Source organism: Periplaneta americana, chromosome 14, assembly GCF_040183065.1.
Source record: "Periplaneta americana isolate PAMFEO1 chromosome 14, P.americana_PAMFEO1_priV1, whole genome shotgun sequence".
NCBI classification, from domain to species: Eukaryota; Metazoa; Arthropoda; class Insecta; order Blattodea; family Blattidae; genus Periplaneta; species Periplaneta americana.
Window position 1 is genome coordinate 86,537,615 of NC_091130.1, and position 72,089 is coordinate 86,609,703.

Sequence of the window (72,089 nt, forward strand, 5' to 3'; positions counted from 1 at the left end):
TGTAACCAAGTAATGGCTATTATTAAACTACAGTATTAAAAAAATTGTTAATAGCGACTTCCTATTACGTTGTTAGTCCCACAACACCAATAAATAGTTTCTATTGGAGAATATTATGTACCGTAACATAAGAATAGAAAAACTTCTGTTAACTTTGTACTTTACTGCACAATAACATAAATGCATAAATAAACTCTATCCTTTCGTACTATACTCTGAAAATAACATATACAAAATTAATTAATGATTTCATTATATAAGTTAAATTAAAGACATATCAATATTTGAACTATGTTTACCTTTGTTTATACAACTTTATGACATTAAATAAAATGTTCTGTGTTTTTAAACCTGAAATTTAATGTACAAAACAAACATGGTTTCATTCATCTTCATCGTTGACTTCAGATCCATCATTGCTCGTTTGAATCTGAGTAGGCCTATATCTGTCCAGAATTCCCTGTAGCCTCGTAGCATTATCTTTTGTCATGAATTTCAGCAAGGACATGGCATCTGCAATCTTTTCATTCTTTAGTCTAGGTGCAGTGGCCTTCGCAAGATTTAAGTTACATTTGTCTGAAACTAAATGAAGTTTTTTCTGGAAGTGGTTGTAGGATTGAAACACACCAGTGATGACTCAGAGCCTGCAAAACAGCTTGGAGTCTACTTCAGAATCACACATTTCTGAATTCCAAACACTTTTCCTCTTGCAGTAGGTTTCTTGAGAAACAACGACCTTAGTCCTGACCAGTCTTCAATGATATCTGATGACATCACTGCCGAAAATAGACTTGGCTTTGTGCGGCACTCAGTCATGATGTTTAGATACTGGCTGTTCAATGGTTTGAACCCTTTTGAGTACCTGTCCATACATTCCGAAATTCCTGTCGTTTTGACTGTAGGAATGTCCACGAACAGGGAAAATATGACTAATGTTTAGGTTTAAAGACTTCGACAACCAAGCACAAAAATTGACAACTGTAATTTTTTTGTTTTGGCCACCACACGAATCTGAAAATAGTATAACACTTTCCACATTCTACAACACTTGCAGTTTTTGTGTAAGAAAGTCATATAGGGAAGAACATACGGAATTGGGATTCTATTTTTGCCTCGCACTCCAAGAAACAATAAAATTTACTAGAGGCATCATTATGACAAGGGATGTTAAAAACATACATCCATATGAGTCGCTTATAGATCTGCGTTGTTACATTAAGCCTCGAAATAGCCAAATTTTGAATAAAATCAAATTCTAGTACAAGAGTATCAGTATCTTCATTCGCACAATTATTCATTTTTTCAAGATAATCCTGTTTAAGACTGTTTTACTTCTGAACGTTTCTAAGATGAATCCCATAGTCGATCATTGGAACTTAAGTTCAGTTTCCCTACAGTAGTCACAAACATCGGATCTTGGTTTTCTGAAACTGTAACAGCTGTTTTCTCTGAAGAATTGATGATAAGTTTGATATTTCATTAACAAAGGTTTTCCTTCTTGTTCAAAGTAATATTGCTGGAAGGACTTAAACAAAGTGACAACATTTAAAGTGGGATCATCACAGTACCGTCTAGCAGAACTGCGTCTTGCTTAGAAGGGAATAAACTCCAGTGTACGTTTACCATATCCCATATTTCTTGATTAATCTTCCTTGATCAATTTGTGTGTTTTCCATGATTTTCAGTTGTAGCAACAGCCCCCAATTTCAAAGCGTGCTGACATGTTTTCATGCGGGCTTCTGTAACTTGCAACACTTTTAGTAAAAATCCATTACATATGTACAGTGACATTAATGTCTTCAAATTTTACGTTGCATACAAATGAATACTCACGATTTCTTCCAGACGTAGGTTTCTTTGTGTTACGGAAAGGTTTTTTTTTTCAATGTAACCTAACAACATTGTATCCTGCAGTTGTTTTTCTCAAATACTCCAAAACCCACTGAAAAATCTCTGGTTATCAAGATGACTGAATTTACCTGCATAATTCAATTTATAACATGTTTTCACAATAGCAATTCGTTTAGCGGATATTGTTTTACCGCTTGTTGAAAAGTAACTTTTACCGGATTACGTTTCTTCTTTCCACTTTCCCAGGGGCGGCTCGTCCACAAGAGCTGCGGAGCTGCAGCACTCCCTACTTTGATAGGAAAATAAAAATAATATTTATTTTAATTTGTAGAAGAATTGTTACAGTTTTTATTGGTAAATTGCTTTATATTTCATCTGGCCGGGAATATGTACTATTATCTTACGCATAGGGGAGAGTCGGGTAGTATCGGACGTCGGGTAATATCGGACAGTGAGTTTCTTTCATCTACCATACGATGATAGTACCTGACTGACATGGTTACATTTCTGTGATGTCGCATAGAGAAACGTAACCATGTCATTCAGGTACTACCATATGGTGGTACATGAAAGAAACGCACTGTCCGATACTACCAGATGTCCGATACTACCCGACTCTCCCCTAATCTTTTTGCGCGTCGACTGTACTGGAATTGAGACTGCATTCAAAGTCATCCTGGGATCTGCAGGGTGGGACAGATCATAGAGAGTGTGTCTTGCTCGGTCAGGGGGTAGAGAGGTGAAGGGAAGCAGAGCTGTTTAAAACCCATATTTCGCTGCAGTGGCTTGCAGAGCCAGGCGACAAGCGAAGATCTTTCCTCCCTTCCCACACCGCTATTGTAATGCTACGTCAAATGGATTCTTTATTCCCTTGAAACGTAATGACAAAATTTTTATTTTCTCTTCACATACTTATTGTTGTATAATCTTATCGAGTTAATATAACGAAATTAATATTCTCTTTTGCCTTATTATTACGTAGGCCTATATATCCAGCCTCCAGCAGAACCTAATATTTGCTTTAACTCAAAATGATTGCACGGGTATAATCCTTTTAATATAGCATGAGTGTGTGTGAATTACAGAATATTAATTTTATTTTTCTCAACTTTCCCTTGCGGAGAAAATTGACGTAATGAAGTGAAATTAAAGGGTTGTTCGTTACCCGACTTAAATCTTACTCAAGCTTCATCCAGCCGAAATAGTGTACAGTATATATGTAAGGAAGTATAACAATGAAATTTACGCCAAGCATTTGTGGTTGCCTCCTCTTCGGTGGTGATACTGCATAGATTAGGAGTGGTGTGACAGATTTAGGACATTTGCCCCTAAAAATTAAAAAGCAGGAATCTTCGCAATCTCACCAAAAAAAATGTTGTTTCATTGGCTATGTTAGGCAAAACTAATATTGCTGCGCAATTAAGTGAAACGAACAGAACAAACATTCTCAAACATAATCAAGAAGTGAGAAAAAATCGTGAAATTATTTTAAAAAATATTAGTTGTATCAAATTTTGTGGCCAATATGAACTTCTCCTCAGGGGACGTGATGAAAAAATGATTTGAAGAACACTGGTGTATTTCGTGGGTTGCTACAGTCCGTGATTAATCTAAACGAGCCTCTCAAAAATCATTTGGAACATGCCAATGTTTAAAGGCAATTCTAAGACAATTCAGAATGAACTGGTAGCTTGCAAGTTGAGTGTCTGTCGATCAGAAATTCAGACTGAAATCGATGGTATTAGTTTTTTTTTTTTTTTTAGCGGTTAGCAAATGATGCCACAGACGCCTCCCAACTAAGAAAGTTTTGGTTTTTCGATATGTAGTGCATTTATTTTTGTCCTATACTTATTATTAATGGTGTCAAGAAGTGAAATTTGTATGTACCGAAATCTACTGCAGCTCTCCCAATCCACAAGTTCACGAGCCGCCACTGACTTTCCTTTTTCCAACTACTTTTCCTTACTTTTCTTTTCACACCTCTCGTGAATGTAGTACTTTCACACGCACCACCACTTTCATTGTCAGAATCAGTCTTCATTTGTGTTCACACTGAACAGACACAACGCACGTTGCCAGTCGGGCAGCTAGACACTCAGTAAGACGGATCCCTCGCATACTCGTACAACCCTGCTTCTGCTGCCCTCTAGGAATAAGGTAGAGAAACAATATGTTGTTACAATATAAAGCACACATGAGGGTTTCTGAAAATGTGATCTGTGGAATAACGACTTAAAGTCACTTAGGTTGTTAGTCCACATAACCCCTCAAATGTTATGAACGAGTGCGTTTCAGAAGAAAGATTGCAAACGAATTTAATAATTATTTTTCAGAGATAGGACACCAAGTTACTTCTAACATTAATAAGTCAACATTTTAACTCCTCTATATAATGATACACAAAATGAACATTTAGCTTCCTCCATGTTTCTTTTCCCTGTAACTGAAGATGAAATTATTATTTTGGTTAAGACCTTAAAAAAATGTTGCTCCTGGTATAGATGGAATTAAGAATAATACTTTCAAAATTATTATCAAATATATATATATATATCAAAACCCATGGTTCATATTTTTAACCTATGTTTTGTGCAAGGTATTGTATATTCCCAGAGGTTTAGAAATGTGTCATCTTAATTCCAATATACAAATCTGGAGATATACATAGTTAAATAACTATAGACCTATATCTTTACTTCCAACATTTTCCAAATTGCTTAAAAAATGTTTAAAGAATAGGTTAATAGGGGAGAGTAGCCATCGATGGACAGTTGCTTTCAATGGACCGTTGTCATATTCTTGGTCATATTGTCTGCATGTGCGTGAAACGTCACGCCAAGGCTTCCTCCTCGCATATGTCACTCCTGAGTTGACTTTGGTGGCAGAAGCAAACACGTAGGCCGAACAAGAAGCTCAGATACGTTTTTGTTAATTGTACCATAATTTCAAAGTAACCTTAAGTACAGAGTAGATTGGCTAAATGACATTAAATTATGAAATGACATATATAGCTGGAAGCAGTGTTCTGTCTGCTTCCTTTTTAGTTGTATATTCAGAAATTTTGTATAACCACTTCAGCGCTCTTGAAGTGTGATTAGAAAATGGCGAAGTCGCTATAGATGGACCAGCTGACGTTCCCATGAATGGACTGCATTTTAAAATGGATCATTCATGGAAATCAATTCCAGTAGAAATGAACTTGTCAGTTTCATCCCATCTTAGCCTCTCGATTCCGCTTTCGTCCAGCCTCTCCCAGCAAGATGATTGAAGAAACCGAGAAATGTTTACGAGAATATCCTAGAAACATAGGACTGAAAGTAAACAAAAAAATCAGTATGGTTTTAGGCAAGGCATATGCTAAAGCAGCTTCATTATTCACACCAATGAGTTCATTTCGTGCATTCGTATAGCAAGAGTTTGGCCTGTGAATAGAGATATTTTTCAAGATAATCACTTTGCTCCTTCAGTGGATTTCACAATGAAGACGACGCATTTCTGATGCCAGTTTCATTTCTAATACGACCATCATTATTCACTTGAATTGTCATGATACCACATCTAGCAGAGAGAACACAGAGTCTAGTCTCGCTCCTTACTTTATCCCGGGCAGCAGTCCATGTGTTGAGAAGCCAGAGACCACAGCAGAGAGCTATTAAGTTAACGGCCTCACCTTACAAGAGAGCTCTTGAAGAAGCTGAACTTGGATCTAAGACTAAGCTAATGTCAACCTCAAAAAGGGACTGTTATTCACCACTGGAGAAGAAAATTAAATAAGCGAGCCGAAAAAGAAGACAATGAAGAACCCATCAGGAAGCAATAAAAATCAACTCCTGCTTCTGTTTAATGTGTGAAGAAACCATTGAGGGAAAAAATTTGATTCTGTGTATGTCTTGCAGGAAATGAGTACGGTTAATGAAACTTGTGCAAATGTTAGACGGAGTCAAAAGAAATGCTTTGCGTGCCATGTGTGTCTTGAAAAGGAAATACTGTTTGATCTACAGTAAAAGAATAATCTCAGACTCGAGAAAATAATGTTATATGTATCATTATGTTGCTGTCTCGTAATTTAAAGATGTCTACTAAAATTTCTTAGCTACAATATTAGCTCATTTGAAACAGACTAAAACTTTAAAGTGAACTGACAAGTGGTCCATTCATGGTTTCAGTTTCAAAATACGATTACAATTGGTTTAAGTAAGTTCAACATCAATTAATCGAATCCATGTTTCTTCATTGTTAATTTTTGTCATTTGTAAACATTATTTTGAGATTTTTTTTTAATTTTTCTTATGGTTCATTCATGGGAACATGGTGGTCCATTCATAGAAACCTGTCGCCTTCAATGGACCAATAGCTGAATTTTTAATGAGGTAATTTTTAAACAGATATAAATAAGATGTAGCTCTAAAACTTTATTTTATCATTCCTTATTAGTAAAGGAATTATTCAAGCTAAAAACGGAATTTGAAGCATTAATTTTGTCAGATATAATAAGAAATCGTTAGGTGGTCCATTGATGGCAACCTCCCCCTAAATTGTTTAGAAAACCATAAATTCCTCCGTAAAAAATAAGTTTGATTTCCGCAATTATATTTCTACTGATGATGTTCTTATTAATGTTACTGGAAAAATTATCAATGAACTAGATATCGGAAATAAATGTTTTGGTATTTTCTTGGATCTGCGGAAAGCTTTTGACACTATCAATCATAATTTACTTTTGGACAAACTACATACTGTTGGAGTTAGAGGTAGAGTTTTAAAATTATTCAAATCATATTTTAGTAACAGAAGAGAAATGACCAAAATTGAAGATCAAGTTAGTGAATTTAAAAATATTGATATAGGTGTACCGCAAGGAACATTTTTGGGACCTATTTCATCTCTAATATATGCTAATGATTTGCTAAATATAAATTTAGAAAAATGTTACGGTAGTTATTTTCAGTGGGTTTTCTTGGCAAGAAGCATACAGAAATGCTAATATAGGTGCTAATATTGTTAAAAAATGGCTTGATTCCAACTTTCTTTCTTTAAATAAAGTGGATCGAGGGAAGTTGCCTCACTTTTTCTTTCATTGAAAATTTAAGATACTGTTCATTTAGTTTTGAATTTCATATGAAAATATCAAAGTCTGGAAGGTATTTTGAAACTATATTTTTGGTACAAAACAGAACACATTAATTACCTTGTCTATAGATACAGATTTTCTTCTTACCTGCACTGTAGGCATCTTTCCCCGATAGTCGGGTAAGATGGTAAATGCAATTAACACATTTACTGATATATGAAGTTTACCTGAACTTGGTTTGATATATGTATATAACAAAAGTGACTTAATCTGTAGCTCATGGACACTTTCTCACTCGTTTATTACTACTTAGCAACACAGTCATTGTACATATTTTATTGCCGTATGCAAGACACGTGAAATCACTTCTTGCACACAATGAATTCATTCCAGTACATTTCTTTTGTCATCATTTTTACTGTAGGCGGCGTTTAAGGGCATGGTAAAGAATCTCGTATGCTTGTGATGCTCTAAAACAGTTCATATGCCCTGTTATAACATGTTCTATCGCAAGTTGAAGACTGTCCTGAATCCACTGACTTCTATCAGGGGACCTTACGTAATGTTTACGCATTCCCTGCAAGAAAACAAAAAATAAAACTCTTGCAGCAATTTGCCATCTTACCCCGAAAAAAAATTAGCATCTTCCCCAAGTATCGGGGTCAGATGTGTAGTGCTGTGACGCAACCTAAGATGGCGGAACAAAGTCGTTGGTTGTTAACAATACAAACTTAAGAATCTTTACTACAATATCCATTACAAATGTTTCACAGTTATTACGAATTCAAGGATGTATTAAAATTTTAACATAACTTTGCAATTATTTTATAGCAGAAAAATGAACTTTTTCTTGCTTTTCTTCTTTTCACAACAAGAACACGTGGCAAAATGAGTTAGCTTCTACTCTAAAGACAGTGATCATGACGATATGAGCGTGGCGTTCTATGTGAAACTACAAAGAAATAAGAATCTTACCCCGGTAGACATCTCCCCCCGATTCACTCTATATCTAAATCAACCTTAGTTCCTTTTTCGTTAACAACTGACATTGTTCAAAATTTAGAAATTTGCGATGAATATAGACTAATAATACACAGTGAAAATTGTTTAAATCCCACAAGTTGTAAATGTCCACCATTAAAAATAGCCACATATGTGAAATATCTGGGTATCATTATTGATCAAAATTTAAAAAGGCCTCATCACATTATTTATCTTTGTAAGAGGCTCCGTAAAACAATTTATAAATTCGTTAATCTCCGATGCTACTTACCCATTAGATTTCTACGAAATGTTTATTTGGCCATTTTTCAGTCCATTATTCAATATGGCGTTATTGCTTGGGGTGGAAATACAAAAAATAATCTTAGTCCGTTAAATTTACTACAAAAACGAATAATTTAAATTTGTTTGAAGAAACGTTTTGATTATCCAACTAAGTTAATTTATTCTGAATTTAATATATTAAATATTCAACAAATTTATAAAAATACTCTGATAAAATTGTGTCATAAAAATCGTAATAAGTTTATATTACAGGCACATAATCATGACACAAGACGAAACAATAATTCAACATTAGTAGAACCTAAATATTTCACATCTACTGGTCTAAAGCATAACATTAATTTTGGCCCTCGTTTGTAGGCTATAATTCAACTAAATTACATTCACAACTTCTAACATGTAACCCACTAACATATAACAAGAAAATTAGAAATGTCTTCAATTTGATTAAATAAATTTATAGCCTATGTGTATGAATTAATCAGCCTATATTATATTTGTATTCTATAATTTCGGACTAAATATTTTTCATAAATTTACTTTATTCACGTACGATATTATTTTTCTCTATGTTAATATTATATTATATAATTTCATTGTAGCTATAATCTTAATTTTAGTTTCTCTTTTATTTTATTTCCTATATTCCTCTTATATTAATATTATATTATATAATCTTATTGCAGCTGTAATTTAAATTTTAGTTCCTATTTTACTTTATTTCTATATTCCTCTTATATTTAATAATATATGTGAACTGCGGCCGAACACAAGCGCTGCTTATTCGGTCCTCAAATTTTGTTAATATTTTTGTATCCTCTTTTCATATTGATTGTATTATTTTATTTCTATTTGTATTGTTGTAATTATATTTTGTAGTCGGATGTATGATTATGCCATTAGGAAAGTTCAGGATAAAAGAGAGGATTTGGAGTTGAATGGGATACATCAGCTTCTTGTCTATGCGGATGACGTGACTATGCTAGGGGAAAATCCACAAACGATTAGGGAAAACGCGGAAATTCTACTTGAAGCAAGTTAAGCGATAGGGTTGGAATTAAATCCCGAAAAGACTAAGTATATGATTATGTCTCGTGACCAGAATATTGTACGAAATGGAACTATAAAAATTGGAGATTCATCTTTCGAAGAGGTGGAAAAATTAAAATATCTTGGAGCAACAGTAACAAATATAAATGACACTCGGGAGGAAATTAAACGCAGAATAAATATGGGAAATGCGTGTTATTATTCGGTTCAGAAGCTTTTATTATCTAGTCTTCTGTCAAAAAATCTGAAAGAATTTATAAAACAGTTATATTACCGGTTCTTCTGTATGGTTGTGAAACTTGGACTCTCACTTTGAGAGAGGAACAGAGATTAAGGGTGTTTGAGAATAAGGTTCTTAGGAAAATATTTGGGGCGAAGAGGAATGAAGTTACAGGAGAATGGAGAAAGTTACACAACGCAGAGCTGCACGCATTGTATTCTTCACCTGACATAATTAGGAACATAAAATCCAGACGTTTGAGATAGGCAGGGCATGTAGCACTTATGGGCGAATCTAGAAATGCATATAGAGTGTTAGTTGGGAGGCCGGAGGGAAAAAGACCTTTAGGAAGGCCGAGACGTAGGTGGGAAGATAATATTAAAATGGATTTGAGGGAGGTAGTATATGATGGTAGAGACTGGATTAATCTTGTTCAGGATAGGGACCAATGGCGGGCTCATGTGAGAGCGGCAATGAACCTCCGGGTTCCTTAAAAGCCAGCAAGTAAGTAAGTAAGTAAGTAAGTCGGATGTGTGATTCTATTTTATAATATGTTGTTATGAATGAATCAATGTACCAAGAGGTCTTTATTTGAATTCTTTTTTCTACTACACCATATCTTGTAATAGTAAAGAAAAATTTCATTATTGAATTTATTAAGAAAATCTTCAACATCGAATCTATGAATCTATGACGTCTGTACCGTCTTGATCATAAGACGTATATTAAATTTATATCTTAGTGACATCTGTCTTCTTTCACAAACTTTCGCAGTATCAGCATCATAAATAACAAAATTACCATATGACCATTACCATCGCCAAAACTACCTCCATCATCACCTTTCATAAATACCATCGTCATCACCGCCAGTACAACCATCACCATCATCTTCGCCACCATCATCTTTTTTCTTTTCTTAATTTTTTTTTTCACTCTCATCATTATGACATACCTCTCCTTCCTTCGTATTCTTGGGGACTAACAATATAGGCTACTGGTAGATCAATCTGGATATGACATTTATCTAGGGAGATTAGGCAGTCTAAGAGCTCGTAGAACCGAATGAGCTCCAAGAGATGTCCTTTCCATCTATTACCAGCAGCAAATTATAGCGATCATTGTATTTTCTAGAACGCGGCACTGCGGAACAAAAACAAAACGAGAGGCGCAGTTGAAAGCTTCCCTTCTTGAAGCATGGTTGTTCCTGAACATATGGACCGCATTCTTTTTATTTGTACCACAAAAGTACATAATAAAACTGATCACCACGACTTACACTTTTATAGCATCAGTTTCAATTCAGACGTAACAAAATACCTAATAGATTTACGGCACATAAAAGCTGACGTCGCTGAACTATTGATAATTATCAATATTATAATCTCCGTATTTCATACACAAAGGAGTTTGGATATTCGTACATTCGATTCTTTAAGACGATCGTTTAGAAGGCGGTGATTTAAAGATTGGCGTCACTGGTTGTGATGTAGAAATTAGATTGGCACTTGTTGCTATATATAGTAGGCCTAAGAGAACTATGGCTCATAAATGTGCATATAAAGTAATAAGCATAACATTATTAATGTATTTGCTATAATGATAGTTCTACTTGTGCACCATTAAAAGTGAAATTATCTGCAAACATTTATTGTTGGGGTAGTGAAAGTTTTCCGCGAGCAGACATTGTAGTAAGACTATATAGCTACTGCGCGTCTGATCGTGACATGCCTGAGTGCGAAATATGTTCCCGTCCAATCTTGATTCAAAATGCGTCCGTTGCAAAGAAATCCTGAGGGATGTGTGCCGCTTTATGTTTCTTATTACGTACTGCTAACTTCCAATAAAAGGAGTTTATAGCTGAGATCTTCCAGGTAAAACATTTGCCTTACCGTAGCGAATGATAGTCTTGGTGTAACTGTTCTAGACAGACATTTTCTTTGGGTATATGGCCTTTACATTTTCGTTGGTCTGAATGCTTTGCTCTGTTGGATATTCTCATACCTCTGATTGAGGTTGTAGATGATATGTACAGGTACGAAATAAAAATTTGAAGCGAGTCTTGGTAGAAATCCTCCTATATATATATATATATATATATATATATACATACAGGGACTCTTGTTTACTGCACATGATAATAATAATGACAATAATGATTAATTGACTACTAGTGGACTTACTCGTATGTAAGATTTGTCCGGCTTACAGCTGTTTCAGTACTTCACGCACCATCCTCAGAGCCTACTAGATCACGGCGTCATCTCGAACTTCTCTGCCTGTTAAGTGGGTGTGTTTTATTGTTTAAATGTGTTGAAGAGCGGAGTCGAATAGTGTGTGTGTACTGAAGTCGATCTGTGTGTTGAGAATTTGATCGGGGTGTGTTTTAGTGTGTTTGTATATTTCGTATTGTTCTAGTGTGTTGAGTTTTTGGTTCTTGGGTTGTATGTGTAGGATTTCCATGTCCGTATTTATGTTATTGTATGTATGGTTAGTATTGGTTATGTGATCGGCGTATGTGGATGTATTGTGTCCTCTGGTTATTGCTTTAATGTGTTCTTTGTAGCGTGTTTGGAATGCTCTGTCTGTCTGTCTGTCCTATGTACAACTTATCGCAACTATTACATGTGAGTTTGTATACACCTGTGTGGTCGTATTTATTTGTTTGTGTTTTTTGTGTGTTGAGATGTCTTTGTAGTGTGTTTTCTGTTCTGTATGTTATGTTGTATTTCTGTTTTCTGGATGAAGATGCGATCTTATGTGTGCTTTCGTTTTCATATGTTAGTATGATGTATTTTTTGTGTTCTTGTGTTTGTGTTGTGTTTTGCGTGTTTTTGTGTTTGTTAAGTTTTTGTTTTGTCTTCCTTATGATGTTGTCTATTATGTTTGGATTGTATCCGTTTTCTTGTGCTATGCATTTGATTGTGTTCACTTCTTCATTGTAGTGTTGTTGGCTCATGGGTATGTTGAGTAATAATAATAATAATGATTTATTTAACCTGGCAGAGTTAAGGCCATACGGCCTTCTCTAACACTCAACCAGGAGTAAAGACTGCGTTACAAAAACACTACAAATTTACAAATTACACTACAATTTTACACACAAAATTTCCATTGTCCTGAGTGCAGCATGCTTGTGTTGTATGGGGTGGTTAGATGTGTTGCGTATGTGCGTGGTGGTGGTGGTTGGTTTTCTGTATATTTTGTAGGTGTATTTGTTGTCGATTTTTGTTATGGTGATGTCTAGGAAATTTAAGGAGTTGTTGTTTTCAAGTTCTAGTGTGTATTGAAGTTTTGGGTGTAATTTGTTTATGTATTGTAGAGATGGGTAAAAAATAACACAACAATTATTTTGGAACTGTTCCGGTCTCGGAACTGTTACAAAAATGAACAGTAGGTCGGAACCTCTTGTTCCGAAATAACAGTGTTCCGACTCAGAGCTGCTCACTTGCCCAGCTGTTGCGGGCTCGCAGTACCGCGTTGCACAAGGTATGTTCCGACTCCGAGATAACAGTCGGAACGTCGGAGCTCGTTCCGATGAACCAATGACAGCTGCGGTTACACTGTTCTCGTTGTTCTGTATGTTGTACCCTAGATCATATGATCTAGGGTTGTACTTGGAACTTCGTTGGATGAAGTTGGTACTTGAAACTCTCACGTGGTTGGAGGGGGGCGCATGGAAATTGAAATCCTTGCGGTGGCGCGAACTTTAATATCAACATTTGTAAGACTGGCCAATCATCTGTAATGTTATAGTAAGTATTTAATAATCTGTAATATTCATTCCCGCTTTATAGTTTATTTCACCATTAGTTGACTAATTCTGTTTTATAAACATTCTACAAAGTCATAAAGTACGCATACTATTATTAATTCATTGATCAGATGATTCTATAAAAAGGTTAAAGTCGTAAATGGTAATGAGTGGTTTAGTTATAATGTCCGTATGTCGTTTGTTGAGGTTAAGTCTGACAAGCACAAGTTTTTGTGATATCTTCTCTGTTATCAAAGAACGACAAAAATGTTGTAGCATTATTTGTTGGAAACTACCCATATAAGTACTGATTTGGAGAGGGAGGTTTAATGCGAAGTTTAAATTACACTTTGGTAAAGATGCGATTCCAACATTTTACTAACCCACTGCGGGGTTTCCAGGTTTCAGTACTGCCAATATATATCTTTTTTATTATTTATGAAATTGTAATATTTATTATTATTATTATTATTATTATTATTATTATTATTATTATTATTATTATAACTGTGCATTAAGAAAAGTAAAAATAAAAATTAATGATTTGTTTTTTTTTTATTATGTAATAGAGAGAACAGAAATTACATACCATATGTTTTAAATGTCATGTTAATTTCTTTTAGTTGGCTACCATGTCTTTATAACTTTATGTACGAAAACAAAGTGTTGTATTCTGTCCTTGTAGTCAACAGCTGTTTAATTACTAACATTAAGCTTTTGAGTTCTGTTCGCATGCACAGCAATTTTCCAAAATCGATTCGAATGTGCATTACAGTGCCATCTATAGATAAGAATGTGTACTATGTCATGCCTATGAGTGCTCCAGTGTGAGCTGCATGCTGAAGAGGGAGGGTACTGTACCGTTCGTTTGAACGACTCAACGACTCCGACTCATCACCACTGGTGACTGTTATTTCGGAACCGTCGGAACTGTTCCGGGAAAAGAACAACTTCGCCCATCACTAATGTATTGGTGTAGTTTGTGTATTTGTCTTTTGTTTCCTAGACATCACCATAACAAAAATCGACAACAAATACACCTACAAAATATACAGAAAACCAACCACCACCACCACGCACATACGCAACACATCTAACCACCCCATACAACACAAACATGCTGCACTCAGGACAATGGTACACAGATTACTCAACATACCCATGAGCCAACAACACTACAATGAAGAAGTGAACACAATCAAATGCATAGCACAAGAAAACGGATACAATCCAAACATAATAGACAACATCATAAGGAAGACAAAACAAAAACTTAACAAACACAAAAACACGCAAAACACAACACAAACACAAGAACACAAAAAATACATCACACTAACATATGAAAACAAAAGCACACATAAGATCGCATCTTCATCCAGAAAACAGAAATACAACATAACATACAGAACAGAAAACACACTACAAAGACATCTCAACACACAAAAAACACAAACAAATAAATACGACCACACAGGTGTATACAAACTCACATGTAATAGTTGCGATAAGTTGTACATAGGACAGACAGACAGACAGAGCATTCCAAACACGCTACAAAGAACACATTAAAGCAATAACCAGAGGACACAATACATCCACATACGCCGATCACATAACCAATACCAACCATACATACAATAACATAAATACGGACATGGAAATCCTACACATACAACCCAAGAACCAAAAACTCAACACACTAGAACAATACGAAATATACAAACACACTAAAACACACCCCGATCAAATTCTCAACACACAGATTGACTTCAGTACACACACAATATTCGACTCCGCTCTTCAACACATTTAAACAATAAAACACACCCACTTAACAGGCAGAGAAGTTCGAGATGACGCCGTGATCTAGTAGGCTCTGAGGATAGTGCGTGAAGCACTGAAACAGCTGTAAGCCGGATAAATCTAACATAATTAACACGAGTAAGTCCACTAGTAATCAATTAATTATATTCAAGTGTTTAAAGTAGTGTACGCAAGATTCAAAATGTGTAATAATGATTTATTTTAGCTGGCAGAGTTAATGCCGTAAGGCCTTCTGTTCCATTCAACAAGCAAAAAGTATACATACATATGTATGAACTTACAAAGAATTCATTAATTTGATTTACATAAGAGTTACATGTATACAAGAGTTATTTACGAATTAAACAACAAAATTCTATGAAGTATTAATTAAACACTGAAATACAAACTGTGTAGCAGAATTAAGCTAAAATACATAGAATGTTAATATATTTCAAATAATGTTATATAATAGAAACAGATTATTATGAGACCATTATGGAAATACAGCACTATCAGGATGCATGTCTAAAGGAAGAAGTAACAATGTAGTCAGTGATAGTTTAAGTCAGTATGATTGGAGGGAAATGCTAAGAAGGTTATCTTTTAAGCTGTTTTTAAAAGTGTTTATTGTCTTGCAGCCCCTAATACTTTGTGACAGGGAATCCCATTGTCGCGAGGTGGATACTGTAAAAGATGATAAATAACGGGATGTTCTATGAAGAGGTATACTTAACGCGCCACAGATAAGTGATCTGGTATTTATGTCGTGGTTAGAGTATAGATAAGAGAAACGATACGAAAGGAAATTTGGTGTTGAAGTGTGCAGAATTCGAAAGAGTAAAGACAAAGAGTGTAAAGTTCTACGTTCTTTAAGTCGGAGCCACGAAAGTCTTGCGAAGGATGGTGATATGTGATCATATCGTCGGATGTTGCATTCGTATCTGTCGCACATATTCTGAACTCGCTGTAACTTGACTGACAGTTCAGAACTTAGGTCACTTAACAAAACGTCACAATAATCGAAGTGCGGCATTACTAGGGTTTGTACTAGGCTAAGTTTTAGTTGCTGGGGCAAGAAGTTTCTTAAGCGATTCAAACAGTGAATGGAGGAACAGATTTTTTTTATCGTTTCTTTAACTTGAAAATTCCAATTTAGATTATTATCGAAAAAGAAGCCAAGATATTTTATGACAGATGAATAAGGGATTAGCAGTTGAATAAGGGCACATGCGCAATATTGTAAGCGAAACTTATACAATAAGGGAGCTCCAAATTTTATTTCCATATCTGTACATCTACAGAATGAATCAAAAGTCTGGAACCATATAAATATTCCTTTAGTTGTGAGATTATAGGGTAAACATTGGTAATTTCGTGGTAGTGGTTATTTCGTGATACTTTTTCTTTGCTCTTTCGTGAACTAACCAATGGCGTTACGAGATTCAAATTTCTGCCAAGAGATTGCATATTTTGTCCGGTTTCCAGAAACATACAACTACGCTTTGTGTGACTATTGTAGCTGCTTCAGTGAGCTTTTATTTTTGGAGAGAGCAAGTTTGCGTCGACTTCTCAGGCGTACAAATTTTGTGGATGTTTGTAATCACATTACAGGCTTATTACTAAAGTTAAACATATGATATTTGGTACAAAGATTTATTGTATCTTCATGAAATTTTAGGAAATATTTTTGGAATTTTAGATACAGCTGTAGTCGCCATATAGGCTTAGCTTTACTGATAGAAATCTTAGCTGTTTGATGCGAAATTTTGTTGAGCATCAAGCGTTACATTTTATACTTTTTAAAAATGATATTACAATATGAATTTTAGATATCTGAAGATAATAAAAAAGAAAAGGGAGACGCAATGGGATCAGTGTAGCTTCTGTTTGAATTGTTATCATGCTAAGTGCCAATGATAAGTGCTATATGACTTACTTCAAGAATTGTGACAGAAGATGAAACATGGCTCCACCATTTTGGACCGGAGACAGAGGCAGACAATGGAGTGGCATCATGCAAATTCACCAAAGAAATAGAAATTCAAGGAAAAATTATGGCTACTGTGTTTTTCGATTCAGAGGGACTCTTGCTTGTGGACATCTTGCCACTCGGAACCGCCATTAATTCTGACGCGTATGTTGCAACTCTCAAGAAACTTCAAGCTCGACTGAGTCGTGTTCGACGACATCGGGAGAAGCAGGATGTTCTGCTATTGCACGAAAATGCACAGCCATATGTAAGTCACAAGACCACAGACCAGATCAGAAAATGCGAATAGACAACACTGAAACAACCGCCTTACAGTCCTGAACTGGCACCGTGCGATTACCATTTCCTTGGTAAACTGAAGGGTCCCTTCGCGGAACGAGGTTAGAAGATGACTCCCTTGTGCACGCTGCTAAAGAGTGGCTCAGACGTGTTAGTCCAGACTTTTTCCGTGCTGGTATACAAACTCTCGTTCCTAGGTTACGTAAGGCAGTTGAAAGGGACGGGCATTATGTGGAAAAGTGACATTTTGTTCCTAAAGGATGCATTTACATTCTGTGAAAATAGCAAAGCTGTAGGATAAAAATATAATTTTTAAACTAATGTTATGCACTACTTTTGGAATTATCCTAGTAATATAGGCTATAGTAAAGTCCGTAATAAAAGTGTTCACCTATCAAGACAAAGAAGATCCCTTTTGAATTTCAATTTTTACTTTGATTTCATTCTTATTACGAGTTGATATGTACTGTATTTCCATGTTTTCTTGCTATGAATATTAGACGGAATTACTGTGTTTGAAGTCTTGTAACAATAAATGAGAATTTCATTTCACTTAAATGAATTTTTCCACAATTCTTCTACCTCTCACGAAATTATCAATGTAATATCACGAAATTACCAAGGTTATCACGAAATAACCAACCTTTTAGCTTAAGTTGTAAAAGTGGTTTTTGGCACTTGTTCAAGAACGTGTCCAATCTTTTATGTCTCCAGATTTGTACAGCAAATAATCGTCTTTTAGATGAAAAAATCGGAATAAGGCTATATTTACACATTTGCATTATAAATTCATTTTCATGATTTTATCACGAAATTACCAATGATTATCCTATTCATATGTATTAATTCTACTATAATGTATTTTCCTGTTTGTGATTATGTATTCAGTCTCTTTTTTATTATATATTTTTTATTATTGTTATTTTAAAGTTAATACTGATTGTGTATATGTATTCAATCTCCCTTTTTACTTAATTATGTTTATTATTATTTTTAAGTTAATATTTGTATACTGGTATGTATTTTTCTGTATGTGATTTGATCCCGGTTGAGTGGAAGAGAAGGCCTGATGGCCTTAACTCTGCCAGGGAAAATAAAACTATTATTATTATTATTATTATTATTATTATTATTATTATTATTATTATTATTATTATTATTATATCTTCCATATGCTTGATTTTCGATTAGTATTGGTGTTACCAGTATTTGTAAGATCAAATGCTCTACCAGTGACGCATTCCATTCTAGCCCTCAGCTATCTCAAAAGCCGCATTTTTAATGCAACTTTGAAATTTTGAAAGGAAAGAGGGTCATATAGGTACTCAAAATCATGTGAAATTTTCTGAGAAAAACAAGGGTGCAATCCGTTTTCAGATAACTCTAATCGTTTTCAAGTTATTTAAAGATAACTTACATAATGACACAGAACTAAGGAGGCTTTGAAAAAGGTATTTTTATTAAATTCTTTTAATTAACTTTTCCTGCTTTACTGTTTGGTTAACCTGTAACAGTTTCAATGCATTGTTGTGATTATTTTAAGCTTTCCTGCAACAAATTTCTTAATTTTCGTGATCTCATTATCGAAAAAGAAAAGAATTGATATAATTCTTCATTCTGGTAGGTTAAGCCACAGAAATGTTGCAGTAGACTGGACGAACAGTTCCCTGGACATTCGATTGGTCGACGTGGACCAGTAGAATGGCCGGTCAGGTCTCCAGATTAAAAACCCCTTGATTTTTTCTTTTCGGGCTACATAAAGAGCTTTAAATATGAGGAGAAAATTGAGAATGTGGATAAAACATTTTGTAGCATTTTCGGTGTGACTGGAGCATAGGCTTCAATGATACGGTTATTTAAATGTTCCACATTCTCAATTTTCTCTTCATCCTAACGAGCTCTTTATGTAACCCCCCAAAAAATCAAGGGTGTTAAATCTGGAGACCTGGCCAGCCATTCTATTGGTCCACGTCGACCAATCCAATGTCCAGGGAACTGTTTGTCCAGTCTGCTACAACATTTCTGTGGCTTGACCTACCAGGATGAAGAAAGATGTCAATTCTTTCCTCATTCGATAATGTTATCACGAAAAATCAAGAAATTTGTTATAGGAAAACTTCAAATAATCACAACAATCCATTGAAACTGTCACAAGTTAACCAAACAGCAAAGCAGGAAAAGTTCATTACCAGAATTGCATAAAAATACCTTTTTCAAAATCTCCTTAGTACTGTACCATGTTACGAAATATTTGTAGATGTAGTAACTAACGTTTGTGTCATTACGACAGTTTTCTTTAAATAACTTCAAAACGATTAGAGATATGTCAAAACGGATTGCACCATTGTTTTTCTCAGACACCTTCACATGATTCTGACTACCTATATGACCACCTTTCCATGACTACCTACATGACCCCCTTTCCATTTAAAATTTCAAAGTTGCATTCAAAATGCGGCTTTTGAGATAGCTGAGGGCTAGAATCGAATATATCACTGATAGAGCACTTGGTCTTACAAATACTGGTAACACCTATAGTAATCGAAAATCAAGCATATGGAAGATATTTATATTGTTTCAGACTTTTGATTCACTATGGAATATCATTCAGCAGGCTTAGAAAGTGCAGTGCAACGGAGTACAGATGAAGTGAGGTAGCACATTGAGTTTTATTTAGCTGTGCGTTCCGGTTCGTGATCACAAGTACAGAATTCTTCCGTCTCTGTCTACGAAACGAACTGAGGCCATTACAGCGCATTTTCAATGTATAGTGAACAGTTTTTTCGAACTAGTTGCAAGTATGTACAGTTTCCCTAGAAAAGGATGAGACGATTGAATATTCCTAAGTCTCAGATGTAAGACACTGCGCATGATCAGAGACCAGAGCACTGATACACAAGATAACGAATAATGAGTTACTTAAATTCAGCCTATTAGGTTTGTTACTAGCATCGTTCCGAAATTCACTTCAGAAACTGCAAAAAATATGATAATATTGCGTAAATAAAAGATAAATATATACATAAATCGTGTAGTTAAATCGACAATGGACCTTCATGACTAGATAGACACTCCGCACAGAAAGGAAAGCTTTCGTGTCGTTTCAATAGCTCAGACGCTAAGATTTCTGCGTGTTGTGTAGAAGAGTGCGAGTTCGATTCCTCGTCTACACAACTATTTTTTTTTCTAAATAACTTTGAAATAACTAAATAACATTGAAATAGAGTTTTAAAAAGTCCTCAGATTAAGTGTTAATGATCACAGACAATACAAAATTACAAGTTATAATATTATAAACGTTAATCTAATGAATGCATTTATACACACACACACACACATTCAATGTAAATGCATATAAATGTTAAAAAAACTAACAATTAAATGAAATTAAAAAATATTCCTAAGCCACACAGACACACTTTTATAAAGGTTTAGAGTCCTTAGGCTATGTCATTTTTTGAGTAATTATTACAATATTTTATTAGTAGCTTTCCCATATGTGTAAGAAATGCACTCGCACAAAAACAATTTTTGTTAAAAGTGTGGCTTTGGATTATTTCATTCTCACCCCTTCAGTTGATTTGAAGTATTTTATCTACGTGTTTGCAATAGTGTTTAATTTAATGTGAATTCAATTTTATTCATTTTATGATTGAACGGAAAAGCACTTTTGCAGTTATTGACTAATTACATATATTAATACTAATTATTAAATACATCTGTTAAGTTACCAATTGCAGTATCTTTTGCAAAACCTTGAATGTTTAATTTGTCAATAATATTTCTTTACTCCATACTATAAGACGTTAAAAGAATTTGCAATAGATTTGGGATCCTCTACTTTATAATCACTGGTTTTAACGAAAAAATATTTTCTTTCATAGAACTACAAGGTTAACTTTAATAATATTCCGAATAGCTTTAATTGCATTATCTGAATTTTGTACTTTTCTATTCAAATGTATTCTATTTCCCTCTTTCATAATTTTTGATAAATTACACTGTACTTCTTGCAGTATTTACGAACATGAGGATCATTACATTGCAACTCAATGCATATAGATTCTTATTTTTAATACATGAGATTTTTAAGTCCCTGCGTTATCTACATGTTTTTACTTTTGAATTTTTTACAACATTGAGTGGAGAACATCCACTGAAGTGATTATGAAATTAAGTGAAAAATACTATACATTTACTCTTAATATCAGTAGTATAAGTATCATATACGTTTTCCCAAGATTCATTTCGTAGACATAAATGTAAATAATCACTAGATAGTGTACAGCATTTACGATCCTTTTTTAGTTTTTAAATTAATATTTTGAAATTGTTCAGTGACATTGGAAACACTTAGGATTTGTTTATCATGTTCAGACAAGCCATTGATTATAGGTTCTGTCGAATAGGTTCTGTCAGTCTAATTCTGTGTACAAAACTTTTATCAATGGCTGTGCTACTTCAGCTTGTATGCAGGTGGGAAAATGACTTTACGACTAAGGTTTCCAGTTTCAAGGAGTGAATTTAATTTATTTTTACGGAAAAGTTCCGAGAGTTAATCTATGTTTATGTCACTACAGATCACAAATTCCATTTGAGATTTCTAAAGTCTTTTCTTTACAAATTCAATGTTGGCTATAAATATTAATAAATGTAAGAAATATAAATGTAGTTAGAAGTCTGATTTACATTATAAAAAGCAAGAAGGTACATTCTTCCGCAAGATTCGAACTTTCGATGATGGTTTTGTCGTCCAACGCACAACCACGGACCTATTTAATGCATATGTTAATAACCTACAATTTATCTGTAGCAATGTGGTGTCATAATTTGGGATTTGTTTACTTAATGTAATTAGATTTAATTTGATTAGTTTCGCAACAATTGAACTTCCTGTTATATCCTGTTATTTAAATATTTAATTTAGGGTTGATTTATGAACTCTTACTGTGCAAGATGACCCTTATTTCAATAATTCTATATCACCTTAAATAGTCATGTCTACACTAAAGTATTATCGTCATCCCTCATTTCTCATCGTAATGGCGAACCGACGTGACATGAGACAGCGATTTATAGCTCTAGTTGAGGATGGATATGGGGCTAGATCTTCTGGCCGTTTGGTCGGTGTTCCTGGAAGTACAGCCGCGAGGGGATTCATCGTTACCAAAATTCAGGGGATGTCAAAAATCGCCCTATTCCTGGGCGTCCGCGGATTTTTTCATTGGAAGAGGATGCTCTCTTATTCGAGACAGTTCGACTGGACCCCTTTCGGACTGCTAACGAAATAAGAGCAGCATCTAACTTTCCCGGTTCTTCACAGACTGCGATCAGCAGGTTGAGGAACCGCGGTATTAGGAGCCGGAGGGCTGCGCAAATGGAAATATTGGGGGAAGCACAAGCTGTCAACCGTCTTGCCTTCGCTACCAATCGAGTGGATTTCGATTGGAGAAATGTAATTTTCTCCGAAGAAACAACCATCTCGAGTGACTACGAAGGTCCTGTCCGTGTCTATCGTGAGGATGGTCTCCGACATGTCCAGCGCTATGTGCACCGACGTGAAAGATCGGGGCACTTTAGCATATCGTGTTGGGGGTGGACCTGGCGTTATAGAACGCATCGATGGCCGGTTTAATGCGGGAACTTACGAGCACATTCTTGAAAATATTTTCCTTCCTTCCGTCCGAGAACGTTTTTCCGAAGGAACATTGCTGTTCCAGCAGGGTAACCATCCCGTGCACTATGCCGCAAGCATTCAAAGATGGTTTCAAAGGAGACCCGAGATCGAAATCATTAATTGGCCTCCGAAGTCACCTGATTTGAATGTCATCGAAAATTTATGGGCGGAATTGAAAAAGAGAAGGATAGTCACCTATGCCCACCGACGCCCTCGAAATCGAGACGAATTGTGGGATCAAGTTGTTGACACCTGGGAAGATCTCGCCGGGGATCAGAACTTATTCCACAATCTCGTGACATTCATGCCGTATTGACTTAGAGCTGTAATAGAAGCTTATGGTATGTGGACAAGATTTAAAGTTACCAGGTCTCTTTTAGTTTTTTATGATTTTCGTTTGAGGAAGAATACTTTTAACTTCCAAGTAAGATTTATTTTTTTGACGAGGTTCAGCCCACTTGTAAGACCCAAAAATTGGACATAAATTATTCCATATTTTTCAACAAATTAGATAGTAGAGGAACTCTGAACAAATTAATTACAACTCAATAAAAAAAAAAGTTTCACCTGGGATCGAACACGAGATGTGTCGGTTATACAGAGGAACCGACACGCTACTATATGAGCTACCGAGACAAGACAGTGACCACAGCAGTCCAGAATGTAGATCCGATAGCAGGCATTTGCCATTCGGTACAGAGAAGCAATGATATTTTGTTACCCGAGCTAAGTTGTGAAATCGTGGCCTTAAATGGCTGTCTTCTTCGTGATCCTTATTCTGGTCCTTGTCCTTGTGGCCTTGTAACAATTCTTGTTCTATTTTTCATGGTACTTATCGTTACGTCGATATCGAGTGAACCGCGCTGTAGAACTTTAACTTCCGACGACCAAAAATCGTCTCATTCTTTTTAAGGGTAACTGTACATGGTTGTTCATTGTAACGCTCACGCCTTCAACGTCGCCGAGGGATATGAAACCTTGGGAGGTATGCATCCTTCTTCATTTCCCACCGTCACTAGATTGTACTATTAACAACAGAATATAATGCAGCACATTGACGTCGTTGTTTACATTCACAATATGTCTGTCTACTATGTTCAAGGAACTCTACACCGTACTCAAGTTTGCGTAAATTGGTTGCTAAAGTGTCCCGGATCCTAAGCCTGTCATTCGGTAATCTCACTTGAAGATATGTGTCTGAGAAAGAACACTTGTTTGTATACATATCAAGTCTGGTTAGTGTAATATGTTACTAATCAGCGATGTATGTAGTTTAGGGGGAAAGGAACTTGTCACCCTACCCCAATATCTCCTTGCCTAGTTTCCTCATGAGTGATGCCTTATTGATGTCACTTATGAGGTTCAAAGCTGTGTTTGGACAGTTGACTAAACAATAACAATAGATATTCTCAAATTAGATGTAATGACAATCAAAATTATTTTGTGATTACATACGTCTGAAATATCAACATTTCAGTCAGTGTTTTTGTAGGTAATTTTACCTCTTCAGTAACGAAAAGTGAGGTATTAGTCCAGTCTATCGATCTCAATTATTTCTTGTTTGTAACATTTTATGTAGCATTGTTTTTGATTTCATTTTCAAACATTACAGTACATCTTTTTTATTTCACTCCATTAAATATATGACTTATGTCAATATTTCGACGAATGTATATGCATGTAAACTAGGCTAAAAGTACGATAAGTGTAGGAATTTGCCACTGTTTATTGTAAACGGTTCCGTCATGTCTTTTACCAATCGATGCAGATCAACTATTGAGGCTACTTGCATGTTGTCAATAGCTGTAGATGGAAAGACGATACTTAAATATGCACAGGGAGGAATGAAAAATTTAAATTCATTCATTAATATTTGAAAAGAAAGATGCATGCGCTGTATATAAATTCTTAAGTGTAAAAAAGTATCACGAGAAATGTATTTACCACAATTTCGTCAAATATTACAAGTTAAACTGTGCTAATTTGATCTACAGGTACAAATGGAATCAGTCAGCTATTTCAGACAATTCTTCAGAAGATTCTTATAATATAAAACAAATAATAGTGTTTCCAAGTAGTAAATTACAGATACTATAAATATTAAACATGTTATATTATGTCTCCTGGAATTAGTGAACGACCAGAACACGTATTAAAGTTTAGTTTATATCTATTTATCCATAAAATATAAAGAGCTACTTTCCAAATCCTATATATTATAGTTTATGTTAACTTAATTTTTTTTTATACAAAGACTCACAGATGCCATGAAAAACGTTTCAAGGTGATCATGACGTTTGTCGTTTTTCTCTTTATTTAATCTGTTAAGTACCAATCTCCAGGTAACATTTCAATGGCTGTTAATGAAACAAGATATAAGTTAGATTTGAAAATAGACTCTAGTCTAAATGTCTTGAAGTTTCCATTACATTCTCTTTTCGGTTCCTAATTCTGAGCACTTTGCAAACTAATTCAACCTGTGCAGATCAAGACATCTGTGACGCGGTAGAAAAGTCTGAAATTCTCGTTCAATGTCGAGCCTTAAATGTTGATTAAGTGTGTAATTTTATTTTCTCAACTGGTCTAGGTTTAATTGATCCCATATTCAATTTGTTCACGTCTAACATGTACGTCTGTGGGTATCGCTACAAACAGAAAGCCTTCACTATGTGGGGATTTCAATTATAATTCTCTCAAACTGCAATTGCACTTCTGAAAACTGAAGGTGTTGAATATATTGAGTAGCGTACTGTCAGTAAACACAAATTTGTGCAATTGACAAAGTCGAATATTACATACAAAATAAACAACAAAAATATAAAAACCAATAAAACTGTATCAAAAACACTCAACAACATTAACATTAATAAACTCATTAATATCATGAAAGGATTTCTTTATTAACCAACCAGAGACAAGTCTGTTAAAAGGCTTCCTTTTCAAATTGAAAACATGTGTCGGAAATTTATTTATTTTCAATTTTCAGAGACATAATAAAATACTTATTCATTGTTTTGGTTAGCCTACACTTACTGTAGGTATAGCAAAATGTGACGGTTTCTGGTATTGTATAGGTGAACATCATTCCTATGTGTCAACATTTGTGAATTATCTTTGACAAAATTTAGGGCTTGATAAATATACAGTGATGTAACAGTCATTACGTTTTCATTCACAAATAACGGTCTGCAGTGTGCCTTCATTGATGAATAATTTGTTACAATTCTAATAGCTTTTTTTGTAACATAAGAACCTTATTAATATGAGTACCATTACCCCATAAAAGTAGTCCGTAAGGAAGTATATTATGAAAATAAGAAAAATAGACAATTCTAATGTAATTCTTCGGAACATCCATTTTTAAATTTCGCAGAAGAAATATTACTCTTGATAATTTTTTACAAACAAAATCAACATGGTGTGCTCAGGTAAATGAGGTGTCCACAGTAATACCAAGAAGTTTGAAATTATTGTTTCCATGACTGTACTACTAAATAACAGAGATGCAGTTTCAATTTCATTTAAAAGAAATTTATTGGAACTAAACTATTTCTTGGCTTCATTAAAAATGGAATTAGTAAGAGTTTTCAATTCATTAACATCACTATGACTTGTCAAAAAAAAAGTGGCATCAACAGCGAATACCACAGAATAAGCAGAGACATTGCACATCAAATCATTAACCATTATTAAAAACAGAATAGGTCCCAACACTGGTCCTTGAAGCTCACCATATTTTACATTCATGAGCTTAGATTTATTGCCATCAATGAAGACACACAGCTGACGGTTACTGAAATAAGACATAAATAATTTCAATTCATTCCCTTTAATATCATAATATTGTAATTTTTCTAATATAATATCATGCGAAACATAGTCAAAAGCCTTACTTAAAACACAAAATATAGTAGAGCTAAATATGTGGTCCTCAAGAGCTTCTAAAATATAACTAGTAAAATTAATAACAGCTTTGATTGTATTAGAATTAGATTTGAATCCATCATCAGTAACTTAATATTTTTTGCTTTCATCTGCTGTCATTTCAGGAGTCCGATACGGTCATCATGCCGTGGTACGGAACCTGGATATCTACTACCAATATAGGCCCTTACCTGGTCAATGGAAAGGATGATGATAGTTTCCTATATCCTGTTTTAACATAAGTCGAACGGGACCATCCTAGGAACAAATATAAATCTGTATACGTTAGATGTGGGGACAAAAACCAGTAACAGTTATTTTGGCATTATTCCAAAAAGTAACAATCTTGAAATACTACATTCCAAAATAAATATTTCTTGTAAGCCACTACAAAATACTCGTAATTGCTGCCACAAAATACTCGATATGATTTTCATTTTGGAATTATACCATATCACAACACCTCTTCCATACAATGCAATATCTTTGGCAGCACTGTTACCAATATAGAGATTTTGTCGCTAGATTTGGCTACTTTTAACTATTTTTCAGAGACAAGATTAATTAAATGTTAGTATTGTTTAAATATAATTTAGCGATTTTTAAATTCTCGTTAGCGACAGTAATATAATTTTCTCTATTGATAAAATATAAATTTAGCGACTTTTCACTGCTGCTTAATAACTTTTTCACAAACTCTATTTGCAATGCTGTTGGCAGCATAAGTAGGGAATTCTTTCGTCTCACCGAAAGAATTGTTAGAAACAAAAGTAACAAATAAACAGTAAAGACTCTAAGAACGTATTTGGAAGAATTGAAAAGTCATCTTGAAACTGATGTTACTGAGTATAGGTTTCCATCAGACAAAATTATATTAGGGGAAACCCGGGCAAAGCGGATAAGCTAAGAATGAACAATGCCACAGGCTATATTTTGGTGCTCCCGAAATAAAAAAACTTCATGACTTTGGTTGTGACACATGTTGTCCACATATCTACAAAACAGAAATTCGTTTCTCGTACCTACGGACAGTGATATGATTTGTGAAAGAAAATATAGTTAATTATTCGCTTTGCCCGGTTACACGGGCAAAGCGAATAATTAACCCGGGCAAAGTGAATATCCCTATAACATTTTCACATTTCTATTTACTTTCTATTCACTGATAATAAAAATAAATCAACACATAAACACCATGTTAATGAGTCTAATTGATGTATTGAATATTTCGTCAATCTCTGAAGATGCTGACATCAAGGATGTGGTTGATTCTGAGTGAGCATTAACTGTTTCTTCAGCCGCTGAAGAAGCTGGCACCGCAGAATTTGTTGAATCTGAGCCAACTGTCGTTCCGCTGATTTCTGTCTCAAGTGGGCGATCTGTAAGTTTATCTGGAGCAAACTCTTCATCAACAAACACATTATGGTTGTATGGCCAGATAGCAGAACTACTGATTGGAAGATTTTATTTCTTCAAGTGCTTTCTTCATGTCTTCTTCCGACTATTTGGCTTGCTCCGTCTTCCTCTTGAAAAATTAAACCATCTGAAAACACATTACGACCTTTTTAAGTAAAAACTGAGCTCAGTGTTACTGATTAATAATTTAATTAGTGTGACTTAATGTCTCCACTGTGTAAAATGGTCTAACACGCTTTATTACAATAGACAAATATATACAAATATACAGATGACACATATAGTGGATAAGTTATCCACTTTGCCCTATTCACTTTGCCCGCAGACGCCACTTCGCTTTTCATTTAAGGTTATACAAACATAAACGTCAATAATCTTCTTCATAAGTACGGCACTATAGAAGTAACAGTATCGCCTATATATTACTATCACATAACAAAGAGTTTCTGCAGTACTGTCTTACCTTGAAATATTTTAAGAAAACAGTCAATTTTCTTCAAACACACGTTGACATCTGCTCTTACTAGCTAGAATGACGACAAGTCAGTTCCAGCAGCAAAATCTGTTAGGGATTCTTCCTCAACATAGCAGCAGAAAGCGCTACCTGTTGGCGTTTCTAAGGAATTGGCATTATTCTCTTTGCCCGGGTTATTTCTTTTGCCCGGGTCTCCCCTAACTATGTCTCACAGTATAGTAGCCTCTTTCCAAGCGACTGTAAGTAAATTTCATCAGGGCACGTGGGATATAGGTTATGTTTCATTTACATACTTACTTACTTAGTGGCTTTCAAGGAACCCGGAGGTTCATTGCCGCCCTCACATAAGCCCGCCATTGGTCCCTATCCTGAGCAAGATTAATCCAGTCTCTATCATCATATCCCACCTCCCTCAAATCCATTTTAATATTATCTTGTCATCTACGTCTCGGCCTCCCCAAAGGTCTTTTCCCCTCTGGCCTCCCAACTAACACTCTATATGCATTTCTGGATTCGCCCATACGTGCTACATGCCCTGCCCATCTCAAACGTCTGGATTTTATGTTCCTAATTATGTCAGGTGAAGGATACACTGCGTGCAGCTCTGCGTTGTGTAACTTTCTCCATTATCCTGTAACGTCATCCCTTTTAGCCCCAAATCTTTCCTAAGAACCTTATTCTCAAAAACCCTCAATCTCTGTTCCTCTCTCAAAGTGAGAATCCAAGTTTCACAACCATACAGAACAACCGGTAATTTAACTATTTTATAAATTCTAACTTTCAGATTTTTTGACAGCAGACTAGATGATAAAAGCTTCTCAATCGAATAATAACAGGCATTTCCCATATTTATTATGCGTTTCATTTCCTCCCGAGTGTCATTTGTATTTGTTACTGTTGCTCCAAGATATTTTAATTTTTCCACCTCTTCAAAGGATAAATCTCCAACTTTTGTACTTCGATTTCGTACAATATTCTGATCACCAGACATAATCAAATACTTAGTCTTTTCGGGATTTACTTCCAACCCTATCTCTTTACTTGCTTCAAGTAGAATTTCCGCTTTTTCCCTAATCGTTTGTGGATTTTCTCCTAACGTATTTACGTCATTCGCATAGACATGAAGCTGATGTAACCTGTTCAATTCCAAACCCTCTCTGTTATCCTGAACTTTCCTAATGGCATATTCTAGAGCGAAGTTAAAAAGTAAAGGTGGTAGTGCATCTCCCTGCTTTAGCCCGCAGTGAATTGGAAAAGCATCAGATAGAAACTTGCCTATACGGACTCTGCTGTAAGTTTCACTAAGACACATTTTAATTAAACGAACTAGTTTCTTGGGAATACCAAATTGAATAAGAATATTATATAAAACATCTCTTTTACCCGAGTCATTCGCCTTTTTTGAAATCTATGAATAACTGATGTACTGTACTCTTATACTCCAATTTTTTCTCCAATATCTGTCGAATACAAAAAATCTGATCAATAGTCGATCTATTACGCCTGAAACCACACTGATGATCTCCAATAATTTCATCTACATATGGAGTTAATCTTCTCAAAAGGATATTCGACAAAATTTTGTACGACGTCAACAAAAGTGATATTCCTCGAAAGTTACTACAGTTAGTCTTGTCCCCCTTCTTAAAAATAGGTATGATTATGGACTCCTTCTATTGTTCTGGTACAATTTCCTTTTCCCAAATTGCAAGTACAAGTTTATAAATTTCGCTAGATAATACGCTTCCAACCTCTTGTATTAATTCTGCTGGAATTTGATCAATACCTGGAGACTTGTACTTTTTCAGATTTTCTATCGCAATTTCGATTTCAGAAAGTGTGGGTTCGGGTATAAATGGCTCAGCAGTTTGTATTTGAATTTCGTTCCGATCATTTCTACTTGACCTATGTATATTTAGCAGTTGCCCAAAATAGTTTTTCCATCTGTTAAGGATTGAATGAGAGTCTGCAAGCAAGTCACCATTCTCATTTATATGTTATGTTTCATTTACAAATAATTATGTTACATTTTCAGTTTCATTACCACTTCTGGAAATTAAATGACACTGTGTTCAAACGTGACTGCTTTGTAAACCCTAGGGAGCAGGCAGAGTTGATTGTATGTTTTTTTATTTACCTTTATGAAAGATTTATTAAAAAATCTTCCGTCCTTTCTTGAGGGAGACCACAATGACCAAGAACAAAATAGACAAATTTTTGAAATCATGAAGACAATTAACGTAGTCAATTTTCCTATTACATTTCAATGTTTTGGTTGTTATTCTTCACATGAGGGTATTGTGAACTTTGTCAAGAAAGAAATGATTATAAATTTTATTTGCAGATGGTCATGTTTCACTTTCAGTTTTCGGGAAAATTAAATACCATTGTGAACTTGAGCTGTGCAGAAGAGGAAGAATAAATTAAGTTAAGTTACCGTTGATATTCCTGGGACGGCTTTAGGGGTGGTGCCCTTGTACCATGGCACTGTCTAAATACAATTATATCTTATTTTCAACTGTACATTCAGAACGCTATAAGATCACAAATATCATAAAAAATATGGATTTTCCATGGAGTGATTCCAGCACAACATCGATTTGATCTAACGCGCCGCGCCGTGTCAGAGATAATATTATCGTTTGCCCGCTTATGCGCTGCTATATAGCTTATAATCTTTGTCATTTGAGTAAGGACATGCGCAGACGTGTTTTGTAGTCCATTCGATTGAGCTCCAAGGAGGTGCAAAAAGCAGGGGTAAAGGTCTTATCCGTGTCATTCAGTTGACAACTCTATTCGAGATGGCAGCACTAAATAAAGAATATTTGTTCCATGCCAGAGCTAACTTTCTTGCCGACAAATACGTTATTCAAAAGAGCGTTAAGGAAACCATTGCGGTATCTGACGTCATATTTTATATGCATGTAATTGTGCTGTGTTGATGAGAAACAATAAATTATGAATAAAATATGTACTCCATTATAAAATCCACTTTCTTCATCATGTGAAGATAAACACAAAGTAAATAAATACATATGAAAAGACTAACTCTAGATTTGACCATAAATATGTCTTTCACTGCAAACCAAGCATACAGTACTCCAGTCTTTCCTATTTTCTGCCTTCCTCTTTGTCTCCTCATATGATCCATATATCTTAATATCGTCTTTCATCTGATATCTTCTTCTGCCCCGAACTCTTCTCCCGTTGACTATTCCTTCCAGTGTATCCTTCAGTAGACAGTTTCTTCTTTCAGGCAGTGACCCAACCAATTTCTTTTCCTCTTCATGATCAATTTCAGTATTAATCTTTCTTCATCCACTCTTTCCAAAGCAATTTCGTTTCTTATTCTGTCTGTCCATTTCACACGCTCCATCCTTCTCCATATTCACATTTCAAATGCTTATATTCGTTTCTCTTCACTTCGTCGTAATGTCCATGTTTCTGTCACATACAATGCTACATTTCACACAAAGCACTTCACTAGTCTCTTCCTTAGTTTTTTCTCCAAAGGTCCGCAGAAGATGCTCCTTTTTCTATTAAAAGTTTCCTTTGCCATTCTATTCTCCTTTTGACTTTTTGGCAGCAGCTCATGTTACTGCTTATAGTACACTCCAAGAATTTGAAGCTGTCTACTTGCTCTACTGTCTCATTTACAATTTGTAAGCTCACCTTTTTTACTTTGCTTCCTATAACCATGGTCTTCGTCTTGTTGGCATTTATCTTTATTCCATACAGCTCACAGCTTGAAAATAGTTAATTGCTATCGTTTTCATATTATTTCGTTTAATGATAACTCCTTAAACTACATCTAATAACGCAGTAGCTAATAACGTCAGCTATCCAATCATTCACAGAATAGGAGTGGTAAGCACAATAAGCCTCAGGGTGCAGTGCAAGTCTTCGGGACCCTCCTTCGTACAGGGAGAGATCAAAATTGTGTTTATTCTGGGACATTTTTTGGGACCAATTGACAGGGCGATTGTAAATTGCACTGGAAAACAGTAACTGCTGCTCAATTTGCCTTACAAACTGCACTGCGAGGCTAAGAATCAAGAAAGTAAATTGCACCGAGGAAACATGTTAATATTTTGTGCACCTACGAAACATAAATTACAGACCTCAATTTCATTTCACTTCAATATCACAAAAATATTTAAAATCCATATGTAATGTTTAATAAAAGGAAAAGGAATACTTTCATCAATAAAATTTTCAACCAAGTAAGAAGAAAATTTTACTGCATCCTCGCTTTTGTGTTGTAAAGGCATCAAATCATGAACAAATGAATCACTTGGAATGGAATGGAATGGAATTTAAGTGAGGGGGCACAGGTGGCCCAGCACTGTGACCTGTTGAGATCTATTGCGCTAACCCTCCATATGAAATGAGTTGCGTGCCATAGATCCCTACGCGCACCAATCCAACCACATGACTCCCTAACTACCGGTTCCTACAGCCAACAGAAATCCATATACCATTCCTGCTTCGGCAACTTCCCCCAAGGACCCCCTATCGGTCCGCCTCGGGTGCTGGTTGCAGAAGCCATCCAGCGTTGTTCCACGGAAGCCGGTCGAGAGAGCCAGTAGTTCCGGGAGGCCGCCTGTAGAGTGATCTGAAAAATCAGAAAGGGTATGATGAGGAAAGGAAATGACGTATTTATCTATAGGAGTGAGGGAAAAATCCCAAAAAACCTCACCCAGGCAACTCGTTCTAACCAGGAATCGAACCCGGGACCACTGGGTTCGCAATTAGACTCCCTAACCCCTCAGCCACAACGGTGGACTAATGAATCACTTACTTCACTTGGGTCTGAATATAGTAACCCAAACACACAGTGTAACCGGTGTCCAACGATCGAGTCTTAGAAAGTCTGTAGTTTTCCATCATACATTACTTAAGTGAAATCTGTCAATATCCGGCGCAATATAGCCTGGACAAAAGATTTCAGAAAAGGCGTGAAAATAATAAACAGTTCAATTTACATCCTCCCGTGTTAATTATATTATGTAGTGCACTTTACATTGTGGATTATAGTCCTGCAATGCAATTTACACTGCTCGTATGTCAACAGGAAGTATTTGCTACAGGAATCATAGTATCAACACATTATTTTAATATAACGTGGGAAAGGTATCTCTGAATCTTAAACATAATTTCGCGAGGACTTCGCTACGCAACGCTTTAATTTGTAGTCTACTTCTCCAGCACGCCTGTAAGGCGTGCGGCGTAATTACAGACTTCATGAATTGTCAGATTGGCAAATGTGTTAATTATATTATGTAGTGCACTTTACATTGTGGATTATAGTCCTGCAATGCAATTTACACTGCTCGTATGTCAACAGGAAGTATTTGCTACAGGAATCATAGTATCAACACATTATTTTAATACAACGTGGGAAAGGTATCTCTGAATCTTAAACATAATTTCGCGAGGACTTCGCTACGCAACGCTTTAATTTGTAGTCTACTTCTCCAGCACGCCTGTAAGGCGTGCGGCGTAATTACAGACTTCATGAATTGTCAGATTGGCAAATGCTGACGAATGGGAAAAATCCAAGTGCCATGAGCATTAAACTACTATAATTTTAATTATTGTTACGTTTTATTTAACGACGCTCGCAACTGCCGAGGTTATATTAGCATCGTCGGTGTGCTGGAAATTTTGTTCCGCAGGAGTTCTTTTACTTGCTAGTAAATCTACTGACATGAGCCTCTCGTATTTAAGCTCACTTAAATGTCATCGACCTGTGGCGGGATTGAACCCACAACCTCAGGCACAGAAGGCCAGCACTGTATCGACTGCGTCACCCATGCCGACAAATTACTATAATTCAGCTCTTCTCGCGCCCTGTACACATCTCGTCTATCGTAATAAAATACGTTCACTGTTTGTGACGCAAGTATAAGACAACAGGCATTGTTTCGAAATTCTGATCTTTCACTGTTTGACGTCCAATTTCTCTACTAAAGAGACGTATGAATGCATAATTGAAGTTTTATTATCAGTGAGTTCTGCACACACACACACACAATGCCGCATATAATCCCACTGGCTGGGTCACATTGTTGCCCTTGTCTATCTGGCAAGTGATGTTTGTGTATTAATGTATTCATTTTTATAAAGAAGACAGAAATCACATTATTACAAGGGTAGTAATCAATATAAACTTCACAATATTTGTAGTTGAAAAGTGAAAATTCTTTCTAGTACTCCATAAATTAAAGACTGCTTTTCACTTTTTATTTCATCCTGCAAAGTCTTTGCATATCAGTAGTCATTGCAACTCCATGTTGTTGAGCTCCATTTTCTAGGCAATGAAGACATATGAGTAGCTGTTCTTTAGATAAAAGAAGGAAATTTCTGCGTTTCTGGTTCTAGAATAGGTCCAATTCTTTCCAGAACATTGTCTGCACGAGTTGATGCAAGCAATTTGAAAACAATCACAGAATTGAGACAAATTTAGATTATGGGAAAAAAATTGTTTTGAATCAAGAGAAAAAACATACTAAATATATTAAATTTAATCTTAATAATAAATAGACTTGGTTCCTTTCATAAATTCCTTTTCGCTTTTCAGTATAATATGTATTTGCACTTTTGAAAAATATTGTAATATTGGGACAAAAGTAATAATTAAAGCCCGAATTTCGAAGTACAATCAAATAGTAAAATAAACATGCAAATAAGCACGAAAAATGGTGAAAATAAGCAAAAACGAGTACACAGAAACAGTAAAATAAGCATGAAAAATGGAGAAAATAAGCAAAAACGAATACACAGAAATATAATGATAAATTATTCGCTTCGTAGAATGCTGATTGAGAGGTTTTTGTGGGTGACATTCCTTAATTACAACAGTGAGCAATCACACACACCTAATTGAACCAACGCGTGTTGCACAACTTGCACACTGCAGCTTGGAACTCGGAGATTCACCATCCATGCACCATGACATCATTCCGATAAGTGCGATAACCTGCCTAGTCGCAGAAGCTTGGCGGGAATCCCAAAGTTCTCTCCTAATTAGAACTACGCACTATTATTTCACAACATTCTGGGTCATACCCTAACATTGCTTTCTTACGCACTCGACTGAAGTTATTTTTTTATTGGGCAATAAAAAAGGGGAATCAGTGATCAATTGCGGCTAGGTGTGAAATATGCACTTTTAAAATTACAGTTTTGGGTAAAATATGCTTTTTTAGTTAAAAATCGTAAAATAAGTAAGGAAAAACTTTTTCCTGCGAAATAAGCATTTATAAGCACTAACAAACATAGCTAAAACTGCTTATCTAGGTGTGTCTTACGAAGTATAACCTTTCTGCTTACCTTTAAAAATGTGGAAAAGAATATGCATTTTGCTTAGAAATCCGGGCTTTAGTAATAATATATTTGAAAATTTTCCTCTGTTTTTCATTTTAACTTTTCAAGCCAGTTTTGAAAAGTGATAGTGGTACAGAAACTCCGACGAAATGTGTAAACTGCAAAGTTGAAACGTTTAACGGTGTCATAAACCCCAGGTTGCAGTTGTTTTTGAGTTACGTGAAAAGTATGCTTATCTCCCTTAAATATAGTACTCGATATGAGCTCCTTACACTTCGATACGAGCCCTTTATCACTTTCTCAACTATTACAATATTCGAGATATCTGTTGAATTCGTTGGAAACATTATTCAGCACTTAATGAAACGTTTCAACGCTTTTAATGGATGTTTTGTAAATAGAGAATTACAATATAAATGTAACTGGAGTCAGTTCTGCAGAACATTAAGACCTGACAAAGCGTTCATTATGACCAACCAATTTATTTTGAAATTGGTTTTCTTAGACGTTTCTAGGAACTCTACTGGTTGAAGCGTGGATGAGCCACATGAAAGATGTTCTAAACATGACACTTCATTCCTCTTAAAACTGCACGGTGGTTGTACTGTTAAGTCGTTACCACGTTCAGCTTTCGTACATAAGATCTTCGTACGAGGTTCGCTTAAACTAGGCGATGGCGAAAATATCACAAGCATTGTTTCCTCCGGAAAAAAGTAAAGCTGTAGATTCAGTATCGCAAATTTACAGTTCGTGAAAGAACACTATTAGAGGAAAAATTTTCGTCATTTTTCGTTCATGATTAATTTCGATGTTGAATAACCTCTGTAGTTGAAAGCGTCGTTAAATTAAATATTATCAACTGTAAATTTTTCCATTGTCTCTCAACCAGAATAATAGCCCCGATTAAATGATCGCCAATTATTATGCCTGACCAGACATTAGAATTTAACATTATTAATTCAGCAAGAGCGTGGAGATCTTATTAAACTTAAGTACTGTGAAAATATAAACATTGATAGTAAATGGTCAACAGAAACTGGGAAACTTAAAATGCTCCAACAGCATCATTAACAATGTCGCCAACGAATTCAATAGTATCATGGATTTTTTAATGAGTAGGATACCTCTTATTAGGGTTTTATCTTGGAGCAAGAAGCTCATTGTGAACAAATAACTTAAAGTAAAACATATTATTTTTGAAAGAATAACCATAACTTGGAATCAAAATATATTTTCGGCGTAAGTTTACATAAATTTTCATACTAATTATTTAAATTCCTGAAACACTTCACGACGTAAATCTCACGTTATGAAACACTTCGTATAACACATCAGCGAGATAGAATAAATATGGACTTACGACACTGAAAAGAAACGAACGAAATAGGAATTACCAACAGCAAGTATTAACACGTTAAGAACAATAAAGTTGTATTTATAAGAGAAAGACATTCGAAAAAGATAAGAAAAGGAGGAAAACCGAAAAGAATATTAATTCAAAGTTAAGGATCGTCATTACCATCATCAGAACAATCATTAATAACCAGGTTGTGCTTCAACCTTTTATGATCTTTGTCTTCTCAAAGGTAATCCTTTTCTCTTGTAGAATTTTGGCTTGTAATCTATTATTATTCTAGGCACTCTGTATTGCACCAGTTCCACTTTGAATTGCTTTTAGAATTACTTAATTATTCTTCTATTTGAAAAGTATATTCTGTTGCTTTTCTGAAAGATTCAATTCCAAGTTATTTGAGTCTATCGCTTGTTTGTTCTCTTTCTGTCTCAGAATATGAACTTCAAATAAACTTGAAACGAAGTAAATTAGAAGAATGAGATTATCAGGAAATGACAAACGTAATTTAAAACCAAACATGAATAGTTTTGTCTAACACGGCTTAATTTGCTAACGTGGCGGTTACTTACAAGGCACTGCAGGCCCACACTTGTCCAGAAGCGCAACAGTTTGGTTCCTTTCCAAAGGAGCAGTCCCACACACCATCCCACTCCAGTGCCTGGAGCAACCAGTTCAATCGATTGGGAGAAGAACTAATTATTCATAGTTCTAAATTGATGTGCCATAAATTCAGAGCTATTTACATGTGATGGCTGGCTACCGTGCTTAGCCTCATTGTATATTCATACAGGGGACTCGAACTAATAGGGTTTGAGGTGGTCTTTGTTCGACGTATTAATAAGATATGTCCTGTTACGCTTCGGATGTCATCTGGTTTTCATAAAACATATTTTTAAACGATACCTTAATACCTGCATACTCTTAACGCGAAGATATACCTCAGCCCAGCAAACTACCAATAAACAGGTTAATGTTCCGAAATTCGTCAATATTTTTATTATTTATATTTCTCCAATATAAAACTCGCATTATTAGACCACAAAGGAAATCAGAAATTGGATATCAACACACCTGGAAACATGCAAAGAAAACTTGTAACCAAAGTGACATATCTTCTCATAACAATTCAATTCTTTTTCTAGTATCTATATTTTGTTTTAATATCCAGTGTGTTCTTTATGTTTAATATATTTAATATTAATTTGAGGATGCTATTTTTTGTTTCATTTATCATAATTTCAATGGTGAATAAAATAGTTCATGTTTTTGTTAAATAAGGCCTATATTACAGTATACGTACAGTGTTTTACAAAATATGTATATCCAGCCAGAACTGGAAAATATGTAGATAAATACGTATGTAAGTAAATTAACATGAAATTTATGAATATATATATATATATATATATATATATATACTTATAAATAAGTGTCCAATCCAATAATAATAATAATAATAATAATAATAATAATAATAATAATAATAATAATAATAATAATGATGATGATAATAATAATAATAATAATAATAATAATAATAATAATAATAATAATAATAATAATAATAATCCAAAATTATTCTTAAATGTTGTAGGGTTACTGTTTGACATATGTTTCATGCAGATTATTTCTTATCAAACTTGGAAAATAATAAGATGGGACGATATAAACTAACAATAAAATAATATACAAAATTCAGATTTTTCTTTTGAATTCGGTGCAGGATACGCCTGTCGCTGGGTGTTCCTCTATTCTCACTTTAACTAATTATGATACTCGCTTCTATTTTGATTCCGTCCCACACTTCGCGTCTCAATATCAAACTCCCGCGGCGTCCCATTTCCATAGCAGCCCACTTACACTCAGGGCTGCCCAAATCGCATTGCAAGCATTTTGCGAGTGGACAAAACCAGTAGCCGACATTCGTATGGTAGCGACTACACGAGGAAGTGACACCCTGAGGAAAATCGAGCGCAAAGAACAGCATTCTCTAACAACCCTTCAGCATCTCTAAATTAAAAGAAATCAGAAAAAGTTCTGAGGTGGGTTGTATGTTAAACTTGTAAAATGTGATTTTTCAACCCGTGGAAAATTCAAGAAAAACTCGCACTCTTTGGCCTCGCGGTTTGCATGCTCGCCTTTAGATAGGACCTTCACGAGCTCAACCCATCCTAGAGCGATGAATTTTAAAGGTCGATAAAACCTTAGCGTGACTCCCTCCGAGAGAAAAGTAAAGATATGGGTCCATTGTCCTAGATTTACGGCACGTAAAGAACCCTTTCCACGATAAAGGGTTTCAGGCCAAATTTGTCGATCATTTCTCGTCCACGTTGAATTTCAATGCTCAATAACCTCTGAAGTAGTTAAAAAAAAAAAACTAAATCCAGCTATATTTTAAGATGATGAATTGAGTTGACCGACCAAAATATCAAATTTAAAATATGATCATCAATTAGAAAAATGCCAGAGATTGCGGAAAGCAATCTTTTTGACATTCGTTAATTAACTTTATTTCGATCGTGCTTGGCAGAACTGACGTTAGGACAAGTCCAGAAGATAGTTGCGCTGTTGGACAAACCTGGCGCTCCCTACACAATTTCAACATATCACTGTGAGACTGTAAATTAAGTTTTATAGCTGAATAAAACAGAAAGTGTACGCATCTTTGTATCTGTCAGACTCTTTTGTTTTAAGAGTCTCGAAAGTTCAAATATTCGTTACCATAGCAGCAAACTTCTTAACAACACACTGCTGTATTGCTACTTTAATATTTTCGAGAGAAATTTTAAGTCATGTTAACGAACAAGTTGAAATTACGCACAGAGCCTCAGGACATGTTAGTTCAGTCAATGAATATAGTGTGAGTCTAATGGATGTAAAAGTGAGTCCAGCTTCATCCTTTATACTTTTTGTGAGATTTTCAGTGCTAACAATGACTATAGGTTTGAGTTTGTCCAAGCTAGAGTTTCTGGAACGATAAACTTCAAACCAATAGTGCTCCTGAAGTTTAACTTTACGGATTATTGTTTATAAGTTTGTAATTAAGTTATATGATTGCAATTCTTCACTTTTACATCCTTACAAATATTGTGCGATTAGTTTATTTAGGTTTGGTTCAATCTGTCATCCAATATGGTACAAACAGTTGGGGAGGAGAAACAGAATTTACACTTTCTCTCTTATATTGCTTCAAAATCGGATAATTGAAATTTGCTTAAACAAGTAAATAAAATTGACTGGCCAACAATTTTTCTTTATTCCGATTTTAACGTTTTCCAAATTGAACAAATATATAAATATACATTATCTTGATTTTTGTAATTTATCAGAATTTTTGTTATGTTCCATTTAGTGCAAATAATTATTTACATAAACTGCCCCCGAACGCAAGCCTGCTCAAATGAGTGTGCGCTCGAAATTATTCAAATTATTCAAATTATTCATGTACAGTATGTAGTTTGTTTGTATGTAGCAATAAATACTTTACTAACACATATTAACACGATTGAACTTGAAAAATCTATAGCCTAATTTAAGAATGGCGTAGTACTATGGGTCACATGTTGACAACCACTGGCATTTTACAATTTCTATTGAAGATTTTTGAGTCCGCACATGTCTACTTCGTAATAAATTACTTTTTATAAGGATTTTCAATCTTAATAACTTATCTAAAATGAAGTATGAAAAACATACTATACATTTAAATTGAACAAACATTTTCGCTTTTTGTCATCATCAGGTTTATATTTGTGTTTACAATAAGCCTGCCTGAAACAACATATGAAATATCTAAATGCATTTTATATATACACAGTTAGCCTACATTTATAAAATATCTTAAACATTAATACCGAAATATGGATTGGTCAGTGTCTGTCTATGAAGCCAATTATGCACATTTAAGTTCAACAACTTGTTTTGGCTATCATGTGTGGTTTTTCACATAGATTTAGTTAAATATTATACATTAAATTATTAATTAATATTTTGTTAAAATATGAATAGATATTACTTGTTATAAAATAATCAAGTTACAGATGGTTGTACAATCATTAAATTATCATGGTTCATACGTTTAACATATTAAGTTATGAACAATCTTCATTTTGTATTAATGTAATTATTACACTGTTGAATGACGGTATGTTATATTAGCATTAATATGGGTAGAAATTATATATTTAAATTTCAATGGGGATTTCGTATTTTAAAATAATTATGTAACTTCTATTCATATTTAAAATTAATATGACAGTCCTTCATTCAACAATATAGTGTAATAGTTACAGCCATACAAAATGAAGTTTTGAAAATTATTCATAATTTAATAAGACGTTAAACGTGTGAACAATGATAAATTTATGATTGTACAACCACCTATCACTTGATTATTTTATAACTAGTAGCCCACCTATTCATATTTAAAAAAATTAAAATCAGTAATTTAATATATAAGATTTAACTAAATCTATATGAACACCACATATTATATAGCCAAAACAACGTTGTTAGCTGCATAGATAGACTCTGACCAATCCATACTATGTCTCAGGTGTTGTAAGCACAAATGTGGACCTAATAATGCCAAAATGCGAAAACGTTTGTTGAAATTAAATTTATAATATTAATGAAGTTGTCAGTTTTTTCACACTTTATTATAGATAACTCATTAAGATTGAAAATTATTATGAAAAAAAGTCATGATTAGTAGCCACTAACATGAAATGAACGTTGAAAACTGTTCAAGCCCGAAATTTGCTAACATGCTTACGAACTCTCAAATTGAATATCCGCCCATAACAAGATTGCAACCCTCATTTCTCATAAGTAGACTTTTTCGTGAATAATAGTTGTTAACGATGCACTATGTATAATGCTTGTACTCGTATTAAAATCAGCACACATATCCGATTGTCAACAATGCTCTAGAAATTTAAAAGCAAGTGAAGTACAATGTGTTTTTCCTCATTTTTTAAGTATTTCGTATTTGCTGGTTACAACCTTATTCTGGGCGGCTATTCAATTGATAACAAAAATTGTATAAAAATGATATACACTATTAAAAAGTAAGCGAAAAGTACATTATTTCTTTCGTTTTAGATGTATATAATTCATACCAATGAAATGGGTATAACCTTATGTGATAAACAAATTACGTCGAATTTAATTTTTTTTTTTTTTTTTTTTTTTTTTTTTTTTTTTTGGAAACTGAAATGGCTGAGACACTTTAACAAAAGAAGATAAATGACGTTATATACAAGTTGAAAAGAATTTAACAATGAGTCTATTCTCTCGATCATTTAACACTCCTGACTATCGCTTCAACATGCTGGAAATCAGATCTTTTTATAGAAGATTATCCCAAACGTAGATTGAAATAATCTGCATTCTGAATAAGTGCATTAATATAAAATATGGGTGTTTTTCTTAATGTCTGATTTTCTTTCAACTCCTTCCATACATTCTTATTAAAGTTTATGAGATTACTTTATACTTTGAATGAATACAGATAAATCTCTAAGATTGCCTACGTTGAATAACTTTGCTTCAGATCCTTTGTTTAAGTACCAGGAGTTATCTTTAATGTCCTTGAACTGAACCATTCATCATCACTACTGAATAACTTTCGATAATCCGAAATTATTTCCCACGATCCGATTATTTGTGGAAATAAATGAACACCCGTCTGAAAGCTTCTTACAAAAGCAGGGACTTACAGGAAGCCTTCTTCAGAACAGCAGACTGCCATGTTATAAACAAGCGGCTCAATTAGTAAATCTTGCTTCTTTTCCTACCCTTGTTAATCTCGTTCCCATGACAGCCCTACCTTGAACTTCTGGTAGTTATTCAGGCTTTGTAGTTGGTAGTAGGGCGGTTCAGATGGAAGTGTAATCCAATAAGTTGTGTGACACAAACTTGCTGTCCTAAGCTTTTTTTCATTCTATAGACTGTACCAATAGATGCAACAAGAAATATAATCCTTAATAATGTAATATGTTTAATAATAATAATAATAATAATAATAATAATAATAATAATAATAATAATAATAATAGGCATATAAAAATGTTTCGCGATTTTACTGTAGTGCCGTCTTCCGGTGCCAGTCATCCGAAGTCTCCTGTCCTATGTATTTCGAATGCTTAGGCACCTCTTATTCTTTACTTTTTTACTTCTTCGGTCTACCTCTCTCTCTTCTTCCTGGAGGTTGCCAATGGTAAATTTGTTTGCCCATCTGTCTTCTCCCATTCTCATCAATGACCAATCACTTAAAACTTTTGTTTTCAATTCTGCTTAGGACAATCTTTTAAGTATCCATTCTGCAACAAATTTCTTAATTTTTTATACGGTCCAATTTGGAAACTCTAGCACTACGTCTCAAATAATCCATTTCAACAGCCAGTATTCTATTTTTATAATATGCATTCATTACTCATACTTCTATTCCATAGCTGCAGACAGATTCAATTTAATGTTTATTAATGTGTATGATTTTGTTTCGAAATATGTTTAACTCACCATTTTAAGTTTAAATATGATATCCCTATAATTTTTCTACTCTGTTCGATTCGCTTTTTAATTTCCTCTTCTCCAATACCTTTTATATTACTTCTAATTTTATTGTTTTTATTGTTTCTAAATATTTTGACAGGTTTAACTTACTTGTTTGATTTCTGCTTCTTTATAAAAAATATTATCATTTGCTTTTGTACTAAAATAATATAATTATTTTAATAATTCCTTTCTTCCTTCCTTTTCATTCTTCTCTCATTCTCTTCCATTATTTGTATTTTCCTTTATTTTCAGTTTCTTTTGTTCTTCCTATTGATCTTTCTTACTTCTTTCTTCTTTCTTATATTCTTCCTTTTCATTATCATAATCACCGCCGTCATCACTATCATCATCATGAACTGATAGTCCTATTTACGACCTTATATTTATGACGGTGAAGAAAGGAGTAGCCTAATGAGAATGGCAGGTGAAACGGGCTCGGAGAAAACTTTCCCAAAAACGCTTCTTCTTCTATAAAATAAATTCCACCACGATTTTCCGGGGTCAAAGTCTGACCTTCTCAATGAGTGGCTTCATCTGAGAAGTCGCATGCTAGCTGTCATGTAGTTTATCAGTCGCGCGCACGGAAAGTTTTTACCTGAATATTGTGCAGTGGTTACTAGTGAGTACTCATGAGTTACGCGCGTTCATTATATTTTCGCAACATTTTCTTTCCCATTTTATAGAGACTTAGGACTCTCTGCAACTTATTGGCAAATATGGTTAAACATGTTTGTTTCAATCGTACTGTGAAGTTGGTACTCGTCAAAGGAATAAAAGTGATTTACCATGAAGTTGGTACTCGTCAAAGGGAATAATCTTATCAATAATTTTGTATTCATATTCTCTCATAATAGTACGAAACGCTGTTTAAAAAATCAATTCTACTAATGTTACCATAATTGTATTTATTAAGGAGTTCTTCAATATACTGTTTCCGTTTTGTATAGGCTATTATGTAAGATTAATCCTGGGAATATTATCTCTGTCATTTATTTTAATATATGTACTAGTTTATGTATGAATGACAGGGTCAGCGAATTTATAAATATGTGGATTTGCAAAGTTAAAATTAAGAGAAAATGTCTTGTGAAACGCTTCACATGCCTTTGTGGTTCTATTAGAAGTAATTATATCCGAAATCCTAATCTCGGGAAGAAGTAATGAAGATCCAATGAAATCAGAGCCATCTATATACAAGTCGGAGCTATACATCGGCTACAGTGTAATTAACTACGAAGCAGAGGCCTACGACACAGAACATGTGATTGTGCTAATGCCGATTTTCAATGTAAATTAATGTTACAATATAAAGGTCTGCACACACCAACGCGGGACGCGGGACGCGGGAGCGACAGCGAAACTTATAGTTCCGCGATCGCTGCGAAAATTCGTCGTTGTCTTCACACCAAAGCGGGATGCAGTCGCGAATAAGGTTCTTATGAAGAAGTACTTCTGCTTCTTGCAGTTGCCGACGATGATTATAGGTTCGTTCATACTACTACATTCTTGCTGCCACAGTAGAACCTTGGTTAACCGAAACTCCGGTTAAGAGAACAGAAATTATCTTTTTCATACAATATGTTCTCATTCTTTACTACGTCTTCTGTGGCTTTCGCCAAAGACTTTATACCAACAAGACGGACATCTTACAGTATTTTTGCACGATGTAATAGGGAAACATCTTACATGTGGCGTTCCTAGCGGCTCTCAGACGGGAATTCAAACTCTGCATTTAATTTACGGGACTAGATGAGGAAATTAGAGTTCGTAAGATCATATTTTGTTCAGTATTTATCTTAAATGTAAGAGGAAAATAATTTTGAAGAGAAAAAATTATTAAAAAGCAAAAGTTACACGATTCTTCTTCACTTTATTGATTCTAATGCATAACATTAATATGCATTACTTTTTAGCTTTCGTATTCTTTGATGCATCTTTTTGTGTTCTTTCTTCCTTTTCCTTTTTGAGTGACTTTTGATTTAGTACATTGACACATTTGTCAGTAAAAACATTAAAACAACAAATAACACTTACACATGTAGGAATTTGGATGCATCGTTTCAACTTGACTTTTACATTGTACCTGTTGCTCTCTAAAAACTCAATAAACTGTGAATTATACACTCTTGAAATTACAAAGTACAGTGCAACAGCATTGATGTTTGGAAGCACATATGTCCAGTACAGTACTCTTCATAGAAAATATGAGTGCTGTGACCTTGCTCCATTTCATCCAATTTGCCAACGCATTACGGCATAAGTGGGAAAATAACAAAATATTAACTTTTTATTTGTTTTTTACTACAAGGAAGATCTAAATTAGCAGAAAAATTTAACTAAACGGGAAAATTACAGAGTTACATGGAAACTGTAGGGTTAAATATAAATTGTATATTTCATTGTAATAATTATTATTTAAAATCGTTACAAAAGTGGCAAGATACTTACTGTGGCTTGTTCTTCAGAAATCGAAAGAAAGATCGGGAATCCTTTTGTATTTCCTGATTATTGCAACCGTATACTGCGTAATATTTTCCAGGGATACTTCGGATTTTCTTTGTACACACTACATTACTACACTACCATAAACACTATGAACAAATTGAAATTAATTACAGAGTAGCTGAATCTTAATGGCACATGCAGAGCACACAGTTGACTCTCCGCAAGATCAAGCCGCTAGAGGCGCTGTTGTTCATGTCGGTCAATATTTCCGTTTTGTTAGTATTAAGTCTTTGCTTTTACTAATCGTGAAAAATTTGTAGAGTTTTCTTTAGAACGCATCCTCTAATACAGTGGTATTTAATCTATGGTTGTCTTGATTAGTCTACGTATATTAAAATGCTAACATATTGTGACAGCTGCGTCGGGATTCGAACGCATGTCCGACAGGGCGCCCGGCAGACGAAACGTTGGTCGCTTAGGTGTGGCGGCGATGGGAGCGTCTGCAGCCGAGAGAGGGCAGAGGGGCGGTGTACTACGACGCGGCGAGGGAAGGTTGCGCGCGCATCTGGTGCTTGCGGAGAGGAGAGAGAGCGACCGCGGCAGAATCGTCCAGAAGTCCGTCGAAATGGAAATATCCAGAGCTCGTACTTTCTCGCAGCTATGGTGTGAGTATAAATTACGCACGCGAGTGAACTTGGAACAGTCAGTCAGTAAGTCAGGCAGTGTTGTTAAAGTCAGTGAAGAGCAAGCCAGCCAGTCTTGTGTAGCAGTGAAGCCAGCTTCGAGGCCGGAGTTCGACTTGAGTTGTGTCCGTAACTGTGGAGCCGAAAGACCTGAGTTCGAGTGCAGTGGACCGCAGTTGGGGGACCTGAGTTCGAAGTTCAGTGGACTGTCTCTGAAGGTCTGGGGTTCGAGATACTGTGAACTCGAGTGACTGAGCTAGAAGAGCTTACTAGCCAAGGCAAACGAACTGAGAACTGACAGTTCTGATTTGTAAACAGTGCTTTGTGAACATTAGTTAAAATTAACAGTTCATTGTTGTTCTCAATAATCCAAGTAAATTGTCATTGTCGTCTGTGGAGTGCAATAACGAATACTGTGTTGAGTGCAAATCCTATTGTTGACGAGAGCGTTTAAGGTGAATTGTAGAAAGGAATTGTTGTTGCTTTAAATAAAAGTTACATTGTTGTTTAGTATAAAATTTACAATATTTATTTTATTATACGTGTTGATAATTATTGCATTATATTATAGTTTCTTTTGCAATATCAATTCTTGTTTTTTCTTGCTTGAATAACATTTTACGTAAATCATTAGTATTATTATTACATCAATAACTACTGTATAATAATAATAATAATAATAATAATAATAATAATAATAATAATAATAATAATAATAATAATGTTTGAAAGTAGAAGACACCGGTAGTTCACTTTCACAATTAAAACGAATTGGAGGGAATGAAATCTGAAGTAAAAACACGGAACTGAAAACAATCAACTTGCCACAGTAAATGAACCGATGAAGAATGTAGTTTGAAAGCAAAATTATTAATCTAACAAATCAGAAACAAAATTGTAAATTCCATTAAATCACACTGAAAACTTGCATACTATTGTTTAACAGATCATCAATAAATCTCAAATAAGACTGTAATATGCTTGGCATGTTTATAGTCTTCGTACTCGATGAGTAATGTAAAATTAATCAAAGAAATTTTACGATACACAATGCTTAGTAATGGAACGATTCATCATTGCGAGGCGAACCTAGCGGCAGATATTGTAATAACGATCCTATGCGCCAGCTTGTGTAATCTAGTAAGCAACGCTCCTAACGCACTCTATAAACTGTTCAGTCGCCATTGCCAAAATGAATGCGGGACACGGGAAAACGCTGCTTGCAGCGAACTTCGAGTAGAACGCTACAGTCCCGCCACATAGGCAGAATTGTGTCGTTGCGGTGTGAGTGGATACATATCCCGCTGTATCGCGTCGGTTTCGCATTCGCTACCGCTCCCGAGTCCCGCGTCGGTGTGCGCAGACCTTAAGTGTGTGTCGATGGAATTATGTTCGCGGTTGAACCAAACGTTTATTGTTGCGTGTTGGCGATAAAAACAAGGCAATAAATGAAAATATGGCTGCAGTCTTTGGCAGTTTTTACGGTTATTAATAATGGCAAAGTGATTGAAAATTCTTCTAAATATTAAATATGGTACAAACTACAGTTTTATAGTCTTACTTGTGGTTTGTGGTGTATCAGAATTTTAGCCAAATTGTTGAGTCTCGCCTGCTATATTAATAAAGTTACGCCGTTGATTTTCAAGTTCATTGTAAACAGCTGTTTTGTGATCCCATAAATATTGCAGTTTTGTTGAAGATTCGAATGCCTGCTATACATCAGAACTACTTTTAATTTGTAGATGCATACACTCATCTTGTTGGTTTTCAAGGTTTGTTTATTTATAATAAAATAGTTACTGTATAAACATGCTTCTTTTCTCTTAGTAAGTTATTACAGGATTTAAAGTTCACTGAGTTTACGCTAATTGGCACATACTTAATAGATAATGATGTGTTTCGTTACGTATTATGTTAAAGGTATGTTTATGCGTTTTTCATAGATCTACTTGGCCTAACTGTATTTACATCCTTATACAGGGACATCATTTTATTTTTACTAACATTTTTAATATTAACGTGGCTATACCTTTGGATCAACACCGTTTGCTACCCCCTTCCACAACTGGAGTTCGATGATACTGGCGTAATATACAAACAAATCACTTTGCTAGGTATAAGAGGGAAGAAAAGTTGTTCATCCATTTACGTAAACTAGGAAATATCGCGCTTTTGAGTTTGATTATTTTCATTAGGTTTTTGTTTAATCAAAATACAGTATAGTATTAACAATGAGTGTTTTTACTCACGAACTGAGCTAACCATTCGGACGTATTCATTATGCAGTGTATATTATACTGTCTACAGCACATTAGCGTACACTATAGAGAATGAAGTTAAATTGAAAAGTAATCATAATATGGATATTTAAACACATTTTTTTTTAAATGGTGGCCGTTCATTTCGATACAGGCTTCAGTTCTTATGTGCATATTATCGTACTATAGACTATTGTACCTAATCCCAATTACCAGTTTCGTCCTTCGTAACTAGTAACTCATGTTGAAATAATTCTGTACTTATTCTATAAAAGAGTACTTTACGTACTGTAAATTCAATCTTCACTTCTGCCCGATCCGAAGAGATAAAATTACTTAGACATACTATCTACTGTCCGTCCAAGGGGTTTTGTCCTAGGGTCATAGAAAGGGAGGAAATCACGTGACAGTTAATTACTTAACGAGGCTCTTTTATTTAAGTTCTTTTAAACAGTTGTATAATATTACGTAGACATTCAATTCCTAACAGAAATTAATGTTCTCAGAAAAGAGCTAAGACAGCCCAGCCACTAGCTGGCGAATAAAAGCAGGTGGGGGAAACCGGGATACGACGTAGGCAAATGGACGACAGTACCTGTGCGAAAATGATTCAATATTGAAAGCTCTTTCGTCACTGGAAAACGCGAACATATTTTTGGAACGTACTGTTTACTATGACCATAAGGCTACTATGACTGTATATGCGGTCTTAGATGTGTGTGCAGGAAGGTTGAACTTCATTAGTAGAAGGGGTGGGAGTGAAGTGCATACAAAACCTCAGGTACAATAAAAATTGAAGTAAAAATAAAATGATGTCCCTGTACTTTATTATAATATGGCAATAGTTTCCTCTGTTTACATTTTTATTTTATTTGCATAATTTACATTCTTAGCTTGTTTTGTGTGGTTATATTTATTTAAAATTATATTTTAAAAAGTTTATAACAAATAATTTAAGATAACAGTATTGTTATGGTGACTGGCGAGATTCAAACTAAAACTGGATTCCTGGGCATCTGAAATATTTATATAAAAGCACGACAGATAATTACATGAAATTAAAATGTATATGATATCCTAGACCCTTCGCGTCAGAGTTGAAACAACATAAAGCGGCAAAACATTGTCAATTTACTAGCCACATAATTTTTAATTGATTGGAATAGGGTATTGCGAAAGTACGTCGTTATTTTATTTATTTTTGGTACAAGTAGGCCTAGCATTCCTTTAAGTATTTATTTTTTTCCCTTGTACCGTCATTAAAACACACGTAATTTTAATTTTTTTTTTAAGTTATAAGTGGCTGTATGCAAGTACTTACGCGGTATTCTGAAACTCAATATACCATTTCGGATTCCGTAATAAATTACGTATATCAATACATTGAATCTTGATCATATGCACTTACTTTTGTATCAATTAATATCGAAAATGTACAAGTGACAACGAAATCAAAGCACTAAAACCTCAAACGTTATGCCTTACTTCGTCTCTGCTCGCCTCCACTCAGCGTTGCCAAATCTACCCATGCTCCGACTTGTAACTGAAGATGGCGCTGAATAAAATTATTTACTAAGTAATCAGATTAGTGTCACCGAAATATTCAACAAAAATTTCTCAAACTAGTCGATATTACGGCTCCAGTATCGATTTGATTAGTGTTGCCAACATATTCAATGAAAACTTTCCAACTGTTCGACGTTACCACCTAACTAAAACTGATTCATTAATACGAAAATCTCTTCGCGTACTCATAGGCCTACGTGGACAATGTTCGCGCGCAACCGATTTGTTTACGTCGAAGCAGTTCGCGCGTAACTGATTAATTTTTAATCCTTTGGTGCGCAACTGATATACACTCGTCATGGCGATACGAAAGTCCCCTCGGACGGCAATTGCATTTCGATTCAGTGTTGGAACTGACGACTTTTGTTTGTTCCTTTTAACGTTGGAACCTGTTCATGGGGTCTGGCAGACCCCCACGGTATCTTCATTTTCACAGTGCATGCGCACGATACGATATAACGGTCTAGTTCTTCGCGACAATTAATTTGATTTTCCATCTTCTAAGTGTGTTACAGTATAGTGTTGTGTTTTTACGTTTTGTATTTCATCCAGAATTTCGACTTGGTGTTTCTGAGACCCCACTAACTGGTTGTGAGGCAAGTTGAAATGTGTTTTCTTTTTTTCTTACATTACAGAGATTGGTTTATGCATTTTTGTGAAGAGTCATTGATTGATTGATTCATTCATTCATTCATTCATATTCATTCGTAGTGTTCTACCCAAGAGCAAGTCTTTCACTGCAAACGCAGCACTCTCCAATCTTTCCTATTGTTTATTCTATATTTCTTCTTTGTGTTTTGCTGAGAAAACTCCATAAGTTGTCTAAAGAATCTGTAGTGTATGATGAGAAGAAAGAAGAAAAATTTTGGATCATTATTTATGGGTTGATGGCGAATAAATGAAGAAGAAGATGATGATGATGATGATGATGATGATGATGATGATGATGATAAAGAAATGGTTCAATCTGACCATGAGAATAAAGTGACTATGAAGAAGAAGATGAGGAAGGAGAAAGCAGTAATAATCGCCATGAATGTTGTAAAGATGACACTGAAAATATAACAATTATCAAAGGAAAAATGGTTACCCATCCTAAGAAGTCATATCACCATAAGATACACCAACTGGTTTGGAAAGAATGTGAATCTGCTGCCAAAGAAAAAGCGATAAGAAAGCAGCTCATCAGTGTATGGCACTTAAGAGCCCAATGTGCATGGATCATTGTTCTAAATTACATATGCTCCTCTTGTACTGATGACATACTGAATATTAGATCTAAAAAATAGTAAAAATGGTTGTGCAGTTACAAGTTTTCATGAATTATTTTGTACACTTTACTTGGCCTAAAATTTCATAAGCTGAATGATCAAGTTCATTTTGTTTTACTATTTATTTCATCGTGTTCTCATCTAATGCCAAATATAGATGTAAATTGTGGCAAATAACAGAAAAATTATTCCAAACAAGTTGCAATGTAGTTAAAATTTGTCATGATAATTTTGTTGGACCTATATTCCCATGAGTTGAGTAGTTAAGTCATTTTTATTTTAATTTTTTGTGCATTTTGTTCTCATCTAATATCAGGTATAGGCGTAAAGTGTGGCAAATAACAAAATAACAGAAACATGTTTCCAAATAAAGTGCAGTGTAGTTACAAGGTGTCATAATTATTTTGTTGTGCCTGTATTCCCAAAAGTTGAGTAGTAGTATATATAAGGCTATTCAAAAGTAAGTTCCCATTTTGAAATGGTAATAAGTTTGCCAAATTTTTATATTCCATAAAAAAGAAACACCAATTTGTTCGTAAAGAAATGGGATTTTATTAAAACACGAAAAAATCAAACATGACCACCACCGTGCTGTTCAATAAGAAGTAGTTTTTCTTCTTTGCTATAAACGGCATTAGTAAGCACATTCCTAGGAATGTTTTGAATGACATCCGATATTGACTGTTTAAATTCCTCACATATAATAGGTCTACTAAGAAATTTCTTTTAGATAATCCCATAGCCAGTAGTCAGCTGGATTTATGTCTGGTGCCCTAGAAGGCCAACTGTTCGGAAAATGCCTACTAATTACACGACTACCAAATGTGTTTGCACAATAGTGCTTTTACATTATTGTGTATGTCAGGTGGAGCGCCGTCTTGCATGACAACAATGTTTTCGATTTCATGATTCTGTAACGCTGGTATTGCAAAGTCTTGCAACATTTGAAAATATCGCTGCCCGGTTACCGTCACTGTTTTTGTTTGTCCATTTTCAATTTCTTCGTAGAAATACGGTCCTATTATGAACTGTGACATAAAACCACACCAGACAGTAATCTTGATATCATGCACATGTAAAACTCTCCTACTTCGTCTATATTCTGAAAAATTATTATGGTTTATACAAGCGTGATACAGTTACCATAGCAACGCAACACGCATCGATAAAACATCCCAAACCTTCTAAACAGTAATGGTACCTATTTTAAACCAAACTGCTGATATGTACAGAAGGTACAGTTGTTCCAAAATGGCAACTTACTTTTGAAAAAACCTTATATATATATATATATATATATATATATATATATATATATATATATATACATATATATATACACACACACACACACAAAACACTACCGGTCAAAAGTTTTCGATCACCTATCACAACTATGGATTTGTGGTTATCATAAGAGAGAGAAAAAAATATTTATTTTGTAGGTTTATTTAGTTTTTCCGATGTGTTTATACATTGAAATAAAGTATATAGTTGTTTTCATTGCTAATCGAAAACTTTGAGTCCACTGCAAGAATGATGGATGTCATTTTCTTGTCGAAAATGAACCAAGACTGTCAGTGCATAGCTTAAGACATATAGAATGTACATAGAGAGTTATATGGCATTAACACTGATAGTCATTGTCCAGTAATGATCGAAAAATCACAGTTAAGCTTTGAGCGCTAAGCATTTCAAACTTTCAATTGCTTCTCCTGCAAAATGTATTCCAAATGACATCCATCATTCTTGCAGTGGACTCTTCATATAACTTTAGCAGGTTATTTTACGACGCTTTATCAACATCTCAAGCAGAGGTCTCCAAAAAGCGTATCGTCATTCGTGCTCTCGATGCTGCCCGCCGAACACAGTGTGCTGTAAGGCTAGAGGAGGGGAAGAGACTCGTACATCAACAGATAGAAGCGATCAGTGGGGGATCGCGGCAACGGTCTGCTTATGTTTACAAATAATAACATCGAAAGAATAAGAAATATACGTTTGTACATTATTCTGACATACTATGAAGCTGGAGGCCCGTCTGTTGCTATTGACACAAGCCATTGCAAATTCAACCTCTTCTGTTCTATGGTGCCTTTAGTGCCTAGAAAAGATCTTCTCCAGTTGTATTTTGTAATTACATCTAGAAGACATTCGACACAGTAAAATGTTCATTAACTCCTTGGATGAAAATGGCTAGGTGAGCTTTGTCATTTCTATGTGTGCTTTCGTCCAATGCAAGTGAGTAAGCTACGAACTGGGTAATTATGGTTTCGACTGCAGATTCAATTACATTTACAATCTTGAAATTCCTTCTCTGAACTGTAATTGGAAACAATTTAATTTTCTTAAACTTTGACTTCGTTCTGGACGCAGTATTTTAATAACGTCCTGTATGCACTATTTTACAAATGATATTTCTGTAAAGGGCGTCATTGATTTTACAATATTCCAAGCTAGAACATAGCTAGCAAGAAGCTTTTTCTGTTTAAGACTGAGGACACGTGTGTGATTTGTGTTTGTATTATCTTGTTTTATATTTATCAAAATATTTGTGGGCCTACGCATTTCACCCAAAATGAAACGAAAAACATGCGGAACTGAGTGTAAACGCATTGTAGTATACGGATTATTATGTATAACCAACAGTCATAAAGATAGCCCCAAAATAAACTATTTCCACATGTCCAACATGCCTGTAATTGTATGATATTCTTTCTGAAGAGTGGAGTATTGTCGTTGCATGTTGAATTTTAACACACGCTTAAGAATTTTTGGACCAAATTAAGCACTTCACATTCTCCCCACTAACACAAAAAATTTCTCTTCCTATTCACCCTTGAATGTACTATGCCCATGATTAGGAGACATTGTGAAACGGTGGAACACTCCGACCAACACAATGGCAGTCCGCCACTGCTCTTCGTTTGCGCATAAACATTGAGTACAGTACAGGTGGAGATGGGTGAGGCAGAGTGCGCTCATTACGTACTGGCTTCGGTTCCGTTCAGGGGCTTACTCGCGAGTAGCTTTTGGAGACGTCTGATCTTAAGTTATTTAGCGTCTGAGCGAGATCAAGATGAAAATGCCGGTGAAATGAGTCTCGGGTCCAGCACCGAAAGTTACCCAGCATTTGCTCATATTGGGTCGAGAGAAAACCCCGGAAAAAACTACAACCAGGTAACTTGCCTCGACCGGGAATCGAACCCGGCCCACCTGGTTTCGCGGCCAGACGCGCTAACCGTTACTCCACAGATGTGAACTATGCTCAGTGTGTTCTCATTTAATGCTAGGTATAGATGTAATGTGTGATAAGTAGTAGAAAAATGATTCCAGATAAGGTGCAGTGTAGTTACAAGGTTTCACCAATAATTTAATTTATATTTTTGTACTGACATAATATTTAGCACGTATGGGAGAACCCAGAAATGCATATAGAGTATTAGTTCGGAGGCAGGAGGGAATAAGACCTCTTGGGAGGCCGAGATATAGATGGGAGGATAATATTAAAATGGATTTGAGGAAGGTGACATGTTGGTAGATACTGGATTAATCTTCCTCAGAAGAGGAACCGATGGCGGGGTTATGTGAGGGTGGCAATGAACCTCCTGTTTCCTTAAAAGCCATAAGTAAGTAAGTACTGACGTAATAAACATATTGTTGTGCCCATTTCTGAAACCAACTTTTTGTTATACTATATTAATTCTGACACCAATATTTATTATACCATTTCTGACACCATAATTTATTGTTAAGCTCTATCATATCTGACACCAGTAATTTGTCGTGGCGCTTGCCGCGACAAGGGCGGATTGCTTATCTTCGAGATAATCGCGAGTTATAATCTCTATCAAAATAACACAAACTAATCAAATACTGCGTTATACTTTATAAACTGTTCTTTCTTGTGGATAGGAGGGATTCCTACTTAGAATGTTATCTCAGGTTTTCGGAAAAATCACAAGTGTAGAAATTCACTAGTACTAAATTTATTAATAAAAAATATCAATTTACTACAAATAAAATATTGAGTATTGAACGATTTTGAAAGTATGAAAATTTCTGTTAATTCTGAAGTACCAAGATAACTAGTTAAATGAAAAGTTTAAAGAATGATCTGATGATTTTACTTACAATAAATAATAGGGCGAACCCTAATGCTGGTTCCAGTTGATCCCATTTTCGATGCCAGTTTCAGAACTTCTTACTGGACGTAGGGAGCGCTAATCCATGACCGCTGTCTTGACCAATAACTAATGACCGTGTTTTCGACGTTTCATGTCCTTTTATAAACTCTCGAACAGCGTCCTTTGTGACGTAACAGAGTGACGCTATTTTACCCGCGAATCTTCTAAAAAAAAAAACGGTATTGCACTCACTAAACACCACGCTTCTGATTCTTAACCATTCTTTCAAATCGGCGTTTCCGGTCGCTACTTACAACAATATGGATTCAAGGAACTTTCACGACTGGATCTGTTTTTGACTTGACCAATGGAAATTCAGACTTTCGGAATCATCGCCAATTAAAATGTCTCGTCATAAGTCAGCTGTCGCTAAGTTGAGTTCGCGATAAAATGCAAGGTGCAAACGTACGCATTTCTGCATGTTCAAGGACTGGACTGTGACTTTGATGACGTTAACTAAACTGTGCTCTGTAATCTGTCGAAACAGGAAGCGAGCTCTTTCGCATGTATAGCATGTATTAATAATACGATTTCGTTACTTTAAATTAAAGTGAAAATATATTGCTTATCATAATCCCTGGGCACAACAATATTATTCTGTAAAAACAAAACTATAAAGTAAATAATTACTTGAATTTGTGGAAGAGAATGTTTATTATATACAATAGAAGACTATATAAAGCAAACTATCAGCGGGGTATAACAGACTCCATGAACAGGGACATGTAAAATAAATAAAATCGACAGATTCCAGGGTTAAATTAGCGGAGAGCCTAGGCTGCAGTAGTTATTAACATAGTCCTCACTCAACATTCACTCCCTCGACGGCGTGTTAACAGTGTGTAAACAGAAGTACTTGAGGAACACCTGTCTGACATCGTCCTACACAACCTAAACATGAGGGCAGTCGTACAACACGATAAAGTCGGAACGAACCGTTGATGGTGATGGATGATTATGATGATGATGATGATGATGATGATGATGATGATGACGATGATGATGAGGATGATGATGATGATGACGATGATGAAATTATAAACCTCGGAGTTAATCAACGCAAGATCACATGAAAATAATTAAATTTTGTAGCTGCAGAGAATGATGTTCAACTAAGAAACACCCTTAACAAAATTCTCTCCTGAGTTTCATTTCCCAGGGATATGAAATTCTAGACATAATAAATTGCAAAGTGAATGTCTTCATGTTACAGAAAAGTTTCCTCGCAGAGTTTAAAGTACTGTGAAGTCTTGGTGATCGCCTAGACAAACACTAATTCTGATTATTGAGTTAAAAGTTGTGCGGGTGCACTTAACCGCCACGTTGAAGTTATAAAACTTCAGAAAGGAAGTTTAATATGTAAGTACGTCAGATTACAGATGCTTCCTCCTCCAGACTTTATTGAGCGCGTACGGTAATGATAATCTCGACGAAAATTTAATATTTACGCGAATCCCATACTCCAAACTTGAGCAAATTAGCCAACAATGGATTAAAGTTGTTACCAGTGTTGCCAACTCAGAACTCCATTTACCGCTGCACAAGCTTAAAAATACCGCTTAACTGTAGTAAAAAACTCTCAGATTTTTCTTAACACATCACTTCCAAATTTGAAATATATACTATACAGTTTTAGAAACTAGAGAATTTTATATAAATGTAGAATAAATTATGGAAAGTCTGTATCATTTTGTAGACACTATGTTCTATGCAAAATCGTTTTCATCCTCGTACAGGAGGGATGATGTACAGACCTGCAATTCACGAGATGATTCTCCTTCATTATCCGACTTGAATCCAGTCATCTTTTTAGTGGGTTATTTTACGACGCTGTATCAACATAGCAGATTATTTAGCATCTGAATGAAATGAAGTTGATAATGCCGGTGAAATAAGACAGGAGTCCAGCACCGATAGTTACCCAGCATTTTCTCATTTGAGTTGAAAGAAAACCCCGGAAGAAAACCTCAACCAAAACCTCGGAATTCGAACCCGGGCTCCAGTATTATAGTCAGACGCTCTAACCGTTACTACACAGGTATGGACGCAGCCATGTACCTAAACAGAAGAATCATACTCGTGTCATGGTGCTTATGAAAATATTTTTGTGGTAAGATATTGTTTTTAAAGTATTATTATTATTATTATTATTATTATTATTATTATTATTATTATTATTATTATAAGTTACCTATTATTATTATTATAAGTTACATATTGAGACAATACGTAAGTGCAACAACATTTTTCATATTTCCTCAGTCCTACTCGAATGGTCAAAATTTCATTTACCATGGGATTTTCCATGCTGTTCCGTGCTTATCTTTCACAAGATACATCTGGTTTAACAGCCTTTCAACTCTGCATTTGACAATGGTTGGATAAGGAAAGAAAATGCCAGTTTAGCTTTGAAGAGATGGTCACTACATGCATCACTGAAAATCGCAACCTAAAATAAGGAATGAACCATAATGATATTTAAAACAAAAGAATTATAGTATTTCTAATCCTCTGGAAACTGAAATAACACTCACCTCTGCCCAGAAGCTTGTAGTATTCCAAATATTTTTTCACTCTACATAGTTACTTTTCCGGCAAAGTATCTCACTCAGCAACTGTTACCGAGCAACGGAAAAACACTAGCTACTATTTTTGTGTTTTATCCATATCAGTATGGACAATTAAATCTGAATATTTTGCTTTCAATATCAACTTATACCATATTTTACACCAAGTTTTCGAACTAGTGTATCACCGGCAACTTCGTTCACCCAAACTGTCAACATATTATGTTTCCCCCCCCCCCATCTCTAACACATTCATAATCACACAAGTCAGTTTGAAATCTGATTTCACACTGAGCTGGAGACGTGTCTGCCAAAAATGATGAGTGGTATAGTTTTTAGTTTTAATTGTGTCTGTGTTACATGAACTATAATGTGGAATGAAAAATTAAATAATATATCATAATAGGCTACCATTAATGAAAATAATAATTCAGTTCATTGTCTATTCCTTATGATTAAACACTGTACAAAAACAATACCTACATTTGATTCACGTGGTTCCACCAAATCGAGTTAACATAAAACCACAGTCTACTATATACATTCACGAAGCTTGAGTTTTGAGGGTGCTAGAAACAATAGACTGTGCAGGTACTATTTCGTATTGTCTGTAATGAGGTGATAGTAGCGATCCTAGTGCTGAGCAACTATCTAATGTTTGCATATTTACTACATATTGAGCTTCGCGACTGTATATACTAGACTGTGATAAAACGTTGATATTGTATACTGTCACAATTAAAAAATGTGATAATGCCATACTAAACTCTTTATCATTGCTAACTTTGTTGTCCGCATATACATATAAAAGCAATTACAACATCTTTACAGAAAAGAAAAACTTAAAAATATCATCTCCCTCTGCCCGAATCATCAAAAAACGCCAAATAAATAGCCGCTGATTGTAAAATTCTGTAGCTGACCATAGTTCTGAAAACATCAGATTTAACTACAAAACCGCTGACTTCGGAACACTGGTTGTTACTTCACTTATTTGTTCGGAGCCGCGTTGTGGTAAATATAGAAAACCTCACAAGCAACTAAATTACCACATTGCATCGCCATTTTTCCAATGAAGAACATTAACTATAATAATAGCCTACGTTTATATTTTTAAAAAACTTTGTCAACATCTTGATTAAGGACGAAAACTATACAAACCACTCAATATATCCAGCAGTGCAAATAGTAACGTACGTTGGTTCTTTGTGGCAATTAAAAACGCGTGACGTCATTTTACGACTTTAGCTTTCTGTAGGGACAGATAATTACAGGAAAGATTCCAGTCTTCCTGGTTCAGTCTATTCTCTCCGTCTGATTGTATTGCTGGCTGCATTTTATTGCTCATTATTGTAAAGCGATGGTTCAGAACGATTCATGAAGGCGCCATCCGATAATCCAGGGGTAGATTAAATTTTATATCTTCCTTCAAAAACGAAAATGACTAAGTACTTTGTGTCGGCCGAAAGTTAAGCACCGGTATGGGCTCCTCTTGAACCTTTAATTCTGTCTATTGTTGTGAGACAGATATAAAACTTATTTAACTTAGTAAACAGTTGTAATGAGAAAATTATTCCGACAATATTTCAGGATACTACATCCAAACCAAAAAGGCACAAGGGATGCAATTGGACTATAAGAACAATCGGCGAAAGATACCTAGAGAAGAATAAAGAAGTGTATATAGTATTTGTGGACATAGAAAAGACTTTTGACAAAGTAGATTGAAACAAACTGATGGACATCCTGAAGAAAATAAGTGTGGATTGGAAAGACAGGAGGCTGTTCAGTAACCTATATATGAAACAACGAGTCAAAGTCAGGATAGGAGAAAAAATGATTGAAGGAAGTGAAACCAGGAGAAGAGTACGACAAGGATGCCCTTTATCATCTATCCTGTTCAATATCTACTTGGAGGATTTGGTCAAGAACAGTTTTCAGAACATGGGAGGGTAAAAGTTGGAGGAAGAAGAATAAAGTGCATAATATTTGCTTATGATATAGAGTTGTTAGCAGAAGAGGAGACGATAGTAAGGGGTATGCTACTGGAGCTAAATGACAGCTGTGAGCAGTATGGGATGAAGATAAATGTAAAGAAGACGAAGAGCGTAGTTGTCGCAAGAAAAATAAAGAAGATAAACTTGCGAATTCTAAATGAGATAATAGAGCAAATGAACAGCTTCAAATACTTGGGATGTACTATAAGCAGTAACATGAGCTGTTACCAAAATGTCAAAAGGAGAATAGCATGGCAAAGGACGCTTTTAAAAGAAAAAAGATCATCTTCTGCGGACCTCTGGAAAAAGAACTAAGGAAGAGACTAGTGAAGTGCTTTGTATAGAATGTCGAATTGTATGGGGCAGAAATATGAACATTAAGACGAAATGAAGAGAAACGAATAGAAGCATTTGAAATGTGGATATGGAGAAGAATGGATCGTATGAAGTGGACAGACAGAATAAGAAATGCGGTTGTTTTGGAAAGAACGGGTGAAGAAAGAATGATCCTGAAACTGATCAGAAAGAGAAAAAGGAATTGGTTGGGTCACTGGCTGAGAAGAAACTGCCTACTGATGGATGCACTGGAAGGAATGGTGAACGGGAGAAGAGTTTGGGGCAGAAGAAAATATCAGATGATAGACGATATTAAGATATGTGGATCATATGTGGAGACTAAGAGATAGGCAGAAAATAGGAAAGATTGGAGAATGCTGGGTTTGCAGTGAAAGACTTGCCCATGGACAGAACACTTATGTATGTATGTACCTGTACGTCCAAATCAATCGTGAAAGTGGCAAGTGTTGAGAAGTGCTAATTATGGAATATAAAAAAAAAGACTTCTTTGTGTGCAATTTTTCAGCAAGAATAGAGATTATAGTAACATTCTAAAACAGATAACAAGCGAACAAGTAGCAGGAATGTAAATACGAAACGCAGAACTGTTTATTTCAGTCTCAAGACACGTTCTATTGGTGTAACGTATACTTTGTGGTCACATCAATGAAATGTTATTTCAGAATCGTGTGATATATATTTTATTCCATCTGCATTATAATTGTGAAAAGTTTTTTTTTCCTCAATTTTCCAATATACATTATGAAATTGTATTCTAAACCCTCTTCGAAAAAAATTAAAATAATCGCTGTTTCCCCATTATTTTATCTGATGAGCGTTAAATGTAGGAAAGAACACAAAGGTACTAGCTGCCAATACGAATTACTGCGCATAAAATTGAATAAAACTTAAATAATGTGAATTTGACTGCCCATTTTTTCAATGTATTGAATCACACGTGCTTTATATGGCTTCTCGTGATACTCGCTTCTCATCAGATGGAGGGCTTTAGGTAGAATTAGCGTCGTTAAATAAAATACAACTTTGTTGGTTTAATAATATAGTTTGTTGGTATATTTTTATTATTTTGTCGGTAATTCTAATGTTTATAAATTATATAACCTGTGGGAAAAATTAATCAATGATGACTAGACCACGGATTCTTAAGTCCTAAAAAATGTGTCTTAAGTGCCTAAAATAAACTCTTTCTGTACATCATTTATGCTTTGTAAAACATAAAATAGGCTCTAAAAGTATTGGATAGGAAAAAAACTATACTTAGATATTAAACAGTTAGTACAATATTATTGACAAAGGCAAAGAAATCAACATCACAGAGTCGTAAACTGTAGGAAATAGCATTTAAATGTCCAAAAGGTATTTACATAAAAGATTAAACTTTGTCAAAGGTACCGGCACAGTCACTTAAAATGATAGACAGGTTGAGAAGTAAAAAGGTATAAGTGTGCTTCAGTTACTTTAGAGAAAATGTGACTGAAAATGAGTAAGCTTTCATAAATTCCGTGAAGTTTCGATTTTATATTTTAATGTGTGATGTCGTTAGAAGATATATCTCTTTTCTACTAACATTTTTTATGCTTTAACTTACCCATGATGCATTTAACTAATTTTTTTTTCTAGAAATGTCATTCGTACTCCTTTGCGCTTCTGATCCTCTCATATTATATACCTAAATGCATTTAAAACTCCATAAAAATTGTTTCAGCTATCCAAACTATAGTTGTCTTCGCAATAAATTACTAAAACCTTTTCTAAGTATTCTAGAGAAAACGTTTAAGGCTTGTCCATCAAAATCAGTTTATTAATCAGAAAAAGAAGGTTCTACATCAATAGACATGCCGGGGACATATTTAAATTTCTGCACATGTTCAACTGGAATGTTGCAATCAACTACACCGGATTTCCTCACAAGAATATCTGTTGCTGCACACAGTTCATTCAGGTCCTTGTTCTTTTGTGAAACGTTTTCCATTTTTGTACGCATTTTTCTTCCCACATCTCCTGGCGCTCCCTTGATTTTTTGTTTGAACTCCTCCAGTAAAGCCATATTTTCCTAGATAGGTTTCCCTGAGCCTTCGAATTCTGAAATAATTGCCACAATAAACGTTAGTGGGGCCTAATGTGACCCAAATCACTGAGGATAGGGGGACCTTCGAATAACTTTTATGCCGAAGTGACACAGGCAGCATACTCGGTAGATTTTTATGACATTCTGGATCTTAAAGAAATGTTCACTGTAGTACTCTTCTATGTTTAACCATATATCAGCCACCGGCGTAGCTCAGTCGGCTAAGGCCCTTGCCTGCCGTTCTGGAGTTGCGATCGGGCGCGGGTTCGATTTCCGCTTGGGCTGATTACCTTGTTTGGTTTTTCCGAGGTTTTCTCCTAAGGCAAATGTCAGGTAATCTATGGCGAATCCTCGGCCTCATCTCGCCAAATATCATCTCGTTATCACCAATCCCATCGACGCTAAATAACCTCGTATTTGATACAGCGTCATTAAATAACCAAGTAAAAAAAACATATACCCCATCGGGTAAGAACTGGTTGAGGTGGCACAGGAATATCTGGGAGTTTTTTCTAAAAGCCTCTATCCTTGACAGTGCATTAACAAAAACTTTCTTCACCGTATAAATTAATTTGACCCTAGGAAATTCTACCTTTACTTCTTCTGCTATGCGGTTCATACCATGGCCAAGATACATCATGTGTAACAAAAACAAATTATAGAACTCAATAAGCAACGCCAATGCAGCAATCATGTATGCTGCGATATCTGTAGGCCTATAGGCGAGCAATATTATTTTGAAATGATACTCTCAGTCCATTGTTTACAAATTGTACAATTGTTTCCTGATTTGTCTTAGGAAGTTGCGTTGTGCATATCAATTAATTTCGGGATAGCGCATCTGGATGGATTCAATTTCCCAACAACTATATACGCAATGTATCGACCAAGTTCGTCAGTCGTTTCGTCAACTGATATCCAGATACGTGAGACTCCAATATCTCGTCGGATTCTCTTCACTGTATCATTGTAGGTTGAATCCAAATAATTTTTGCACACCGTTGACACAGAAGGGACTAATTGTTGGCAGTATTTGTCAAGAAACGCTTTGATTGTTGGATTTACTAGTTTCCGAAATGGAATATTAGCTGCCAAAACGGCATGATATAAGTCACTGTAAAACTGATTATTTTTGCTGGATTCTTGAAATGATTGTGTCAAAAGAGTTTGCTTAAGTTTAGCTTTATTTTCGACATTTGCTTTATCCATTTGTTCTGTATGGTTGTGAAACTTGTGCTCTCACTTTGAGAGAGGAACAGAAGTTAAGGATATTCGATAATAAGGTTACAGAAGAATGGAGAATGTTACACAACGCAGAACTGCACACATTACATTCTTCACCTAACATAATTAGGAATATTAAATCCAGACGTTTGAGATGTGCAGAGCATGTAAAAGACCTTTGGGGAGGCCGAGACATATACGGGAGGATATTATGGATTTGAGAGAGTTGGGATATGATGGTAGGTACTGGGTTAATCTTGCTCAGGATAGGGACCGATGGCGGGCTTATGTGAGGGCGGCAATGAACCTTCGGTTTCTCTAAAAGCCGTTTGTAAGTACGAATTTGCCTTCTGCAAGGCTCCTTGTATATGCTGAATTAATGGGACATTTTATCACTCGAAACCTAAAAAAAGAAGAGCATCTTATATAGAGTGCAGATAACAAACCATTTGATAATTAATTCAGATAATTTGAAATTAATATAATCTGCTCGATATTAGCTTACTTTAATAATACGCCTAACGCATTTATCTAATAATATCGTGGAAATAAAATCGTAACTCTGAAATAAAGTCAAGAAATAACTACGAAAAAAGTAAAACACAACTAATCTCTCTGATACATGGTTGGCAGATTATAATTTTTCCATCTGTCGAAAAGTTCGGAAATTCTTGAAGCCACTGCTTTATACGGCTTGCTTTAGAACTAGCTACTTTTAACATCGTCACCACTGGTGCAGTGCACTGACATGAAAACTGTATTCAATGAGAAAATGTGATAGTTAGAGGGCGGGAAAATGTGCGTTATGCCTTAAGTTCAGTGTCAACGAACTATACTGTTATATGTATTATATGACTTTCTTGTGTTAAATTCTATCCTACATGGTTTACATGTTTCGACCTATTATGGGTCGTCCTCAGAAGTGGTCGTTGTTGGTCTTGGCGCCTCTTGTTTTGTTTCCTGTGAGGGTGTGTTCGTGTGGTGTAATGTGGAGTCAAAGAGTGTGTGTGTTCTTAGGATGACCCATAATAGGTCGAAACATGTAAACCAGGTACGATAGAATTTAACACAAGAAAGTCATATAATACATATTCCGAATTGATACAGTGTTAAAAGTTGTGTAATCAAGATGTATATACTGCTATCATTCACTCACGTAAACAGCGGCAAGATAGTACAATCTGGTAATGAGAACCTCATAACTCCATTCAGCCGATCTATAAATACTGAAATGAAGTTGTAATATAGTTATGATGATTTAAAAACTTTCCTCAAATGTTAACTGCCACCGCATGGACGATTAAAGGATGCATTACACTGAACCACAACATACATCCGTACATTATCGAAAGAGAAAGTTAGACGTCTCTCATTCAAACAGTTTTTCAACATCGAAAAGTTTCTTTCCGTGTCACAAGATGTTAGAGGTGCAAATGAGAAAAAGCGCCGTAGTATGTCGTTTTTCCCTCCAGTCAAAATGTTACACGTAACTGTATAACCGGTATTTTTTTTTTTTTTTTTGCAGAATTTGTGGATTTTTTTCTTTCAACTTTTCATCTCTAAAACGTAGATTATCAAGTTTCTTGAACGGAATATTTGCAGAAATCATCATATTACATAAATCCGCATTAAATTCAGATCGTGTATGTTTTTCATTATTTCATGTCGAAGACCGAAAGACCTTTTTACGTTGTCGGTATGTTACAATGCCGCTGTATGTAGCTAATATTTCCTACGTATTTTAATTTCACATTTACGCACGGCACAGAAAATATTTTTTCATTCCGGAATCAAAATCTCTCTTTCGTATTTATTTCTTAGACTGTTTAATTCCAAATTCATGGACTTAGATATTTTAAATCACTTTCACACAACACTACCACCTGCACAAAGGCAGTAAACAATATTGTAAACATTCGGCTCTAATTCCCACACGATTAGAAGTTGACAGTCAAGGTCATTTGTTGGTTCCTACTTGTACTGCCACCCTCTCGTAGTGCATTTATCTTATTGCGCTTGTACCTGTGACGTCACTTATAGTTCAGATCAACCTAACCTGTATCGCGTGGTAACGCACATTATTCCGCCCTCTAGTGATAGTACATAAAGTTGGATCTGAATTTCGAAATCCTTAGCTTATTTAAATTACCAAACTATTGGCTGAGCCCGTTGTTGTCAGTAAAGTTAGCTAGATTTTAGCAGTCAATAATAGAAGAGCTCCTCCACTCACACAAAGAGAGAGAGAGAGGAGGAAGAGGAGGAAATAGAAATAGAAAAAGACAAATGTCACTCTTGTGCTTACAACGTGTAACTAGGATTTTTTTAATAACATTTCAATAATAGGGGCAAAAAAGCAATAAAATTTCCCTGCGTAGTTTGAAATAGGTAAAAATAGGTGGAGATGTCAAAATAGACTGTTCTAGGCACTCTCAAATAGCATTTTAAGCATAAATGTTCATGAAATGTGTAAATTCTGAGCCCCAAAGTTATACCTTATAAATAGAAAAAAAAGTTTATTTTTTTAAGATCCTCGGTCTAGTGATATCTATAACAATATTTGACTAGTGCAACTATTACTACTACTGCTTACTTACTTACTTACTTATTTACTTACTTACTTACTTACTTACTTACTTACTTACTTACTTACTGCTTCTAAGGAACCCAGAGATTCATTGCTGCCTCAAATAAGACCGCCATCGGTCCCTATCTTGGGCAAGATTAATCCAGTCTCTAATATCATATCTCACCTCCCTCAAATCCATTTTAATATTATCCTCCCATCTACGTCTCGGCCTCTTCAAAGGTCTTTTTCCCTCCGGCCTCCCAACTAATACTCTACAATGCATTTCTGGATTCACCCATACGTGCTACATGCTCTGCTCATCTCAAACGTCTGGAATTAATGTTCCTAATTATATCAGATAAAGAATAAAAGGATAAATTTCTACGTTGGGTAACTTTCTCCATTCTCCTGTAACTTAATCCTTCATAGCCCCAAATATTTTACTAAACACCTTATTCTCAAACACCCTTCCTCCCTCAAAGTTTCACAATCATACAGAACAACCGGTAATATAATTGTTTTATAAATTCTAACTTTCAGATTTTTTGATAGTAGAATGAAAGATAAAAGCTTCTCAATCGAATAATGACACCCATTTCCCATATTTATTCTGCGTTTAATTTCCTTCCGAGTATCATTTATATTTGTCACTGTTGCTCCAAGATATTTAAATTTTTCCACCTCTTCAAAGGATAAATTTCCAATATCGATATTTCCATTTCGTACAATAGGCCTATTCTGGTCACTAGACATAATCATAGTCTTTGTCTTTTCGGGATTTATTTCCAAACCTATCATTTTATTTGCTTCAAGTAAAATTTCCGTGTTTTTCCTAATCGTTTGTGGATTTTCTCCTAACATATTCACGTCATTCACATAAACAAGCAGCTGACGTAACCCGTTTAATTCCAAACCCTCTCTGTTATCCTGATTTTCCTAATGGTACATTCTAGAGCAAAGTTAAACTGTAAAGGTGATAGTGCATCTCCTTGCTTTAGCCTGCAGTGAATTGGAAAAGCATCTGACAGAAACTGGCCTATACGGATTCTGCTGTACGTTTCACTGAGACACATTTTAATTAATCGAACTTGTTTCTTGGGAATACCAAATTCAATAAGAATATTATATGAAACTTATCCTATGCCTTTTTGAAATCTATGAATAACTGATGTACTGTACCTTAGACTCCCATTTTTCTCCAATATCTGTCGAATACAAAGATCTTATCAATAGTCGATCTGTTACGGCTAAAGCCACACTGATGATCCCCAATAATTTCATATACATTATGGAGTTAAACTTCTCAAAAGAATATTGGACAAAATTTTTTACGACGTCAACAAAAGTAATATTCCTAGAAAGTTACTACACTTAATCTTGTCCCCCTTTTTAAAATAGGTACAATTATGGACTCCTTCCATTGTTCTGGTAATACTACTACTGCTGGTGCTACTATTACCACTATTGCTACTAGTGATACTTCTACTGGTACTACGGGTAATACATCTGTTACCATTACTGTTAATACTACTAATGCTACTCTTACCACCACTCCTATTACTATTGCTACCACTACTAGTGGTACTATTACCACGACCCTTTTTATAAGGCCGATTATTACTACTAAGCGATTTCATGAAAATATCATACCTTGGTGATTTTTTTTTTAATTTGTGTGTGAAAGTCTTCCTTGAAGGAATATGTTCTTTATAGTTTAACTTGCCTTATTCCATTAAACAATGTTTCAAATACTCTTTGTTTTAGTCTATAACTTGCTGTAGACTTTGTCATATTCCAAACACTTAAAAAAACACGTAAGGAAATGTATATTTCTTATCATAATTTTGGACATGTAAATTTGTTTTATTTAAAACCCTCTTTTTTCTATACCATATTTTGATGTTTCCTTTATGAAAATATGAACATAGTTGGAGTATCCTAAGGTTCTGAATAACTTAAAAACTTTGTAGTTAATGTTTATATAATATATTTCATGTCATCAATTACTCGTACCTCCACGAAAAGTGGACCTCACAATTTTGTATACGGCGCCACTCTTACATTCATTGCAGGTATACTTTTTTTTTGGTAGACGTTCTTACAATTAGATTCATACCCCGCACTTACGTTCTCTTATTTCTGTTTCCCTCTCATTCCCTTACAGTCATTCACTATTTATTCGGTCTGTTATTGACCTTCTTCAGAACTGGTTCTTGCTGGTCTTGGCGCCTTTTGTTTTGTGTTTGTGTAGTGTAATGTGGAATCAAAGAGTTTGTGTGTCCTGAAATTGAGTTGTGTGTTGAGAATTTCATTTGGATGTGTTTTCCTGTGTCTGTATATTTCGTCTTTGATTCCACATTACACTACACAAACACACCCCCATAGAAAACAAAACAAAAGGCGCCAAGACCAGTAACAATCAGTTCTGAAGAAGATCAATAACAGACTGTAACATGGTAACCAGGTACAGTAATATTTAACACGAAAAAGACATATAATACATATTCCGAAGTGATATAGTGTTAAAAGTTGTGTAATCAAGATAATATATATTTAATATAGTCTCTCGCTTCTATTCCGATCTAAATTCTTTCCTACTCCCCCTTTTTAAAGGCTAATGACTTCATTCAAAATTGACACTTTTAAAATTTACTTATATCACTTTTAATAATACTTGTTACTAAACCTTACTACAGCATTCTCCAATATGTTCGTTATTATGTCTATTTCTTGTGTACATTCAATTTTCTGATCTCACGTATTTTCTACATACTATGCTTCGCTATCCTATTAATATATGTATTCTGTACGACCAAAAAATAATAATCTTTACATAGATTCGCTATACTAGCTAGACTCCTCCATCATACTTCTCATTTAATTTCATTCTCACTATCGTCTCACTTAACTTCCTCTATACCCCTCTAACTTTTTTTTTTCCTTACTACATCCTTAATTGTCTCTGGACCAGAAACATCCACTTCAGCTACATCTGTTATAAAATCGTCTTCTTATTTCTTCTCTTCATTCTCTCCATTTCAGCCCTTGCAGTCACAGAAACATTTTCACTTACCTTCTCGGCACTGATCTTCCTTCCCCCTAATAATTCACTTTCTAAATCACTCAAATTTTTACTCGTGACACTTGACTTCATTACAGTTGTACTTAAGCCGCTCTTATCTGTTTTCTTTCAATATGTTCGCTTCATGTATTGTTGATCCCCGCACATTCTTCACTGCGTCGTTGTTTTTCATTTTCTGGTTCTGTCTCATTTCCCTCAGTACGAAGTCTTTGGTCCTTGCACTGCGATTTCGCCCCATCGTTCATACTTCTCTGGTCAATGATCTTGTTATGATAGCTACTATTCACCACCACTTATGGTTGACCAAATTCTCCGTCACTTGTAACACACTTACTGTACCAGTTCGAATTCCGATCCCCTCTTGACCACTGTTTAACTGCGCCGTTCGGTACTAATCCATGCAATTGATTTTCCACCTTTTCATTACTTTCCAGATTACGCGATTACAACGGCTGCTTGATTTCATTTCCCTGTTGACCATTCTTCTTCCTCAAGATTGTATTTCCATCATTTAATCCTTTCGCTTCTACCGACCTCGCGTCCATTTCTTCGAATCTTTTCTGTTCTTTTTCCTGTTGTTCTCTCTCTTTTTGTGTTTAGTCCGAATATTGAGTGGTCTTCATTTACCTTACAGAAATCTACGTCATAGAATTTCCCATTGATTTTTAATTTACCTTCATATAACTTGGCAAAGTGTCCATTCGCTCTTGCCGCCTTCATGAACGGGAGTAGTAGTTTCCTTTTACGTGTAATCTCGTAGCTCTGTTCTTTTTCACCTATCATTCCCGTTCCCTGTACTCTATTAAAATCCCTTAAAATTTCTTCTTTGGTTATTATATTTGAGAATCTAGTGAAAAATAAGCCTGTTACATCCTTTACCAATTCTACAGGGACATCATTTTATTTTTACTAACATTTCTAATATTAACCTGGCTATACCTTTGGATTAACGGTTGAGAACCGGAAACACCGTTTGCTACGCGCTTCCACGACTGGAGTTCGATATACTGGCGTAAAATACAAACAAATCACTTTACTAGGTATAGGAGGGAAGAAAAGTAGCTCATACATTTACGTAATCTAGGAAATATCGCGATTTTCAGTTTGATAATTTTCATTAGGTTTTTGTTTATTCAAAATACAGTACTGCATTAACAATAAGTGTTTTTGCTCACGAACTGAGCTATCCATGCGAACGTATTCATTATGCAGTGTAGGCTATATTATACTGTCTACAGCACATTAGCATACAGTATAGAGAATAAAATTAAATTGAAAAATAATCATAATATGGATATTTAAACATTTTTGAAAATGGTGGTCGTTCATTTCGATACAAGATTCAGTTCTTTTGTGCATATTATCGCTCTATAGACTATTGCATCTAATTCCAATTACCAGTTTCGTCCTTCGTACTAGTAACTCATGTTGAAATAATTCTGTACCTACACTAGAAAAGAGTACATACCTTACTGATTGTTCTTATGGTTGTGGAACTTAGACTGTCACTTTGAGAAAGGAACAGAGGTTAAGGATGTTTGAGAATAAGGTGCTTAGGAAAATATCTGGGGCTAAGAGGGATGAAGTTACAGGAAAATGGAGAAAGTTACATAACGCAGAACTGCACGCATTGTATTTTTCACTTAACATAATTCGGAACATTAAATCCAGACGTTTGAGATGGGCAGGGTATGTAGCAGTGTGGACGAATCTAGAATTTCATATAGAGTGTTAGTTAGGAGGCCGGAGGGAAAAATACCTTTGAGGAGGCCTAGAT

The 72,089-nt window shown here is 35.0% G+C and overlaps 1 long non-coding RNA gene across 1 annotated transcript; it reads right to left on the bottom strand.

Annotated features, from left to right (window-relative positions):
* Window positions 1-24,413: 24,413 nt before the first annotated feature.
* Window positions 24,414-56,549, bottom strand: LOC138713536 (uncharacterized). Its single transcript, XR_011335891.1, has 3 exons — window positions 56,399-56,549; window positions 33,282-33,418; window positions 24,414-28,455 (listed from the first exon to the last, which is right to left on the bottom strand). It is a non-coding gene; the product is annotated as an uncharacterized lncRNA (long non-coding RNA).
* Between the last annotated feature and the right edge of the window lie 15,540 nt (window positions 56,550-72,089).